This window comes from Adiantum capillus-veneris, chromosome 30 (assembly GCF_014529385.1).
Source record: "Adiantum capillus-veneris isolate H3 chromosome 30, ASM1452938v2, whole genome shotgun sequence".
NCBI lineage: Eukaryota > Viridiplantae > Streptophyta > Polypodiopsida > Polypodiales > Pteridaceae > Adiantum > Adiantum capillus-veneris.
Window position 1 is genome coordinate 69,315,924 of NC_140960.1, and position 72,089 is coordinate 69,388,012.

The window sequence follows — 72,089 nt, forward strand, 5'->3', positions numbered from 1 at the left end:
TTAAGTAGTGTGATGGTGGTATTGCCTTGTGTTAGAAAAGTTACATAGAGACATTGCGATGTATGTTTGGACTTGAGTATTGCAAACCTATTGCCACTCCCATGGAAACAGGTTTGAAGTTGAGTCTACATGATGTTGGTACTCCTGCTAATGTCACTCTTTATCAAACTGCTATTGGCTGCCTCATTTATGTATGCAACACGAGGCCAGATATTCATTTTGCAGTCTCACAGGTCAACAAATATGCATAGCCTAGGGTCTACGCATTGGCAGGCTTTCAAGAGGATTTTCCCCTACTTGAGTGGCAATTTACATCTTGGCTTGTTGTATCCCAGGGGGGATCATTGCCGCCAGACTTACATGCTTTTTTGGACTTAGATTGGGCTGGTTGTTTTGACATGCGAGTGTCCACAAGTGGTTTTCATTTCACTCTTGGCAGTTCATGTATATCATGGTTGAGCAAGAAGCAACCTACTATGGCCACTTCTAGTTGTGAGGCTGAGTACAGGGCAGTCTTCACAGCTACCATTGAATGTGTATGGCTCAGACGCCTTATGGCTAGTTTGGGTGTTGGACATGACACTGCCAACACTATCTACACTGGCAGTCAGAGCGCATTGGCAGTTGCAAGGAACCCAATTTTTCATGCTCACACAAAGAACATTGAGGTGCATTACCACTATGTCAAGGAGAGGCTCTCAGCAGGAGAGGTCAGCTTGGCTTATGTGCCAGGAACCGAATTTTTCATGCTCGTACAAAGAACATTGAGGTGCATTACCACTATGTCAAGGAGAGGCTCTCAACAGGAGAGTTCAGCTTGGCTTATGTGCCAACACAGGACAACCTTGCAGATCTTTTCACAAAGGCATTCTCTCGTGAGAAGTTTGAACCTTTCCGCAAAGCTTTGGGCTTACTCCCCTTTGTGGACTGATCATGTCCTCAGGGCATGGAACTTCCCTTTACTCATGTGCCAGCTCTCATTCACCGCATCACTCTAGGGGGGATTTGTTACCATATACATGTGATAGTGATGTGTGTGAACACACTTAGGACCGCCGCGGCATTTTTTCCCTCGTTAGGAGGTTTTTTCCCTCGTGTATTGTATATACATCCATTCATTCTAGGGCTATCTATCTTTCCATTGCACACTAAGTAATACACTCTCTATTGTGTGCCTTGAGCTTCCTTCGTCTTCTCCAAGCTATGTGCATTTCCTTGTAACCCTAATTCCAACATTTCCTTGCAACCCTAATTCCAACATTAATCAAAATTGTATCAATCAATAAGAAATCATATAAACATGCTAGATTTTTTCCTTGATAGGACTGTGTGTTTTAGAGGAATCAACCTTATTATGCTAAGTAATTAGTGAAAAAAAACAAGGCCCCATGTTTTCGGCTAAGAACAACATAATTTTGCAGAACAAAGCAAGCTCGGCAGTTTACCGACCTGAGAAGTTGCATCACGTTCAACCAACTCCATAGCACCACGGTAAGCAGACAGACAAAAAAGCCATCTCTCACTATTATCCCATACACACACAAACAATGCAAATCCAAGGCTAAGTGAGGGGCCAAAGCAACCCTCACTTTCTTATATAGCAGGTGAATGTGCCGCATGGAAGATTCATTTGATCAGCACAATCTGCCCAACTCCCAAGGTCTAGGAGCGCGAGCGACGGCGGGACAACCGAGTCATCATTGATGGCAGGCCCTCGAATTGAGAATCCTGGCTTGTGAGACATCACATTCAAAGACACGTGGAGTATTGGAGCTGTAATGGATCACTATGGACACATCCAAGGAGATACCTACCTCAAACTGTTATCAACTTCATACAGGTCTCAGATGTTTATTAGCACCATGTCTCTACCATGTTGAATCTCTTCTATAGTTTTGTGGATTCCTCATGATGCCTTCTTCACCCTCATCCTGGTCTGTTGCTATACATGTGTATTTCTATCTGGTTGTCCTTCTGGATTGCTACTAGGCCCTTTCTACTTCTCTGTTATCCCCATGTGCCAATCTTTTAGAGGCTCCAAGGCATCCCTCTTCTCTACCTTTGTGGGGGTCAAGACATTTTTCTCTCTCTTTGTTATTTCCCCTCACCTGTATTCCAGCTTGTAGCCATTTGGCTCAGTTATATCCGTTTTCCCAGATTTTCCAGTCTTCATGCATGCTCATGGCCTACAAGCCTGGATGTATCACAGATTCATATTGCCCACAGGACGACCTCATCTTGAGAATTTCCAGAAACTTTTTCCAAAAATAGACTCCGTTCCCATCCCCAGAGGCACCTACAAGATGTGCACAGCTTGTGAACTCGCCGGTTTTTTGGCGCAATGTAGAGAGAATTGTCACCTTGGCCAAACCCTTTGTAGATCTTTTGCAAACACTTGACAAAGACTCTTTTTTCTTTGGTCCAGTCTATTGGTATATGTCAAAGGCATTACGCAAAGTAAGAGAGCATGTTGGCTTTGGTGAAAAGGACAAAACTGCCATAATCACAGCTGCCAACAAGCAATGGGTGCAGTTGCATACACCATTACATGGTGCTGCATTTATATTGAATCCCAAATTCCAAATGCATCAACAATTGGCCAATAAAGAAGTCATGACCGACTTCAAAATAGTGTGCTCTCAACTATTGGGACAGGAGGATGGGAAAATTGCTTTTCATCCAGCGAGATGATTATGCTAATAGAACTGGCATGTTCCAGGAACCATGGCATATAGATGTCATTGCACACACAAGTGCGCCTCTAATTTACAAGGTAAAGAAGAATATAGATGTTGTTATCGTGTAGATCTTTGTTACCATATTATGGTGTTGATGTGTGTGAACAGACTTACGACCGTCGGGACACGTTTTTCACTCTTTAGGAGGTTTTTCTCCCCGGCTTGATATTTGTATTCGCATACTCAAGAGTCAATAATACTAATTTTTGTGTTGTGTGTTCTTTAGTTTCTCCTTCATCTTTATCAATACTTTTTGGCATTCCTGCAATTGTATTTCTAACAATTTTCACTTAGAAATGCTTCTCGATTTTGTAGCTATTTGGGCAATAGCTTATACACTATGTTTTTGAAGGGATATGATTTTATCTAATGCAAATTAACTCTACAGCTTTTCTCATGGTTATAAAAATTTTAAGGATTGTCAATAAGATCGTCTAAACAATGGTAATGGTTTTGATAAGTATGTTTATCTATGTTCTTTGCTAGCTGCTAAAATATTCTTTCAACAACTTAGAAAAATATTTATCATTATGAGTGGCTTCATCATGTCTCAAAATTCATAGCAAGGTCATTAAAAGGGTTAAATCTTTGGGAATCGTGCTAAGAAGGGCACATAAATTTAAATATGACGAATGAAGGATGAGCTCAAAATCTACCCGTTGTATAAGAAGGATAAAAACAACTCAGCCCTTCCAAGGAAAGATAGGGGTCACCCTCCAAAATGAGCCTTGATCCATATTCACATGACTTTATCTATATTGTATTGGCTTATTTGCCTGTTTCTAAAATGGTTTCAATTCCTTGAATCAAGTAATCCTAAGAGTGTAGAGTTTACTTGAAGATACACAAGGAGGCGGGTCATCGTCCTCCCCCTTGTTGCTCACATAGTTGACTTGGAGTCTCTTTTGTTCACACTGCGTGCTTGCAGGTAGTGGTATAGAGGTGGAGCCTGTCCAATCTTGATGCACCTTTTAAAGACTATTTATCTCTCTCTCTCTCTCTCTCTCTCTCTCTCTCTCTCTCTCTCTCAAAAGAAGACTCCAGGAAGAGAATGCCTTCAAGGTCCGCATTTGTGGGCTCCAATCGCCTTGGTGCACCAGTGAGCACACCCTTGAAGAAGCAATCACTAAGCTCAATGACATACTTCAACCAATTACCATCCAGCAAGAAAAAAATTATTGGATCAATGACACACATAGACAAGTGCCTCCCGAGCACTTATCTATTCTCACTTTCAAGGGCAAAGAGGACTAGATGACACTGCTACGTCAATCCCGTTTCCTCAAGGGGACACTTTGGATCACCGAAGAGCTAACTACGAATCAACTCAAGTCTAAAAAGAATGAGCTGAAGAAGATGTACAAAGCCCGTAAGCAAGGTAAATGGGAGTGGTAAATCCATAATTCAAGAGTTTCAAACTCCTAAAGAGGCTTCCCCCTCTCTCAACCCCCCTTAGGTTTTCTTTTTCTTTATGTCCCTCCCAACAGACCCTCAATCCATGAATGATATGTATCTAATGTCTTCACTTATAAGGAACCGCTGCATGTGTTGTACCTGATACCATGGGCCATATTTGACCTCTCTCTCTCTCTCTCTCTCTCTCTCTCTCTCTCTCTCTCTCTCTCTCTCTCTCTCTCTCTCTCTGTGTGTGTGTGTGTGTGTGTGTGTGTGTGTGTGTGTGTGTGTGTGTGTGTGTGTGTGTGTGCGCGCGCGCACGGCACGTATTGCACAGATAGTGTCATCTTTGGCTTGATAATGACGACCACTTGTTTTTTAGCTTATTTGTTCGTTTCTTGGTTTCGACTTGAGCCTCAACTCCAGCTAGTGATCCACTGTACCTTTTTATAAGAATGTCATTGACATAGTTGATCATTGGCTGGCCATCTATGATCTCTTTCCCACTGGCAATGTCATTTATCACAAGTCATTCTGATCTCCTAACAGGGAGTTTGCATTTATGCTTTTCAGAGTGAAGAGGAAAACTAAATTCCCCTTCCTTGATTCTTGAGTTCGAAGGTTCTTATCTTGCCAACCCTCGGATCATAGATTCTCTATATACACACCCTAAACCACTTAAAGCCATGTGTCTCCTAATTTCTCCATCTTATCTAGCCTATTCAACAAAGCATGTGCATCCCATTCATAGAAAGCAGCTAGCTACTCGTTATTTAGGTACAACAAATCCAAATTCAATTGGCCACTCAACCTACCTAGAAGAGGTGAAACATAACCAAAGCAGTACAAAGTTCAAAACTTGACAATATGCATCCTTAACTTCACTGCTTGTCCAAACATGAAGAATACAATTATCACATTTATATGCATAGTTTGGACACAACAGCTACGACATCTCTACTCACATCATCAATGTCCAAGAGTAGATGCAGGTTTGTATAGAGCTCATTCATGATTTGATCATACTCTATAAAGCCAACAAATGGAGTTTATATCACCGTGAGGAGGTGATGGACATACTCAGCCATGATAAAGGCTAGCATTTGTCACGTAAGAGCAAAAATACTGAAAGCACTAAAGATCTATACAGCAAATTAGTGTGTTACTAAGTTAAACAATAATTGAGCTTTTAAGCTCCCCCCCTTTTAGTGAATTTACTATTTCTTCTCTTGAACATTCCAAAGGAAGAAACATTCAGAAGAAACATCCTATAATGCAAAAATGAACAAACATTTTTTATGATCTTTTGAATAAGTATCCTTTCTCAAGAAGTAAAGAAATAAGATGTCGCGACCGAGCAACAAAAGCATATTTATTAGAACAAAAACAAGAAATATAAATAGCTGAGAACAAATGACACCATATTTAGCAAACAAAGAGATGTTCAAAAAATATGTGAGGCATTGTTATTTAGATTGGCATACTCTGGTTCATGGCATTTCTCGTAGATATCTACTTCCAAGCCCAAGGGAGTTTGAAATATCTTAAGTAATATGTGGCTACAATAGTGTATTGGCATCTCATACCAACAATCCAACAAAGTTTAATCCCCATTTAGTGAACGGTCTCGTGCTTACTATAGGTTGTAAAGGCATGTTATCATGCATAATTGCAACGTGCACCCTTTGACAAGCATCACACTTCTTCAAAAATTCAATGGCATCCATGAGTAAGGTTGGCCGACAAAGTTCTAAGCAAGTAATAAATCTAGCAACTGCAAGGCCTAAAAAGTGCCTAGCTCTTATGCCTACATGAGTATAACTTAGCACCTCTAGATACTTTGGCTTGGGTATGCACAATCTTAGAGTCATGTCAATTCCCACTCGATAGAGTTGGTTACCAATCACCTGATACCTCTATGCTTTAGCCTCTATGATTTCTCTCTTATCTACACTATGGCTTTAAGTTGACCCTTCTTGTGGTCAAATAATTGTACATGAAATTGCTATATCTTGCCTTTCCATGGTGTGGTGAAGTGTCACACAAAGCTTTGGGCTATAAATTTCACACTCTATGTAGTTCTTTACATACTCTATTTGTGGCATCTCGCATTCTGGGCCACTAATATCCTTGCCAATTGATTAATCGAACCATTTGATCATGGGCCATAGATCACCTGCTTACCTCTCATGACAGAGTTCTAGTCATTAGGGAAAACTACTTCTTTGAGTGCTAGATTTGTATCTTTGTAATTGAGATGTCCAAAAATCAAAGAGAATTTACTTCTTTGTTGCACAAAGTCTGCTCTTGAGTAACTCTCCAAGGCTAATTTAAGTGAAATTGTAGAGGACAGAAAGAGGCTTGCTCGATAGCAAGTAGAATTGCATTGGGTTACTCATCTCCAACTCCAATGGGCTCTTACAACTCCATGGGTGATCCTAGACAAGTGATCTGCTTGTGGCTGCGACCTCAAAATCGAACTCAAGCAAGATGACAAACCGAAGTAGGCTAGCCATCCTATGGCACTAGGCTTGTTAACTAGGAAGAGGAGTGCCTGGTGATCCACGAAGAAAATGAATGTATTCGCCAATTAGTAGTGGCAAAACCTTGTTACTACGTAGACATCAACTAGCCTTATCTTTTGTTGTGGTGTGCTTCCTTTCAGCTTGGTTCATTTGACCAAAGGGGTTCATCTATTTCTACGCAACCTTTTTTTTCGTTACTTAAGGAGGCTAAGAAATATTAGAGAAAAAATCCTCTTACTCGAATCAAGGAACAAAGAACAAGGTAATGAGAAAAAACAAGGGACAACGGGAGTAAAAAATAGGGGGAAAACCCCCTTTCTTGCATTCCTTGTAACTATGGTTTATGCACCAAAACCCACCGACCCGTTCCCTTTTGGGACATGCGACATATCTTTACACACCAAGAATTAGTAAACAATTAGAGGGTTCCCCCATGGACCCTCTAAAGGTGATTTTAGAGGGCTCCCCCATAGACCCTCTAAAGGTGATATTAGAGGGCTCTTTAAAAGAATTATGTGGGTTTCATAGGCGTATTTCAAAAGAGAAAACAATTAAAAGGACTGGAACCTGTCCCTATATTTTCTCACATCAAATGTAGGGGGTGCTTCAACCACCCCTTACGTCAAAGAAATGTCTTTTCCAATTGCTACTTGCTATCGGAGGTCAAAAAGTCAAAAGTGTAGTGTGGACATTAAATAGAGGCCCTTTAAACTTGGGTTTAAAGGATATATGGGCACTCAAATAAAATTTGATAAGCCCTTCAAAATTAAAGAGGGCCCTTCTGCAAGAAGCTTTTTTAATGCCTCTTATTATATTAAACAAGTGAAAGGGTCACGATGGCTTTCTAAAACAATAAGAAAGTGATAAAATCATTAGATTGAGTTTAACTAGAATTATTTAAGGTGAAGCAATGTTCGGGAATGTCTCTTTAATTAAGCGATCGAGCCTCCTCACAAAGAAGCAAACAAAAAGATACTAGCAAATGTTTTGAAATTTGTAGGATGGTTGAACTAAGTTTTGACACAATTGCACCGGTTTTTCTTCTCTTTACCATGGTTTGCTCTTTATAATATGTATATATTTATGTGTGTGTGTAAATAGATAAATAAAAAAAAATTACATATATAACAAAAAGAACTCATTAACATATATTATATATTTATTTATTTATGTTGTGTGTGTGCGCGCGCATAGAACTTACTAGAATTATACAATAAGCTTCACTTTGACATTCTAAAAGAATAGAATGCAAGAGAAGTCAAGTCATGTAAGTGAAATGAAAGGTAAAATAAAAATATCCATTTGATACTTTGAAATCAAAATAACGTTTAAGGTAAGTCTCAATCATCATTGAAAACATTGAAAGTATGCCTAACCAGTGATAAGATTTGACGCCCATCTGCCCTTCTTAAGGCATTTTGCCGGTCGTATGAAAGCCAAAGTTTTTTTAAGTCTGCCATTGGAAGGGCTTGTTCAAAAATTATCCTTCTATAAAGAAGGGTAAAAAAATAGAATACATGTCAATGGAAGGGCAAATTAAAAAACATTTTATAAATATTAATGCTCATTTACAATATCTATATGCATATTGGTTATACTCATTGACAGAATATAGTATCTTGCCTTGTAAAATATGCGAAATTTTCTCATTGGAAGGGCAATCTGAAAATAGACCCTTCTATAGGGAAGGGTGCATTTTTCTACAACCCATCTTTTGAAAGAATAGGTTGCCCTTCAAATCCTAACACTGGCAGCCTAACCCAACACTTCTCTGAGGCTTCTTTTAGAAGGCCAAAAATGATAAAATGGATTCGATTACCAAAAACTTGAAAGACCATGCAACTCATTGGTTGCACAAAGGTCTCTTTTTGGTGGGGTCTGATGGTCAACCTCCGCCCCAACTAGGGCAAGGGAGCTCGCCTACGGTCACCTTTATTTTACAATCATGAGCATGGGATCTCAACGAGCACACTCTGCACCGTTTTAAGTGTGGAGAAGTGCAAAAGTGAGATGTATACGCAGGAAAAATCTGAGCGCAATCGAGAGAGTAACAAAATTAAGCGAAACACCCCGGCGGGAGTGATGTGCAATTTTGCCAACAAGGTTTAATCTCGTTATTCACGGTGGAGATTTAGGAATCGCTGGCTCTAACCACTCTACCAATAAGCTCGTTGTGTCCTTTAATTGGTGCAAGGTGGTTTTAAAACTGGGAGTGGCAAGGTCCCTCAGCAGGACCCGGCTTTTTATTGGCCCCTTTACCCTATGACCCTAACATTTCTGGGCTCTTCACTCGAAGATTACAGATCACGCACAACAGGTACGAGGTCTACGAAGCATCTACAAAGATGGATGTTTTGAAGCACTTTTCAAATCTCAAAACAGTTCAGACCTCATAAAAACACTTATGCTCATAGCAAAGCTCAAACAGAACGTTTGTGTGTGTGCACTTGTTTATACAACCATCCCACTTCAAAAAGCTACCTTTGTGTACAACGAGAATGCTACAGCAATAAAGAGTTGAGCTTGTTTGCTGAATACCTGTATCACCATTAAAGGTTGAGAGATATAGTTACAGAGAAGGCTTCACGATTGAAGCCCTCTTGAATTGGGGTCTCAACAGACAATCAAGAGAAGCTAGTGTGTAGTAATTTCCTAAGTAGCAGACTAATGTCAAGATTCTCCTGTGCTTCCACTAGAGCTGCCCATTGAGCTTGCGTAATCACGAACCAGTAACTTCACATGCCTACCACCGGATGTCTTGAGAATGTCAAAGCACTCCGCAAGATCTGCATTACAAGAAAGCATTACCCATTCTTCATCGTCGAAGTACTTCAAATCAAAGCTGTCGGATTTCAGCCTGAATCTCTTTCCAACTTCCTCCCGAATATCTGTATATCCACACGTCTGCCCTACTTTGAAACGCACGGTGTCGTCTTTGTACTTCGCTTTGATTATCGTAGTTGCTTCCTGCACACCTTGTCTTCCTCTTTGGGAGCTACCCACTACACTAAAAGAGGGCGACATGGAGTCATGGAGCTTTAAGAAACCAAATCCTTGTGAAGAGCCAGCTAAACCAGGAGACCGCTGGCTTGCTTCATCTTCTTGTGAAGGTGCTTGGACCTCTGTATCTGCATCTACCCCTGCACGCTTTGAGTGATCAGAGAAGTTATTCAAGTTTCCAAAAAGCCCATTTCCGACAGTCTCGTCGCCATCTGTATGGCTTTGTAGAGCTGAGCACACATCTGCGCTTCCATGAACTCGGGCCTCAAAAGTACCCCTATTGTGGCCAGTCAACCCCCTTTCATGAGCAGCACAGCTAACTTGCTCACTTGGCTCAGAACCTGAGCTTTGATGGCATTTAAACTCCATTTCACTGAGATCCACTGCAGATCGAAAGCCAGTGCTATTACCATGTAATGGACCACTATTTCTATCAGAAACTTCCTCCATGTCAGCAAGAAGCTGAGTTGTCATTGGCAAAGGGCTATCCCCTCTGCAATCATTGTTGATTTCCTTCATTTGATTGCTAGTGTCACACACACTATCTACATGTGAAGCTCGGCCGAACGCATTGCCTTCCACCACCATGTCAGGGATAGTCCCGACGTTCTCAATACTTGCAGCTGAAGGAAATTGCCCTGCATCTGGCGAAGAGACGCAAGTAGCCTGCTCCTCTGTTGCGAAGATTCCAGGTTCCAATGAGGGCTCTTGAGAGCTACTGGAAACGGGAGACGAGGTGTTGTTGCTCCTGGCTGCCCACGACACCGCCCACCCACTCCCCACTGTAACTGCAGGTGGGTTGCTACCTGCTTGTACGCCTCTTACAGCACCTGCTGATGAGGTAATATCACATGTAAGAGCATTAATTTTTAATGCTCCATCAGCCCCTTGTACGGAATCAATCACCCCTTGCAACTTTTTCAGGGACCGGCTGACTTTGTTGATTTTGCGTGAAGGCCATCTGGAGATACCATGCTGTCTACATATCCTCTTCAAAGTTGTTGGGCACACTGCATAGCCATAGAGAGGAAACCAGCTTAGGCCCATTCATAGAACATCAACAGACACATCACAAAGACATTCCAATCCATAGAGAGATTACGCACTGGGTTGACAGAGCAAATAATTTGTCCAGGACCAAACCATAATCTAACAAAGTTGAAGACTTGCATACCCCCAATGCTCTTGGCTGCATCCTTCAAACTACCGGCAAAGTACTGTTGTAGAACACTCAAGCTAATGGTCTTTTCCATGGTCCCCCGCCGCCTACAATCAGCTCCCCTTCTACTGCTTTCCTGCATGTCCTTCGGAACTTGGAAGGAACTGATTGTATCATTGTTCAACTGTGATGTCGAAGCCTTGGAATACTTATCTTGGGAGGGTGCAGTCGTTGTTTGGACTTGCCCTGTCAAGGTTTCTAGATTGCTTTGAGCATGGTCAGGTGCTGCTTGCTTTTTGGCCTCAATAAGTTGGTTTATTGAGTCCATCGGACAATTGAATTGCTCTCTTTGAGCATTGGGGGTTTGGCCAGAAGATTCACCTGGGTACCTCAGCATTTGGTTTCCAGTGTACAACATCCTTGGAAGAAATTGTGTGGTGTCATCAATCTCACTGGACTGCACACCTACCCTGCTGTACTTCACTCTCTCCTCTTCTAATTCTGCATCTGTGACAGTACGCAAGCTTCTGCATACGCGCTGCATTGTTATCGATAAAGTGTTCAGCAAAAGTTGTTGCGACGAAGGATCTACACAGGACTGGGGCAGAAAGAACTCCAAAATATAGTCATTCACGCCAGTGAGCACACTCCGTAGACGAATTGCAACAGCAGCGCTCAGCTTGAAAACACGTGCAAGATGGCCAAGCGGATACTCTGATTTACTATATTCCTTGATGTCGCAAGAAAAGAAGGGCTGATTTGAAATAAATGCTTTCCCAGGCACTCCTTGGTCCCTCTCCAAGCAGTGTTCAGAGCAAGCCTGCCTATATCCGGCCACCCCAGGGTCATTAGCACAGTAAGGCCCATCCCCTGTAAAGAGGCCCGCTCTACTAGTATCATAGCTTGCAACACCAGTGAAACCAAAGCTCTCTCTTACAACCGTACCATCCGGCGTGCAATAAAGCCGGCAAGGCAACCATGTCTGAGCCAGCGGTAGCTTATGTGTTCCACACACTGCCATTAAGACCTCAGAGATCTCGGCAAAGACTGCCTGTCTGACGTCTGTTTGCACCTGCTGAGGCCAACAATTTCTGTAAGACTACGTGAGATAAAATTAGCAACCACTTCATTAACAATAGTTCTATTGAAGTGGCAAACCTGCATTGGAAGACAGTATTGTTTTTCTGTGCTGAATAAGTTTACATCCTGTCATGATTAGAGAAGGATCTCTCTCTCTCTCTCTCTCTCTCTCTCTCTCTCTCTCTCTCTCTCTCTTAACAGGTCTTGAGTTCAACTCTCCTCATCGACTGGATCTTTAAGGTCTCTTGGGATAGTTTCCTACGACATTAAAACTCTCTCCTTCCCCCCTCTCTCTCTCTCTCTCTCTCTCTCTCTCTCTCTCTCTCCATCCACACGTATGGCACGATTATGCAGAGAAACTCTATGAAGTACCAAACCAGCCTCTGATTCCACAACCACCCGGGCCCCGACCCATGAGCTCCTCTTTCTTCACAGCGGAGATGGTCAAGAAGGCCATCCAACATCTACAGCACCGCTGGTCTTCAGATCATACAGGATTACACAGCGAGCACCTCATCTACGCAGCCGCCACGATAGCCCCCTTGATTGCAATGTATTCGATTGGGCTATAGGGGAGCCTTCCCAGAGGAGTGGACCCGGGACACCATTGTGCCAATCCACAAATCTGGGGACACCTTTGACCAAGGGAATTACAATTTACAGGACTATCATGATAGGCCATACAATGGCCAAACTATATGGGGCAGTACTTGAGGCTGAGCTCAATTTATATGGAGAAAACGAGGGCCTACGGGCTCCCGGTCAAGGCAGTGTTCAGGCGGACCTTCTCCACCATCGACCACATCTTCGTTCTACGCTGCCTCATTGATAGGGCAAAGGTGCGGAAGAAGAAAATGTATTGCTGCTTTGTGGATTTCCGTAAAGCGTTCGATACGGTCCCAAAGGAGAGGCTCTTCCGACGGCTTCAGAGTCTGGGAATACCATCAAAGATCATATGGGCTATCTATGCTCTCTATAAGAGAGTGACTGGGAGAGTTCATTGTCCAGGCGGCCTATTAGAGTCTATTGCTAGCACCATTGGCGTTAAGCAAGGATGTCCCCTCTCCCTGACCCTCTTTGGATTCTACATCAATGAGATCTCCTACGAGCGGGAGGAGCAGGCAACACTGACCTAGCAGGTACCCCAATCCACATTATGCTATACGCTGACAACATTGTTTTGATTTCAGAGTCACCAAAGGGTTTACGGTGCCATCTGAGCACCTTGGATGAGTTTTGTACACACAAAGGAACTAACAGTGAACCTTGGGAAGACCAAGGTCATGATCTTCCACACCTATAGATCAGTCCAGCGAGCACCCATTTTTACAACAGCAAGAGGCCCAGTTAAGGTGGTCACCTCTGCTAGTAGACAGGGACCCTTCTCTATGGCAGAGGCCACCATTGACAGACTCACCCGAGGATATGCATCTTTGGCCATGCTGGAGCGAAGATGTCATCAGGCACTTCCAGGAGCCCCGCACGAAGGGCTGGCTATTTGATACATTAGTCACCCCAGCCCTGATGTATGTAGCAGCACTGTCGGCTCCATGATTGACAAAATAGTCAGTGGACGTGGATCGAGAGACCACAGGTATATATGATCTCCCCGCCTCTTTCGAGGCAAGCCGCAGTGCCACAGGACATCATCAAGGCAGAGCTTGCTTCCCCCCCCCCCCCCCCCCTGGTAGTGGAGGCACTCTTTCAGACGATCTGCTTTATCCACAAAGTGAGAGAGCTCCCAGCTGACATACTCACATGGAAAGCCTTTCAGTCAGCCATACAGATAGCAGAATCTGGATATGATAGAGCTTGGTACCAGAGGTTAGAGCATGGTTTGGAGCCCACGGCCTTGACCTTGAGAGCCTACCACCCTTCCAATACAACCTTGACTCACCCCAAGTTCATCTCTCACGCACTGGGAGAAACATAGTGTGCTCTGACACGATCTCTAGCAGCTATATATTAGACAGACTTGGATCACATCTCCCATTCAACGGAAGATGTCACACTACAAAATCATTTCCTCACCATACTGGAGGGCCGGTTCATACAGTGACCACACTACATGGACACCTACATACCACACACCTCACTAGTGGCAATTGGCCAGCTCATAGTATCATAACACACCTAGAGATAGAGGTGGGGCACGCGCGCACATGACATCCCTAGGGAGGAGAGAGTCTGCCGAGTATGCAGAGAGGAGGTGGAGAGTGAGGAGCACTTCGTTTGCAGATGCAGAGCTTATGGTGATATTAGAGGCCGATACAAGTCACTCTTTAGAGGGCAGCCTACCCTCCGCAAGATCATGCACTCTCGAGATCAGAGACAGTTGGGGCGCTACCTGCTTGAAATACAGAGGCACAAGAGGCTCACTCTATAGCTACCTACAGAGACACGTGGGGGGGGGGGGGGAACAGTCACAGCCTACAGATTTTTTCCGAAGGACCACGGTCCACACCCCCTCCACTCCTAGATCCACCGAGGGGAGTGACACTCTAGCAGGCTGAGACGAGTCGGCGGGCCAGATGACGCCCACGTGTTATTGGATGCCAAGCCCCACGACTCCACCGCAAACAGATAGAGGAGATTCAGGCCCCAACATGTCGAGTTGTTGAGGAGAAATGAGCCCAAATGATGGCCCACCCAGCTGCATTCATTTGAGCAACCCTTGCTCACAATCCTCACATGCACCACATTTTACACCCTCCCATTGACACACGATGTAGCTAGCTAGCTTGATGCATCTGCATGGTTGTACCACCTAAGCATATAGAAATGCACATATCCCTAGTACTAGAGCTCCATTCCCCCCCATAGATCCCATCAAAAACCGAGGTTTTTATCCTTATCCTTATTCTGTACCAGTTTAGATTGTTTTTGTCATTTCCGATAGATGGAGGACATACACACATGTATACTTGATTTGTCTCATAGGCCGACGTCGGCCTCACAAAGACGTTAAAAAATCTCTCTCTCTCTCTCTCTCTCTCTCTCTCTCTCTCTCTCTCTCTCTCTCTCTCTCTCTCTCTCGGGGATGCAGCATCATTTTGATGCTTTGTATACATTTGCCCACAATAGTGGATTGTCTGTTAACTTGGGAAAAACCAAGGTTATGGTGTTTAACACCACACCACAATGGGTCAAGAGGTCAGCACCCACTTTTACACATGGCCAAGAGACAGTGGAGTATACAGATGCATACACCTATCTTGGGGTAGTCTTCAATGGACCGGTGTTTTCATTGAGGAGAGGAGCAGAGACTAGATTGACGAGAGCTTATACAGCCTTGGGAGGATTGGAGAAGATGTGTTCCTAGGTCCAGTTTTAGGAACCTCGAACAAAGCTGTGGCTTTTTGACCCTCTAGTGGCTTCAGCTATGCTTTATGGCGTTCAGATTTGGGGACCCTCAGTGGACCACCATGGCAGATCTGGTAGCACTTATGGATGGAGATGTATGAAGAGGCCTCTAGTCTCTATGATCTCTCTGCTGATAATCGTCCCTGATTCAGGCTAAGGCCTCACTGCCACATGAGATTATTCGGGCTGAGCTAACTGCCCCCCATATCATAGTTGAGCCCCTTACTAGATCAGTTTCCTTCATGCATCATTTATGGGACCTCCCCAAAAACAAATATGCTCGGCTAGCCCTTGAGCCATCCCGATAGCTAGCGCTACAGGGGGACACAGCATGCTGGTATGGGCAAATGACATCATGGTTTCAGTCACATGGCTTCAGCATGGATAGACTACCTCCATTCCAGTACTCCTTGGATGCACCCTCCCTTTCTCTCACGTAGACAGAGGTCACTAGGCTTATACGTCAGGATTTGATTCAAAACTAGATACCAGAAGCACATGGATACTAACAATACAAGAGTTGGGCACGAAGACGGCTTTCTATAGAGAGCACTCTCTCCAACTAACACGGATGGATATGTGATCAGATCAGCATGTCACGAGGCTGTGGCAACCACTGACCTTAGTTGTTGGTTTCTTTCCCTTGATTTTTATTTAATTTTTGGGACCCTCTTTTTGAAGTCACAAATGGCAGGACATTAATTTTATTCTTGTACCCAGACATGGGATTAGATCCACAAGGATTGTATCAATCTCTCTCTCTCTCTCTCTCTCTCTCTCTCTCTCTCTCTCTCTCTCTCTCTCTCTCTCTCTACGGATTTCTTTTCACTAGATATGGGACAGCCAGAGGAGCAGCCATCACTGCAGAGCTTGGCCCACACTCATTCGACCACTACTGGCACTCTCATCAACCGAGCACTAGAGCTATGGAGATCCAGACGGCCACGATTGAGGAGAGGGGCTACACAGCATCGACACAGACTACAGCAAAGGATTCGAGCCATACTCTCTCGGCATCCAGAGTGCAGATGAGGATGGATTCTAGTAGTAGTAGTATTTTTGTTCTAGTCTTTTTGTACCCAGACATGGTATCAAATTCACTATTTTGTAACAGATCGGTCTCATAGGTCATTTTGGCCCTTTGAAGACGTTAATATAACATCTCTCTCTCTCTCTCTCTCTCTCTCTCTCTCTCTCTCTCTCTCTCTCTCTCTCTCTCTCTCTCTCTCCTGCTGCCCTACCCCCCCTCGCGCTCTCCCCTACTGCCTTGCGTTCAGTTTCAGGAACCGCGAACAAAGCTCTGGCTTTTTGACACTCTAGTGACTTCAGCTATGCTCTACGGAGTTCAGGTATGGGGACCCTCAGTAGACCATCATGGGAGATCTGGCAGCACAAATGGATGGAGATATATGGAGAGGCCTTTGGTCTCTATGAGCGCTCAAATAATTCGGGCTAAGGCCTCAGTCCGCATGAGATTATCCGAGCCGACCTAGCCGCCCCCCCCCCCCCCCCCCCGGCTCTCGTGGTTGAGGCATTGACTAGATCAATATCCTTTATACACAGTTTATGGGACCTCCCCAGAGATAGATATGCTCGGCTTGCCCTAGAGTCATCTCGACAACTAACGCTACAAGGCGATACAGCATGTTGGTATGGACAAATGAGAGCATGATTTCAGTCACATGGTTTCAGCTTGGATAGATTGCCTCCGTTTCAATACTCCCTGGATGCACCCTCTGTCACCAACCAGTGGCAATTCCATTTTTGTTTATTTTCTCTTTCTTTGGGGAATTTCCTTTGTTTTACCTTTTGGAAACACCCCTCTGGAAATCTAACTGCCTTGCATTGCATAGCCAGTGTGGAACTGTTCAGAGAGAGTCCAAGCCTGAGGGCTAAAGAGCACTAAGGTTGGACAAGGACTATGGTTAGCCAAAGTGGGGTCATTGGCCAGCCAAAGCGGAATCCTTTGCTACATAGGCTACATTTCAGTTCTGGGTGTGGCTGCAGTGTACAAAGAGGGTCAGATGACTTAGAAGAATGTAATGGCAGAAACTCCTAAATTTTAGGGACTGCTATTTTTGGTCGGCAAAATGTCTTCGCGTCATTACGTACAGTTTGACATGGGGATCATTTTGTTACTCTGTGGCTAAGTCGACAGAGGCTGCAGGTGACATATTTTTAGACCCGAGGGTCTAAAGCGGGAAAAAGCACAAATGAGTGACACTTGGCACTCTGAGGCCAGTTTACTACTTAAAGAGAAGGCAAAAACGTGATTTTCAGCTGTGAGCTCGTTTTTGAGTGCTGTAACAGTTGGGAGAGCTTCAATGGAGTGTTGGCTTACCCTCTATGTATAGTGAGGTGCAGGATGTCATGACCTGCACACCTCTCACTGCTCTCTCTCCCCCCTATTCTTTATGGTTATGCCCCTCTAGTGGGCTCATCAGATTGACCATGTACAGTCTTGTGGTTTAATGCTCTATTGTTGAGGCAAGAGCCTCCCTGAACAGGAACAGGAGTAGCTAACTGCTACTCCAAAGCAGAGAAACGAGAGGGTGATAACCTCTCAAGTAAAGACACAAAAATCAGCACTGTTTTTATTGCTGATTTTGGGCTGTTTTGGGACTGTTTTGTGCTCGGAATCATGCCAGAATCAGGGGGCACGTAGTCCAAGGCATTGGGAACAGTGCAGGGACAGTTGACAGCTGAAATTAGGTCAAAAACAGGTCCTAACCAGAAAATACAACAGTTTGACATTTACTGTTTTACAGCCGTATGGATGCCAGATGCATTGGGAACAGTGCCCAATTGTCAGAGAACACTTCTGGGAAGTGTTCGGGCTCAAAACAAGTGAAAAACCAAAAATTCCAGTGAGCTGTAATTGCTCTTTTTGAGTTGGAATCAGAGGGTTTTTGTCAGTTAAATCAAGTTCCAGTGTTGGGAATTGTTTGGGGTCAATTTTGGAGCCGTTGTGCTACCAAAATTTAGCCAAAACAAGTGTTGTATTGCTAGATACAGATTAGGATTCCCGAAACCCTGATTTTTGCAGGTTTGGGGCTGTTTCGATGCCGTAAATCCTTCCATATTCAAGGGGCAACTAGCCCAAGGTGCAGGAAACAGTGCATGGGCTACAGGGAGCTCAAAACAAAGAAAAACCAGTCAATAACCAGAAATTACAGAGGCTGGTTATGCTCTGTTTTGGTCAATTAAAGGTGGAATCGCGACAAGGACAGTGGTCTCCTTAGGATTCCCTCCTTGCAGACTGTTTTGGGCAGGGTTCTGTGCAGTTATGCTGCCCAAATTCCTCCAAACAAGATAGAAACTGCGGGATACAAGTTAAGAACTGCGGGATACAGGTTTAGTGATATAAGTACTCTTTGTACTTCCTCTTAACTATAAAAGAATAAAGAAATACCGAAAGGGGCGCCTATTTAGGGGCCAATCTAGTGTTTGACTCGCATACATATACATTCTAGCATCTGTATCCCATTCCCCTCTCTTGTGTCATTATAGCACAGGTAGAATAGACGACTAATAATGGGTGAAAGCTAAATCAAGGTTTGAAGTAAAGTCTACCGCCCTTTTTGAAGTTAACAGGCCGGATACATGGTTCCATCGACGGGATTAAATCACTTTTTCCTCAAAAAGTGATCCTTGGTCAGTTTGGGTTAAAGAAAGACAGAGAGTTTGGGATGACCTTGAAAACACAGAGAGTTTGAAAGTAGATCGAGTGGATTTACAGGTGAGAAAGGCTACGAGTCTTTCTTTGGATACAGGTGAGAAAGGCTACGAGAGTCTTTCTTTGGATACAGGTGAGAAAGGCTACGAGTCTTTCTTTGGATACAGGATGGATGGCAACAAGGAAGAGGGTTCCTCTTCAGAGGATAGACAGCCTATTCCAACTGCACATAAAATTGGCGAGAGTTCAGGCCAAGCAGAGAAAGCTTTGCACGTTGTTACTGTTGTGACCATGTTCAAGTAATTGATGGAGAATCCAAGATTTATAGAGTTCATACAATCTTCATCAATAGCACATCAAGTTCAAGGCAGTTTTGGCATGCCAGGAACAGTGTTTAGGGGTATGCAAAGCATGGTGCCCAACCCCATGTATGCAAACATTGGTTTGCACCCAGGATTTCAAGGCACACAAGGTCAGTTTGGGGTGTCACAAGGCAACTTGGGTATGGCTGGTTTTTCAATCCCATCAGTGAATATGACACCTGGACATCAACATGTTACTGGCCAGGGAGTACAGATGGCTCCCACAGGTGTACCCATTATGCAAACTGTCTCTTTTGACAATTTGGAGTCAATGGATAAGCTAAAGCCATACAAAAAAGATGATCAGTGAGTCCATTGACACATTCAATGGCTTTGATGAGAGGACAAAGGTTTTCTCTTTCCTCGAACAGTTTGACAAAGCATTTGTTGGAAGGAGCATTTAAAGTCAAGAAAGTTGCCACTTTTCTGGAAAAAAAAAATGCAAGTCAGTGGTGGAATACACTGTTGTTACAAGGACAGACTCCTTCCACTTGGAATGATTTCATACAGGTACCGAATTAGCTAAAGGCTAATTCAAAACAGGTACAGGATGATTTAACAAGATTTCTTGCGAGAAATCTCGTGTAAATCAAAGGGCAAGTAGTCCTACTGATGCACTAGATCAAAGGCGACGAATTGGTGCGATCGGCACACAAAACAAAGCCCGAAAGAAGAAAATACAGCTTGCTGTATTTTTCTGCAGATTTAGGGTTTTGACCCTATTTGATGCCTTTTTGTCCCAAGAGCTTCGGGGAAGCTAGAGGACAGTAATACAAGTGATATGGAGCATTTTAGGAGCTAAAAACAGAGAATTCAGCGTGCTGAATTTCCAGGACAGGTTTGCAAAAGTGCTCTATTATGCGTGGATAATCACTTGGATATGTGGATTTTTTGTTGTGAAGGTTTCTACGACAGTTATGCTACCAAAATTGGGTCAAAAAGAGAATTCTCAGCCCAATAAAAGTGACAGCATAAGGGTAGATCACAGGTTAATCTCCAAAGATCAAGATGAAGAGCAGAGAAAGATTGTTTTCGATGCTCAGTATGCAAATCAGTGATATTGTATAAAGGCTGAAATTGCCTGAGAGTTGGAAGATTCACAATGCGTTTCATGTGAGTCTTTCAGACCCTATGTGGGTGATGTGCCAGAAGATATGCCAGCTGAAGATCAGCCGGAAGTCGAGGAACTTGACGAGATCTTGGTCCCGGAACAGATTTTGGCACATAAAGAAAGAAAAGAAAAGGCAAGGTTGTAAGGTGCTGTTTGGCAGAGTGTGACACTTCCACTATGTCATTGGGACAGGGTTCACACGCAGGTAATACATGTGTCAACGAGGTGTTGACTGTGAGCATGTATGTGTCGTACATGTGTCAACACGGTGTTCGGACACCCGAGTGCTGACTGAAAACATGTACGACATAGGTATAAACGAGGACGTTTGAGATTTCAAGAGGGGGGTATGTCACCAGCCAGTGGCAATTCCATTTTTGTTTATTTTCTCTTTCTTTGGAAAATTTCGTTTGTTTTACCTTTTGGAAACACCCCTCTGGAAATCTAACTGCCCTGCATTGCATAGCCAGTGTGGAACTGTTCAGAGAGAGTCCACGCCTGAGGGCTAAAGAGCACTAAGGTTGGACAAGGACTATATGGTTAGCCAAAGTAGAGTCATTGGCCAGCCAAAGCGAAATCCTTTGCTACATAGGCTACATTTCAATTCTGGGTGTGGCTGCAGTGTACAAAGAGGGTCAGATGACCTAGTAGAATGTAATGGCAGAAATTCCTAAATTTTAGGGACTGCTATTTTTGGACGGCAAAATGTCTTCGCATCATTACGTACAGTTTGACATGGGGATCATTTTGTTACTCTGTGGCCAAGTCAACAGAGGCTACAGGTGACATATTTTTAGCCCCGAGGGTCTAAAGCGGGAAAATGCACAAATGAGTGACACTTGGCACTTTGAGGCCAGATTACTACTTAAAAAGAAGGCAAAAACGTGATTTTCAGCTATGAGCTCGTTTTTGAGTGCTGTCACAGGTGGGAGAGCTTCAATTGAGTGCTCGCTTACCCTCTATGTACAATGAGGTGCAGGATGTCATGACCTGCACACCTCTCACTGCTCTCTCTCTCCCCTATTCTTTATGGTTATGCCGCTCTAGTGGGCTCATCAGATTGACCATGTACAGTCTTGTGGTTTGATGCTCTATTGCTAAGGCAAGAGCCTCCCTGAACAGGAAGAGGAGTAGCTAACTGCTACTCCAAAGCAGGGAAACGAGAGGGTGATAACCTCTCAAGTAAACACACAAAAATCAGCACTGTTTTATTGCTGCTTTTGGGCTGTTTTGGGACTGTTTTGTGCTCGGAATCATGCCAGAATCAAGGGGCACGTAGTCCAAGGCATTGGGAACAATGCAAGGACAGTTGACAGCTGAAATTAGGTCAAAAACAGGTCCTAACCAGAAGATACAGCAGTCTGAAATTTACTGTTTTGCAGCCGTATGGATGCCAGATGCATTGGGAATAGTGCCCAATTGTCAGAGAACACTTCTGGGAAGTGTTGGGGCTCAAAACAAGTGAAAAACCAGAAATTCCAGCGAGCTGTAATTGCTCTTTTTGAGTTGGAATCAGGGGGTTTTTGTCAGTTGAATCAAGTTCCAGTGTTGGGAATTGTTTGGGGTCAATTTTGGAGCCGTTGTGCTGTCAAAATTTAGCCAAAACACGTGTTGTATTGCTGGATACAGATTAGGATTCCTGGAACTCTGATTTTTGCAGGTTTGGGCTGTTTCGATGCCCTAAATCCTTCCAGATTCAAGGGGCAACTAGCCCAAGGTGCAGGGAACAGTGCAAGGGCTACAGGGAGCTGAAAACAAAGAAAAACCAGTCAATAACCAGAAATTACAGAGGCTGGTTATGCTCTGTTTTGGTCAATTAAAGGTGGAATCGGGACAAGGACAGTGGTCTCCTTAGGATTCCCTCCTTGCAGACTGTTTTGAGCAGGGTTCTGCGTTGTTATGCTGCCCAAATTCCTCCAAACAAGATAGAAACTGCGGGATACAGGTTTAGTGCTATAAGCACTCTTTGTACTTCCTCTTAACTGTAAAAGAATAAAGAAATACCGAAAGGGACGCCTATTTAGGGGCCAATCTAGTGTTTGACTCGCATACATATACATTCTAGCATCTGTATCCCATTCCCCTCTCTTGTGTCATTATAGCATAGGTAGAATAGACGACTAATAATGGGTGAAAGCTAAATCAAGGTTTGAAGTAAAGTCTACCGCCCTTTTTGAAGTTAACAGGCCGGTTACATCCCTCCCTGTCTTTCACACGCACAGATATCACGAGACTCATACGCCAGGATCTGATTCAGCTAGATACCAGGACCACAAGGATATAGCCGACACAAGAGTTGGGCACGAAGATGGCCTTCTACAGAGAGCATCTTCTCCAACTCACGGAGGACAATTTTTTGACCAGGCCTGCATACATGGATACGCACTTATCTCATGGGATACGATGCGTTATTGGGCAGATACGCACATCCTCACATCAGCTCCAGATCGAGACCGGCCGATTTCGAGGGGTACTAGCAGGGGCCAGGATATGTCACCTATGTTGCTTAGAGCCATAGACAGAGCTACACTACACATGTATTGCCCGGCGTACCAGGGTTGTACCAACACGTACGTGTGGAACCGTACTGATCCGTACAGTATGCGTACGGATTGTACAGTACTGTGATTTTTTCAAAAAAAAAATATTTAAGCCCTTTTAGGCTATCTGGATATCGATTTGCGTGACTTTTTCGTTGCCCAGTGCTGCTGCCGAGCGTTACAGAGAAAGGCTTTTGCAGACTGGTCACTGTGCAGAACCAGGTACACATTAGCACGGTTGTATACGTCCATCCTGGAGCAGCAATTGAGTAAATGGGCAGAAAATGAGGGCATACGAGCAGCAGGACAGGCTGGATTCAGGAGGGGTTTCTCCACCTTGGACCATATTCTTACACTCAGAGCCATTATTGAGGAGGGTAGGGCACATGGGAGACAGATGTATTGTTGCTTTGTGGATTTCCGCAAAGCATTCGACACAGTACCGAGAGCCAGATTGATGCGCAGGTTACAGGAGTTGAGAGTGCCCACAGAGATCATTTGGGGGATCATGGCTTTATACGGCTCAGTGATTGGCCACGTACGCACTCCTGAGGGGATTTCTAACATTGTGCATTCCACTATTGGTGTGAAGCAGGGGTGTCCTCTGTCCCCTACACTATTTGGTATGTATGTAGATGAGGTTTCTGACTACATTGACAGAGAAGGCGACAGAGGTGCTCAGCTAGCAGGGACATGGATCCCTTTGTTACTCTATGCTGATGATATTGTGTTGATATCAGAGTCACCAGAGGGCATGCAGAGACAATTGGATGCATTACACAGCTTTGCGGAGGATAGTAGATTGTCTGTGAACCTTGGTAAAACCAAGGTTATGGTGTTTAACACTACTCCACAGTGGGTCAGGAGATCGGCACCTACACTCGTATATGGTCAGAACACTGTGGAATACACAGATGCATATACATATCTTGGGGTGGTATTCTCGGGACCGAGGTTTGCTCTGAGGAGAGCAGCAGAGACTAGACTGTCTAGAGCATATGCAGCACTGGGAGGGCTAGAGAGGATGTGTTCGCAGGTTCAATTTCAGGAACCACGAACAAAGCTATGGCTTTTTGATACTTTGGTTACTTCAGCTATGCTCTAGGGGGTACAGGTGTGGGGACCATCTGTGGATCATGACAGGTGGAGGAACATGGAGAGGCCCTTGGTATCTATGATCTCTCGGATGATTAGAGCCAAGTCCTCCGTACCACATGCGATTATTCGAGCGGAGCTAGCAGCCCCTCCTATAGAGATTGAGGCTATTACCAGATCAGTGTCCTTTTTGCACATCCTATGGGATACACGTGGAGGCAAATACGCTAGATTGGCTCTGGAGTCTTCTAGACAGTTAGCGACGCAGGGAGACACATCATGTTGGTATGCGCAGATGACCTCTTGGTTTCAGAGCCATGGTTTCAGCCTAGATAGACTGCCTCCGTCAGTATTCCCTGGATGCACCTTCACTACGGACGGAGATCACTAGACTTATTCGTCAGGATCTTATACAGTTGGACACCAGGAGGACATGGGTAGAGCCAGTGCAGGAGTTGGGCACGAAGATGGCTTTCTACAAGGAGCATCTTCTCCAACTCTCGGGAGATGGGTTTGTGATTCGTCCGAGCTACATGGACACTCATCTGTCTCATAGTTTGCGATGCGCTATAGGTCAGATCCGCACATCCTTGCACCATTTGGAGATTGAGACAGGCAGATTCAGAGGGATACCACCGGAGAACAGGATATGTAAATTATGCGGTACAGAGCCAGAGACCGAATTACATTACATATGCCACTGCACTGTGTATTATGAGATACGAGGGCGCTTCCATTTCTTATTCAGGGAGGGCTTTGGACCCCTAGATAGAGTCATGAAGTATGAGGATCAGAGATGCCTTGGCTTATATCTACTTGAGCTACAGCGGCATAGGGATAGTCTGTTGAGGAAACATGGGACACGACAGTCACAGAGACCGATCACAGATTTCTTTGGATCGGGAAAGCCAGGAGAGCAGCCACCAGCGCAGAGTTGTGCCCGCGTGCATACCAGAGGCACCCTCATTGACAGGGCGATTGAGCTTGGGAGATCGAGGCGACCACGACCGAGACACAGGAGCACACTCCATCGACGGAGACTTCAACAGAGGATCAGGGACATCCTAGCACGACATCCGGAGTGTCATTGAGAACTTACTCTACACTTCATTTTCACTGTCACTACACACTTCTCATTTTTATTTTTATTTTGCATTCAGTACCTTTGTACTTTTGTATTCAGACATTGTACTAGTTTCACCACTTTGTATCAGCTGGTCTCATAGGTCATTTTGGCCTTTTGAAGACGTTAATATATCATATCATATCATATATCTGCGAGAGAATACACCAGTCAAAGCATCCACTAAATCCTCGATTCCTCTGAGCTCTCTGAGTCTCGACTCTCCCCTGTGACCTTATTATTTGCATGTTTTCAGCAGGCTGTTTTCATCATGCCGAAACCTACGAACCCTTTGTGGAAAGAGCACACCAACGTAATTGAAGTTGTGAATACTATGGGCAGGCTGGATCAGGTTGTCGCAAGTGGTCATGCAAGTATTGTGGTTTCACGCTGTCGAGTACAATCACTTGAGTTGTGATGCATCTAATTGGCATCAATTGCACAAATAATTGTGGCAAATGCAAGATGGTATCTCCAGGTGTGCGGGAAGCATTGATTGCTGAGAAATTCCCTGCATTTGCAACAACAGACAAAGGAAAAGTGGCACGACAAACACAAGACCGTTTGCAAGATGCTCTTCTTGGACAGCTTGGTGACTCTTCTACACAGGTGGAGGAGAGCTCAGGGTCTCAGCAAATTGCAAACAGGAAGAGGGCTCGTATCATGCAGAAAGAGAAGAATGAGGAGGTTGGTGATGTGCATGTGCATAGGCAGACCACCTTGCCTTACGTGTGCATTTTGTGTCTTGGATAAAAGAGCGTCAGAAAGTGGCTGAGATGGAGATTGCTCGCACTCTCATTGAGTGCAACATCAGTTTCAATGTCTTGAAGACTGAACAATGGAAGAGGATAGTGAGGTCCATTGCTCAGGTAGGTGTTGGTACCACAGATACATGGTATGGCCTCGATTACAAAAAAATGCGCACCACAGAAGGCCTTGATAGATAAGGCGTTGGTGCCTGTTAAGACTGGATGGCAGCAATTTGGATGCACCATCATCTCTGATGGATGGAGTGATGTACGCAAGCGACACATCATTAACATACTTGTGTCTTCTTGTCTTGGTACATATTTCTTGCGTGCTGTGGATGCAGGAAAGGCAGGAGATAAGATCACAAGTGAATTCATTTTTGAGCATATTTCAAGGGCCATCAATGACGTTGGTAAAGAGAATGTGGTTCAAGTTGTCACAGATAATGCAGCCAACTGCAAAGCTATGGGAGAAATGGTAACGGCACAATTTCCTCACATTTTTTGGACTCCATGTGCAAACCATTGTTTAGATTTGTTGATGGGGGACATAGGCAAACTGCCTTGGGTGCAACCAACAATTTCAGAGGCTACCACATTGACCACATTCTTCCGAAAGAGGCATCAGGCCTTAGCCATCTTTCGTAGCCATAGTACCCTTGATATGGTGCGGCCCTCCAAGACCAGGTTTGCATATATGTATTTGGTGTTGCAAAGACTCTCCAAGGTGAGGGATCCACTATTGCAGACAATTGTGGACCCAAAGTGGAGAAACATGGCTCGTGCAAACAATGAGAACACCAAAGCCATTCAGAGGCGTGTGTTGGATGAGTCTTTTTGGACAGAGGTCCATACCTTGATAGTGGCTTTGCAACCAATGTATGTCTTGCTACGAGTCACGGACATGGAGGGCTCGACATTAGGCCTTGTCTACCATCTCTTCATGCAGATGAAGAGCCACATCACGGCATGCCAAGCCTTGACTCAGGAGCGGTGAGTGTCAGATTTTTGCATGCCATTCTTTTTACATCTAGGCCATGAATCCATTGCTAATTTGAGTGTGATCATTGCTGATTTTTTTGCAAGCGAGATGATATCCTATTCTTTATAGAGAGTAGGTGGAAGTTTATGAGTCGTCCTATTCATGGGATGGCTGCTTTACTCCATCCTTTTTACAAGACCCCACAGTTGTTTCATGAGAGTGATCTCCTCACACTAAAGGACGAGTACATTAATGATTCGTTTGAGGAGCACGAGCAGCTAGCAATAGATGCAGAGATGTGCAAGTACATGAACAACTTGGGGCCATCGTTTTCACATCAGCTAGCATTGCGTCCAGAGGCAACCGGTTGTCCTCTCACTTGGTGGCAGAGTTATGGTCGCCAAGGTCTTCCATGCCTGACTAATACTATGGCTCTACGTTTGCTCTCGCAGGTATCTTTTAAATCTCACTTTATTTCTCTATCTTGGGTCTTGCACAATGCGTTTGAATCCTGCCAACGACACCGGCAAATGCTTTAATGCAGGATTGCTCAGCGGGTGCTTGTGAGCGCAACTGGAGCGCTTACTCTTTGATCCATACCAAGATCCGCAATCGCCTTAGCACTTCTCAGTTGGAGAAGCTAGTGTATTGCAGGGCCAACATGAGGCTTGTGCGCTCTTACCACGCTTTGGGGACACCCAAGCAAGTAGTATGACGATGTAGTATGACATGCTATGTATATGTTTCTTATTTACACTATTGTTAACAAAATGTACATTGTACAACAGGTTGATCCCTCACGTATCACGCTGGTAGTTGATCCTACTGTGGAGGAGGCGGACCAGCATATCAGAGATGAGCAGGAGGAGATAGTACGCATGCTTCATAGAGAGCTAGAGGATGTCGATAGGCGTGTGACAAGGTCTCGTGCACGTGCTTACAACATTCCATTACACCTCTAGGATACAGGTGACGGGAGTGCACGATGGAAGAGCATTCGCAAAGGCAAGCTACCCATACGTACTCCTCGGCAGTGCGAATGAGGCAGTCCGTCTCATTCACACTCCAAAGGGAGAGGAGGATAGTGATCCAGACCCAGTTGGTGCAGACGAGGCCACATATGCTATGGTGATAGAGCCATAGTTTGATGACGAGGGCAATGTCGTGGCAGATGGCGACATGGTCTTTTCAGCATCATCTTCTTCTTCTTCTGGCGATGAGTTTCACTAGGCACTAGTGACTGGTTACTAGTCTAGAGTCTAGACATTTTCACATATTTCAACAGGATGTTTTTTATGTACGCTCTATCAGGAGCCATTTTGGCTTGATAGAGCGTACATCCTTATTATTTTGGTTCCATCCTTATTTGTCATTATTTTGGTTCCATCCTTATTAGCAGTTTGTGCCATGTGGGCGACTTGAGTCTTGAAGCAATGTTTGTACAGTTCTGAGTTTATTGTCAGCAACTTACCTTTTGTTCAATTGCTTCATGCTTGAAGGTTTGTCATTGTTCTGAGTTCTCTTGTCAGCAGGTAGAAATGTTTTTACGTTGTTCAATGTATATTGTTTCTTGAAGGTTGGTACTTGTTTTGAAGTTAAGTGAATCTCTAGTGGATAATGTGTGTAGTAATGTGTCCCCAAGTACTTTGCATAATATAGATTGGTTAACCCTCTAACGAGGGAAAAAAAAAATCTTAAATTTCCTCTCATTTATTGTTTTTTTTTAATACGTACCTAAAAAATTTATCCATGCGGCACGACGTACAATACGTAGAGTCACGACACGTACAGTACGTATGGTACAACCTTGCGGCGTACTATGAGATACGAGGTGTCACAAACTGTTGACGTGTCAAAGCCCTGAAGAATGGAGCCAGCTTGCAGATCCTGGCCGAGGGGCCTAAACCCTAAGAAGAACAAGTAACATAAGAAAAAGGCCTGACAACTTATGGGAACCCCGTCCGATGGGGCCCCAATGACATAAAGGAAGTAAAATAAAGCAAGACCCACGTACACACTCACGCAAAAACTGATGACATGGCAGCTGTACGGACGCTCCGCGTTTTGCGCTAACTGCTGACATGGCAGTTGTATGGAATTCCGCAAAACGCGCCTGGCACCTTTTTGGCATTGCTTTTGGACCAAAAGCTTTTGAGTTTTGAAGGCTATTCACTCCGTGTCGCGTGTCGTCTCTCTCTCGGTTCAGTTGTTATTGAAGTGCTAAAAGTTTCTTCACTCTGTTCTTTTATATTGGCACGTGGTGCCCGTCTTACACGAGGCCGCTTCCACTGTCTGTTCAGAGAGTGTTTTGGACCATTCTCTAGAGTCATGAGATACGAGGATCAACGATGTCTCAGATTGTTCCTACTAGAGTTCCGCAAACTTAGGGAGAGCTTGTTGAGGACATCAAGGGAGAGACAGTCAGAGATAGATCACAGATTTATTTACACCACCCAGGGGAGAGCCAGAGGAGCAGTTATCACAGCAGATCTCAAAGCCCACCCACACTAGAGGTACGTTGATTGATCGAGCCATTGAGCTAGGCAGATCCAGACGCCCACAACCTCGAGGGATCTCCCACCATCGACGAAGGCTACAGCAAAAGATCCAGATCACTCTAGCTCCACATGTAACAAACTGCTGACCTGTCCAAGCCTAAAGAATGGAGCCAACTTACAGATGTGGCCGAGGAGCCTAAACCCTAAGAAGAACAAGTAAGAGAAGAAGTGTCACAAAGTGATGACGTGGTTGCCCGAGAGCAGAAAACCCTAACCCTAATTTCTACCAGAAACCCTGACTGTTGAAACCCTAAATTCCAAAAACCCTAACTACTAAAACCCTGATTCTGAAAACCCTAACCCTAAAACCTGCAAACCCTAATTCTGTAAACCTAACCCTAAAACCTGCAAACCCTAATTATGAAAACCCTAAACCTAAAATTGCAACAGCGTGGCTGGTTTTCGAAAATTGCGCTGGCATGATGACGTGGCAGGCTGTACAGATTTCCGTGATTTACACTGGCAGCTTTTGGCATTGCTTTTTCAACCAGAAGCTTTTGAGTTTGAAAGCTTTTCATGTAAACTGCTTTTTGGACCAGAAGCTTTTGAGTTTGAAAGCTTTTCATGTAAACTGCTTTTTAGGCCAAGGGCCTTTAAATATGAGGTTAGGGCTCATTCTTTGGCATGCTTCAGTACGAAGGTGCAGAGTCTCGAGTACCGGCTTGTACTGTGTTGATGCAATATAAAGAAATACCGAAAGGGGCGCCAAGGTTTGGGGCCAATACTCTCTCTGGGGTGGAATTCCACCACTCCGTGTCGCGTGTCGTCTCTCTCTCTCTCTCTCTCTCTCTCTCTCTCTCTCTCTCTCTCTCTCTCTCTCTCTCTCTCTCTCTCTCTCTCTCAGTTCAGTTGTTATTGAAGTGCTAAAACTTTGTTCAGTCTGTTCTTTTCTATTGGCACGTGGTGCCCGCCTTGTGACAGTGGTATCAGAGCATCAGGCGTGTGCTTTTATGAAAGCATACCGGTCCTACAAAAGAGCAGACAAAGCTATTGGAATTTTACCAGACTTATTAGCCACTCCCACCCATACTTCATCGCGCATCGGGCGCGCTCCCGTCTTCACCGCAGTGTCTTATAGGGCATAAGCCAATTAAGATCACTTGCAAGAGAAGGATCCAAATTTGTTTCAAGTCACTGTTTTTTTTTTCTCACAAGCAGTGCCATGCAGATGTTGTTGTCTACAGCTACCAAGCAGCATACTCCAAGTACTTGGCAAGCTTTCAAGAAAATTTTTGCACGAAGCTATATGGTTTCTAACATCTTCCTTCGAAGTGCAACTTCTGGCAGAGTGGGGTATCCTAAAATGCTTGCCATGGAAACCCTAGCAGATTATATCTTGAAATTTCTCGACATCTCTCAGTAGATGTCCTTCACGAGCAGATGACCTTGGAGGTTTAGTGCGATTGCTATCTTGGGACTACCATTGCCGCCAAAGCAACACTGTTTGTCTAAGAGTTGGCGGACCATGCTGTGCTCGACTACGACCTCATGGAAGAAACCTAACCCTAATTTTTGGTGCAGGTTTCAGGATGGAAAGTCAGACTACTTTTTAAGCTCGACTGATGTCGAGATTGCTTTTTAAGTTTGAGTTCTGTTTGATATTGTTTGGTACTCCTGTTTGGAATTTGTTTGAAATGGATGGTATCTGTTTTGAACCTGTTTTGGTGCCGATTTGAATTGTTTGACTCTGGTTTGATACTGGTTTCAATAATTGGTGATTTTACTCCCGCATGGAGAAGTGAGAAATACTGTTTTGGTACTGTTTGAACCTCGGAACGACGAAGGCCGATGCCTGGGGAGCATTTCGTTGTATGTTTCCGAACGACGCAGGCCGATGCCTGGGGAGCGTTTGGTTGTATGCTTGTAAAAAAATTGTTGTTGTGACTCCCGGCCCAGACCTGGATGGTTATGTAGGAGGAGTATTAAGAAGTCTGAGCAGTGGTTACTCTCAGCACCTCCAAACGACACAAGCTGCGGTCTGGGGGTGTTTGGTTGTAAAAGGCCTCTATATCTCACGGCCCGGACCTTTTTAGGTTATGCGGGAGGAGTGATGAGGGAGTCGTTGAATATCTCCCGACCCATACCTTATTAGGTTATGCGGGAGGAGTGTTCATCAGCGGCTTTCTGTTTCTATGTCTTGTAACATGCATATGTAAGCATTTGTGTTGCATTGTGATGTGCCAACTACTGAATATTCCTAATTGGATGAGATTGCCTGGGTATGTAATTTTAGTGCATCAAGACACTCGTGGAAGATCAGTACGATCTGGGTGTGATCGCTAATTTTACTACGCCGGAATATCAAGAGTTCCGATCTGGATGAAAGGAAAAGCTAACTCCTTGATCATAAGAGCAGAAAGGAGAAGCTAAGTCCTTGATCAAAACAGCCGAAAGGAGAAGCTAACTCCTTGATCAAAAGAGCAGAAAGAAGAAGCTAAATCCTTAATAAAAAGAGCAAACTGATTGTCCCTCGGAATGACCCTCGGAAATTTTTGAGCTAACTTGAGTTGTTTTGCAGATATGCTGTAATCGAGGACAATTACTCTCTTTCAAGAAGGGGAGATGTAACAAACTGCTGACTTGTCAAAGCCTAAAGAATGGAGCCAACTTACAGATGTGGCTGATGAGCCTAAACCCTAAGAAGAACAAGTAACAGAAGAAGTGTCACGAAGTGATGACGTGGTTGCCCGAGAGCAGAAAACCCTAACCCTAATTTCTGTCTGAAACCCTAACTGCTGAAACCCTAATTCTGAAAACCCTAACCCTAAAATTGCAACAGCGTGGCTGGTTTCCGAAAATTGCGCTGGCATGATGACGTGGCAAGCTGTACGATTTCCGTGATTTAAGCTGGCAGCTTTTGGCATTGCTTTTTCAACCAGAAGCTTTTGAGTTTGAAAGCTTTTCATGTAAACTGCTTTTTGGACCAGAAGCTTTTGAGTTTGAAAGCTTTTCATGTAAACTGCTTTTTAGGCCAAGGGCCTTTAAATATGAGGTTAGGGCTCATTCTCTGGCATACTTCAGTACGAAGGTGCAGAGTCTCGAGTACTGGCTTGTACTGTGTTGATGCAATATAAAGAAATACCGAAAGGGGCGCCAAGGTTTGGGGCCAATGATCTCTGGGGTGGAATTCCGCCACTCCGTGTCGCGTGTCGTCTCTCTCTCTCTCTCTCTCTCTCTCTCTCTCTCTCTCTCTCTCTCTCTCTCTCTCTCTCTCTCTCTCTCTCTCTCAGTTCAGTTGTTATTGAAGTGCTAAAAGTTTGTTCAGTCTGTTCTTTTCTATTGGCACGTTGTGCCCGCCTTGTGACACCACATGCAAGACGCCCAACCAGAGTATTGACCATGGAGGATGTTGATGAGATTCGACAGCGACTGATGAGAGATTTCATTTAAGCCCACCCCCCCTATCTCGTTTCAGCTCCGGATCAGCTTCAGATTCATTTCCTTAGTGTTTTAGTGTTTTTAGTCTTAGTTCTTTGTACTTTCCATACTCAGACATGGTATCAAATTCACCAATTGTAACTTTTTAGTCTCATAGGTCATTTTGGCCTTTGGAAGATGTTAATATAACATTTCATTTCATCTCTCTCTCTCTCTCTCACATTTCACACTTCATTTTCAGTTTTCATTTTTTGTACTTTCAGTACTTTTTGTACTTGAATTTCAGACATTGTACTAGATTCACCACTTTGTATCTGATGGTCTCATAGGTCATTTTGGCCTTTTGAAGACGTTAATATATCATTTCGTTTCATTTCATCTCTCTCTCTCTCTCTCTCTCTCTCTCTCTCTCTCTCTCTCTCTCTCTCGAAAAATGGTAAAACCTTTCTATCACCCAAGTGTGGTAGATTGGTTATGCCATTTCCCTCTTGAATAACAGGTCTTGAATTCAACTCTCCTCGTCGGATAGATCATTGAGGTCTCTTGGGATAGTTTCCTATGACGTAAAAATGCTCTTCTTCTCGGCTGGATGTGTGTGTGTGCTAATAATAAGAGGAAAATGGTATACCCTTGCTATCACCCAAGTGTAGTAGATTGGTTATGCCATTTCCCTCTTAAATAACAGGAGTTCAACTCTCCTCGTTGGGTAAAAATGTCACGAGTGCTGACATGGCATAGTCGTGAAGGGCCATTAGAGATCAGATGGACAAAACCAGCAAAACACAAATCTGCAAATGTGCTGACGAGGCAGCAGCCCCAAAAATCACATTGACATACACCTGCTGCAAATTGCAAAAATTTGCTGACGTGGCACCTGCCATACGGACAGCCCTGTTAATCTGCAAGGCTGGGGAAAAATACTCCCAGCTTTATGGTGAGCACTGGGCTTATGACCCTTTCGTATTACTAGGACAATGCTTGAAGGCAAATTACAAGATGTCAAGGGAAAGACCCCTATCTATGTGCTACAAAAACAAACGATAAAGAAAAGCAACAGAGTATACAAATGAAGGAGATGGCGCCACTAAACATCAGCATAACAACTCAAAGCCCCCCCTTCAAACAAAAAACAACACTCTTGTTCATCCTTGAATCTCCAAAAACCAGCAAGAACAGCACCAAACCAACTAGGAAACAGGTATCAATCAAATCTGCAATGAAGCAGCACCATTCAAGAGAGGCACAGCAGCAACTAGGAACAAGAAGGTAGTTCAAGATACAGCTAGTTCCATTGTCACCAACGTGTGACTACTATCTATCCTTTTTGTTGATTTCTTTCTTATTATCTATTTACTTTCACTTTTTGGAAACACCCCTCGAGAAATCTAACTGCCCTGCATTGCATAGCTAGTGTGGAACTGTCCAGAGGGAGTCCAGGCCTGAGGGCAAGAGAGCACTAAGGCTGGACAAGGACTATGGTTGGGTCATTGACTAGCCAAAGTGGAATCCTTTGCTACAGAGGCTACAATTCAGTTCTGGATGTGGCCGCAGTGTACAAAGAGGGTCGGATGACCTAGAAAGATACAATGGCAGTATCTCCTAAAATTTAGGGAACTGCTATTTTGAGACTTGAAAATGTGTTTGCGTCATTACCTCTGGAATGACAAGGAGAACATTTTCTTACTCTGCCGTGAAGTCAGCTGGACGAGCGGTTGGGAGATTTTTTGGCGGCAACTCCGAAACGGGAAAATGCTTGTAAATGCGCCAAGTGGCACATTCTGGTGCACTTTCCTCATGCAGAAAATGGGCGCTGATTTTTAAGCTGGGAGAGGCTCATTTTCAATTTTTGTCACAGGTTAAGAGCTATGGAGTGCTTGCTTTCCCTCTTATGCACAGTGCGGTGCCAGGAGTGATGCCCTGCACGCTACGCACTGCCCTCTCTCTCCCCTTTGGCAGTATGTTATGCCCCACTAGTGGGCTCTTCATTTGACCAATGTACAGTTGTGTGGGTTCATGCGCGATTGCCGAGGCAAGAGCCTCTTGTACAGGTACTGGATTAGCTAGCGGCTAATCCCTCTGTAGGTACAGGTGAATTTGGAGAGGTTTCACGCCAGAAATCTCGTCCTATTCAAAGGGCAAGTAGCCCTACAAGTGCGGGAGCTCGAGGACTTGCTACGGATGCGACCGGCACGCGAAACGGAGCCCGAAACAATAAATTACAGCCTGCTGTGTATTTTTGCAGGTTTAGGGTTTTGGCCCTAAACGGACCCTAATACCCCCAGGAGGTTCGAGGACGCAAGGGGACCGCTGTACAGGCGATCTGGCGCATTTTCATGGCTGAAAACAGAGAATTCAGCGTGCTGCAGATTCTCACCAGGTTTTGCAAAGTGCCCGTATGCATCGGGAAAATCATTTAATGCGTGGGAATACTGACCGTGAAGGGTTCTAGTACAGCTATGCTACCGAAATAAGGCCAGAACAGTCAAAATTCAGCCAAGGTTGTGTGGGGCAGCTTGGAAAGAACCACAGCGTTTATTCCCTCTTATAAACAAAAAAGAAATACCGAACGGGGCGCCTAAGTTAGGGACCAATCTGGTGTCGGTCTTCTCATACAGGTGCATTCTAGCATCTGTATCCCATTATCCTCTCTTGTGTCACTATAGCGCAGGTATAATAGACGACTAATAATGTGTGAAAGCTAAATCAAGGTTTGAAGTAAAGTCTATAGCCCTTTTTGGATTGAACTGGCCGGTTACATGGTTCCATCGACGGGATTAAATCACTTTTTCCCATAGAAGTGAGCCTTGGTCAGTTTGAGCTTGAAGACACAGGGGATCATAGACCAAACACAAGGAATTGCAATTATGGCTGACAGACGAGATGATGTGACTGAAGAGGTTTCCTCTTCACAGGGTCAACAGACACATGAAGAGGGTGAGTCCTCAAGACCACCACAGACGGATGATGATATATTCAGGACCCAGTTGGCTACTGTTGTGCTATGTTCACACAAGTAATGCAGAACCCGAGGTTTTTAGCCTTTCTGCAGCCTCCTGTTCCGTCTCAGCAAGTTGGGTCACTGGATCATATTCAAAAGCCTGTTAAGGCTCGAGCACAGGTGATTCATACCGCAAAGTCAATGGAAACACCTGTACACTTGACGGAGAACATGCAGTCTCCATAACCTGTGCCTAAGGTGCAAGAACAGGTGGCTGAGATGCCAGTCTTTCAGGCTGTACCAGTTCAGCCCGCCACCTTTCAGCAGCCTATAGCTGGTTCTAATGGGCAGGGAAGCAACCTACAAGAAACAAGTGTTCCCACCACCTTGAATACACCCTGGCTATTTTGGAGGTGGATCGGTATTCCAGAGCATGGCTGGTCATGCACCTGGAAATCAGTTTTACACGCCAAGAACAGTGTTTGGGGGTGCTCAAACGATGATGCCTAACCCCATGTACAGTGTCATGGGTATGCAACTAGGGTTTCAGAGCACTGAGGGCCAATTTGGGATGCCACAGGCAAATTTTGGTATGGCTGGAATTACAAATCAGCAGCCAAATATGGCATTTCCAAGTCAAGTTAATAGCGGCCAAGGAACACAAATGAACCCTAACAGTGTTCCCATGTTTCAGTCACTTCCATATGACAATTTAACGCCGCTGGAGAGGCCAACTCCGTACAAAGAAGGTGGCAAAGGTGTGTCTTTCACGACCTTTACAAGGTTTGATGACAGGAAGAAGGCTCTCTCATTCCTCCAGCAGTTTGACAAGGCCTATGCAGGGGGGAACTTTACAGAGGCTTCAAAGGTCCGCAAGGCAGCCACTTTCTTGACAGGGAATGCGGGACAATGGTGGACAACTTTATTGCTTCAAGGGCAAGCTCCATCCACATGGATTTACTTCAAGCAGATTTTTGCAGCAGCATGGTTATCTGATGACTTTGAAGCAGATGTCATGACAGAATGGCACCAGCTTAATACTGCCACTTGCAGAAATCTGGATGATTACAATCGGAAGTTTTGGAAAGCTCTACTTCCAGTAACATCCTATAGGTTTGTGCCATTGACAGAACAGATTGAAAAATATTGTTGTGGCCTACCTAAAGGATTGAGAAAGTACTGTACGAAGACAAAAGTCACTACTTTGACGCAGCTCATCGAGGTAGCAAACACTGGCAATGGTTTGCTCAAGGGAGAAGATTGTGAATTTAACACTGGCGTCAAGGCAAGATCAAGCAAGAAAAATTCAGCCAAGAAGCACGTTCCCAATGAGGCTCCTAAAGGGACTTAGGAGTCAGCCAACGCAGGGAAAGATAAAGCTATGGCTGAATCAGAAAAGGGACCAGCAAAGAAATGGAAAAGACGTTTTCCTCGCAAGTCAGAAAAGTAAAATAAGGTCTTGAGGACAGAGAACAAATGCTTTATATGTGAGCAGCCTGGCCACATTGCTTACAATTGTCCTACAAAGAAAAGGCCAGCTGATTCTGATAACAAGGAAGACAAGAAAGGAAAGAAGCCCATGGCTGGTCTAGTGCCAGATATGGTGGGCGACAAGCCAAATTCAAATGCAAGTGAGCTTTGCAGAGCATGGAGAAAGGTCGGGGATCAAACAGTGCTTATCTTCTTTGATCCAGGTGCCAAAGCCAACTTCATTTCCCCAGAATTGGCTTCAAAGTTGGGAATCAGACCTGAAGAGACCTGAAGAGATGGGGTATACAGCAGAGGCAAGTTTGGCATGTCCTGGCCATACAGAGGCTGTGACACCCATCATTGGAAAGTTGCGTCTACATATCCAGTCCTATGTAGATGCTGAAGAATTTTACATCATGCCACTGGATGGATGTGATGTGTTGTTAGGTATTCCTTGGTTATTTCGTGTACAGGGAATCATGGATGCGTACAACAAAAAGATCAATGTACAGAGCAGGGGAAAGACTCACATTCTGGATGTAAAGCTTAAAGGGGAGTCTATTCCCACTGTATCAGCTTCTGCTATTACTTCTGTAATGAAAAAGCATCTTTCTGCGTACTTGGTTTTTGCACGTGAAGTGTCAGATTGTGATGAATCAAATTTATCTGTGTTAGATAAAGAAAGGTCAATGTTTTTACAACAGTATAGTGACTGGTTTTCCGATTCATTACCGTCTCAATTACCGCCAGAGAGACCCGAGGACCATGTGATAGATTTGGTGCCAGGCAGTAGCCCACCAAATAAGCCTCCGTACAGGGTTAGTGCGGCTCAGCAGAAAGAGATAATGGGCCAAGTACAGGAGCTGTTAGAAAAGGGGCTGATTCAGCCCACTTCATCTCCATTCTGTTCTCCAATGTTGTTGGTGCAGAAAAAGGATGGCTCATGGCGTATGTGCATCGACTACCGTGCACTGAACAAGAATACCATCAAGAATAGGTTCCCTATACCTAGAATTGATGATATATCATATTATGGACAAATTAGAAGGAGCAGCTATGTTTAGTAGGATAGATCTAAAGAGTGGGTACCATCAGATCCGCATTAGATCAGAGGATGTGCACAAGACTGCTTTTAGAACAACGTTTGGCCTTTACGAATTTTTAGTGATGCCCTTTGGTCTCACAAATGCTCCTGCTACGTTCAATAGGATGATGGACAGAATTTTCCGTCCACACCAGCAGTTTGTTGGTACATTCTTTGATGACATGATAGTCTACTCAAAGAATGAAGAGAGCATAGGCACCACTTGGCCATTGTATTCAAAGAGCTACGCAGTCATAGGTTGCTCATCAATGCAAAGAAAAGTGAGTTTTTTCTGGAAGAGATCCACTTTCTGGGACACATTGTCTCAAAGGATGGTGTCAGAATGGATCCTGCAAAAGTTGAAGCGATCAAGTCATGGCCAGATTTGAAGACGGTGCACGATGTCCGAAGCTTCTTGGGACTATGCTCCTATTACAGAAGGTTTATCCGAAATTTCGTTGAGATTGCTTCACCTTTACATGCTCTTCATAAGAAGGCAGTCACCTTTAGATGGACACAGAAAGAGATTTCAGCTTTTAATCTCTTAAAGGAAAAGATGACTTCAGATCCAGTCATTGTGTGGCCAGATCTTAGGAAGTCATTTGTGGTCCAGTGTGACGCCTGTGGTAGTAGCATTGGTGCAGTGCTAATGCAAGATGGCAGGGTAGTAGCCTATGAGAGCAGAATTTTTCAAGGGCCAGAGATGACCATGCAGGTCTATGAGAAAGAGTTACTGGCTGTGATTCATGCGCTCTTAAGTTGAAAACACTACCTGCTAGGTGCGGATTTTGTTGTCCAAACGGACCATCAGACCTTGCGATACTTCTTGACACAGACAAAGTTATCTGAGAAGCATATGCGATGGGCAAATATCTTGTCCATGTTCCATTTTCAGATTGTGCATGTGGAAGGCAAGAAGAACGTTGTGGCTGATGCCTTGTCTAGGAAGCCACAAATTTCAGCTGTGTCAATTCCTTATCATCATGAACTTGATGATATGAGAGAACAGTATGCAAATGATGAAGATTTTGCAAGGGTCTTCAAGCAGCTAATGGATGGACAACATCATGAACACTATCTTCTCAAAGATGGGTTCATGATGATGCATGGCAGATTGTGTGTCACAAAGCCATTGCGACACAAAGTTATGGAAGAGAGTCATGTCCCACCGTATGCAAGGCATCGTGGTATAGATGCTACAGTTAAAGCGATTGAGACATTCTTCTATTGGCCTACATTGAGAAGGGATGTGGATGCCTTTGTGCGAGAATGCCTAATTTGCCAGAAGGTCAAGTTTGACAGGCAAAAGGCACCAGGATTATTGCAACCACTACCTTTTCCAGATAAACCATGGGAAAGTATTGCTATGGATTTTATCTTTGATCTTCCGAGAACGCAGACACGAAACGATGGTATTTGGACCATTATTTGTAGATTCAGCAAACAAGCTCATTTCATTCCTGTCAGGAAGAAGATAAAGCCAGATCAGATGTCACGCTTCTTTATGAGCAATATTTTCAAGTATCATGGCATGCCACAGTCGATTGTTAGCGACCGTGATCCACGCATGACAAGTTTGTTCTGGAGAGGCTTGTTTGAGAATATGGGCACAACGCTCAAATTCTCTTCGTCATTTCATCCTCAAACACATGGGCAGTCAGAAGAGGCAAATTCTATTGTCATAGATCTGCTGAAGTGTTATGTGTCAGAGCATAAAGGAAAGTGGGAGCAGTATTTGCCATTGGTGGAGTATGCATACAATAATACAGTGCATTCATCAACTGGCAAGGCACCTTTTGAGATAGTTGAAGGTGGCAAGAAAGTTCCTCCCATACTGCATACAAAGGACAAGATATTTGAAGCAGATAAGTATGTTCAGGACATGGATGAAATGTACAAGAAGGTCAAAGTGGCCTTAGAGAAGACTCAGGCAAAGCAAAAGAAAGCAGCTGATCGTCACCGTCGTGAAGTGGTATATTCACTTGGTGATTGGGTGCTTTTACGCTTTGAAAAGGCAAGGTTAAAGAAGATGAAGGGCAAGGAAAGACTATTTCCAAAGCTCAGCATGCGTTACTATGGGCCTTTTCAAGTGTGCGACATAATCAGTGATGTTGCATATAGGTTGAAATTGCCTGACAATTGGAAGATTCACAATGCGTTTCATGTGAGTCTTCTCAGACCCTATGTGGGTGATGTGCCAGAAGATATGCCAGCTGAAGATCAGCCGGAAGTCTAGGAACTTGACAAGATCTTGGTCCCGGAACAGATTTTGGCACACAAAGAAAGGAAAGTGAAAGGCAAGGTTGCTAGGCGTTACTTGGTAAAGTTCAGAAACTATCCACCAATGGATGCTAAGTGGATGGAAGAAGGTGAACTTGCAGAGTCACCAACTGTGTTATCACTTTACCTTGAAGCCTTCGGTTTGCAACCTACCTTGACCCCTTGAGTTTCAAAGCTATATGGATTGTCAGTGTGACAATGGCTTCTGAAACAAATGATGTACATGGTATTTAAAGTGAGCTCAAATGAAATACCTGTTACATGAATGTTAGAGCTGTACAGATTGTCAGTTTGGCAATTGCTCTTATAGAATGTCCAAAAGTTTGGTTAGTGCTATAGAAGTGAGTATTTCTTGTCAATTTGTCAAGGATACAGTAATTGCTTCTATTAAAGAGTACATGTGTAACTGCATTCTTAAACTGTCGGTTTGGGTATGCTCAAAAGTGTTACGGGATCCAACGTGTACTATAAGACAGTGGCAAAATGTGCAGCTACCATTTTGTCATTGGAAAGTTAGTGACTCAAAGCAATGGCACAGTGCGCAGCTACCACTATGTCATTGGGACAAGGTTCACACGCAGGCAATACATGTGTCGACGAGGTGTTGAATACACCAGGGTTGACAATGAGCATGTATGTGTCGTACATGTGTCGACAGGTGTTGAATACATCAGTTTTGACTAGGAGCATGTACGACATAGATGCAAACGAGAACGTTTGAGATTTCAAGAGGGGGGTATGTCACCAACGTGTGACTACTGTCTATCCTTTTTGTTGATTTCTTTCTTATTATCTATTTACTTTCACTTTTTGGAAACACCCCTCGGGAAATCTAACTGCCCTGCATTGCATAGCTAGTGTGGAACTGTCCAGAGGGAGTCCAGGCCTGAGTGCAAGAGAGCACTAAGGTTGGACAAGGACTATGGTTGGGTCATTGACTAGCCAAAGTGGAATCCTTTGCTACAGAGGCTACAATTCAGTTCTGGATGTGGCCGCAGTGTACAAAGAGGGTCGGATGACCTAGAAAGATACAATGGCAGTATCTCCTAAAATTTAGGAAACTGCTATTTTGAGACTTGAAAATGTGTTTGCGTCATTACCTCCGGAATGACAAGGAGAACATTTTCTTACTCTGCCGTGAAGTCAGCTGGGCGACCGGTTGGGAGATTTTTTGGCGGCAACTCCGAAACGGGAAAATGCTTGTAAATGCGCCAGGTGGCACATTCTGGTGCACTTTCCTCATGCAAAAAAATGGGCGCTGATTTTTAAGCTGGGAGAGGCTCATTTTCAGTTTTTGTCACAAGTTGAGAGCTATGGAGTGCTTGCTTTCCCTCTTATGCACAGTGCGGTGCCAAGAGTGATGCCCTGCACGCTACGCACTACCCTCTCTCTCCCCTTTGGCAGTATGTTATGCCCCACTAGTGGGCTCTTCATTTGACCAATGTACAATTGTGTGGGTTCATGCGCGATTGCCGAGACAAGAGCCTCTTGTACAGGTACTGGATTAGCTAGCGGCTAATCCCCCCGCAGGTACAGGTGAATTCAAAGAGGTTTCACGCCAAAAATCTCGTCCGATTCAAAGGGCAAGTAGCCCTACAGGTGCGGGAGCTCGAGGACTTGCTACGGATGCGATCGGCACGCGAAACGGAGCCCGAAACAGTAAATTACAGCCTGCTGTGTATTTTTGCAGGTTTAGGATTTTGGCCCTAAACGGACCCTAATACCCCCAGGAGGTTCGGGGACGCAAGGGGACCGCTGTACAGGCGATCTGGCGCATTTTCAGGGCTGAAAACAGAGAATTCAGCGTGCTGCAGATTCTCACCAGGTTTTGCAAAGTGTCCGTATGCGTCGGGAAAATCATTTAATGCGTGGGAATACTGACCGTGAAGGGTTCTAGTACAGTTATGCTGCCGAAATCAGGCCAGAACAGTCAAAATTCAGCCAAGGTTGTGCGGGGCAGCTTGGAAAGAACCACAGCGTTTATTCCCTCTTTTAAAGAATAAAGAAATACCGAAAGGGGCGCCTAAGTTAGGGGCCAATCTGGTGTCGGTCTTCTCATACAGGTGCATTCTAGCATCTGTATCCCATTCCCCTCTCTTGTGTCACTGTAGCGCAGGTATAATAGACGACTAATAATGGGTGAAAGCTAAATCAAGGTTTGAAGTAAAGTCTACCGCCCTTTTTGGATTGAACAGGCCGGTTTCATCCATCACAATCCAGGGTTGCAGGGCAATGCCTTTCAACCACACATCTGCATGCAATTAAATCCTGCAATCTGTAGCTGCAGCCGCTTGATGATTGACAGCTCAGTATGTGTAATGAAATTGCCCAACAGCCTGCTGTCTAACCGAGCACACAGAACCAAAATTCCTCTATGTCATCTGTGCCATGTCGCCTGTGTAGCACAGATGACATAGAACGGACTGAAGCAGTCCTTTCCCAGAAACCAGGGCTCTCCCATGGCTCCCAGCATCCGCCGGTCGCCATCAAGGAGCCACCCTGATTTCAGGGGAAGGACTGTAGCAGTCCTTACCCTACACCATATCATCACTGACAGCAATAAATAAACAGGGGTATGGGAAACAGGCCACTACTATTACATAAAGACAGACAAGAGGACGAGAGGGTGAAAGGGGAGGAGGATAAAATCAACACACATCCCAAGAGGACAGGCAAACCCAAACCTCCGGACCACCAGACAGCACCACCCCATAAACAGGAGGAAACAACAATAAAAACTCTCTGTGTTCGACCATGTGCGAAGCCTACATGCGTGTGCACACATCCACTCCGGGTATAAAAACACAATACCTGCAAAGCCTTACAGATGCTTTCAATTTCTGTTTTATATTCCACCTTCTCCATTGGCATGACAAGCTCTATGACAGCCAGGCAGTTTCCGGAAGACTTTTCAAGAACTGGTAAGGCAAGAGATCCACGCACGTTGCAGCGTTTTGCATCACCGATGCGCAGGTACTCACTCTGCTTGTAGAACTGCACATTAGGAGTCCACTCAGGAAGCTTCTTCAAGAAAACCCGGCCTGGAAGCCCGAGGGAGGACCCTGAACTGCCCTGGTCAATTGAAAAGGTATATTGAGTAGAAACATTTCTGTAAGAAGTAAGGCCGTCATTGAGGGACTGCTGTATTAGAAAAGGCTGGCTGTGCGTTGTGAGAAACACCCGCTTGTCGACTGTCTGTGGCACCCACACTTGCACCAAAACATCGCTGTGACACAGATGCAGGTAGTTGCTTAGTACACAGTTGATGCGCTCCTTAAAGGAGCGGGCGCTATTTTGTGGCAGATAATAGTCCACATACGGGCTCTTCAGTGCAGATCTTGAATTTTGAATAGGATCTGCACTCGTGGTGGCAATCTGACCTTGGCGCATAGAGTCAGCATTACTGACACCAGGACCACTAACAACCTTAGCTTTACCATGACCTAGCCTATGCTGCTGCTCTGGATGCCATTGCCCCTTGTGTCCACTTGTTTCTGAGAATTTTGCAGGGATGATAGGAACGGGCTTCACTGGCAGGGCCATGGAGGTTTGATGCTCTGTCAACGCTGGCGATGACAATGAGCTTTGCAAGCCTCCCAGGAATGAGGGAAACCGCTGGAGTGTATCATCAAACTGCAATGGCAGCAGCCGAGGTACTGAGGGCTGGCAAAATGAGTCCGTTTGAAAGGAAGAGCTTGAAGACCCACCCACGCTCACACGTGGGGATTCAATGTAAAAAGGTGGACTTGAAGACGCGAACGGAGGGCTCTGGTAAGCAAAGAAAGGCAGCCCAGACGAAGATGAAGATGGAGAAAAGGTCATCACATATGGGGCACCCAAATCCAAGCCACCTGCGTTATTCCATTGTTCCTGCGCCATTGGCTCTGCTACCAGCACGTCAAGATCCATAAGCTCAGAGAGGAGGTTGTCATCTAGGACTCTAGGAACCAGATTAGGGTTTGGGTTTCCATCAGAAAGAGCTTGCTGCTGTTGAGATAGCAAGCCCATCAAATCCAAAGCACAGAAATTACACTTCAAGGTCTTCTGTCAATCCCAACAGTGCTGGAACTATTCTGCATAAGGACAACCAGGGCTAGATGCCGCCATAGCCATCAGAAAGCAAGAGCTAACCTCGAATGAGGTGTAGCAAAAGCTTTACTCTGCGGTTTTCAATTTATGCAGCAAGTGCGTGAGAAAGCCAGGAGCTGGAAAATGAGGAAATCTGCTATTTGGGTGAAGCCTTGTAATGGATCGCCCACCCCAGCTCTCTGCTACACGGCAAGCTTCAATGGCGAAAATAAGAGCCCAGGTGAGTGTACAGCGGGAGTGTATGGTAGCGATGGTGAATCTATGAAGTTACAGAGAATGAAGAAAGTCGCCCCGGAAAGATTCCTTTGGAGGGATCAAAATCTAATATTTGCATAGGAAATCAAGATTCAAAAGCAGAAGCATTAAAAATTCATTTGCCAAATTTTTTCCAATCAGAAAGCTATGATTCGTTCATTTTTTCAAACGAGAAAGATGATTGGCCCGCTTCTTGCTATAATTAGTAGTGCACAAGCTGCCTGTAACACCTTATTTAATACTTTTTTTTGTGGCCTGAAATTAGTATTCAACACCTTGACAATCTGGATTGGCTATGAAAACTTGGCTTTTTGCACATTCTTGCTCATAGAGCAATGAGACCTAGAATAAAGCTTTTTGCACGCTTGAGCAATAAGAACTTAAGCAAGGTTAGGCTGGTTCACACGAGGCCGGTGGAAGAAAAGCAGGTTTGCCGTCTCCTCGTCTAAACGATGTTGTAGGAGGAAGAACGAAAAAGACAGAGAGGCTGAGAGAGGCCAACAACTCTTTCCGGGGGTGGTTCGGAAGAAAATTGGCGGACCCGGAGGAAGACCTCCTCAGCTGCCAGCGAACGATTTCTTGGCCCCTATGCAGGTTTCTTCCACTGCATCGTCCCTAGCGTCCCTACTTTCTCTCACTTTCTCACTAGTGTGTGAGCAATTTTTTTGCTTTCGCAAACACTGTGTGCGGAAGATGAGGCTGGTAGCAACCTGCTTGAAAAGCAGACTGAAGCTTTTACCCATAATTGTTGTCTCATGTGCACACCCTTTCAAGGGGAGTTGACCTAGCGGTAAAGATGAGGGGCTTTAAGAGTACCTGCAAATTAAAGGCTTAGAGGACTCCTCCATAAGCCCCTTAAAGGCGCAATAGGAGGGCCCTTCAAATGCAATATGGGTGCCATGTACACTGTCGATTTTTGCATTGGAAGGAAAACCGGTTATCAATACTTTTTCATCGAGGAATGCCTCAACTATCCCCTACATTTTAGAGGGAGAGAGCGACGAACTAGTAGGCAAAAACAAAGTTGGTCAATTGACAGACAGAGAGAGAGAGAGGGTTGCCGTTTGAAGTTGAACGATAGTGTATACGACATGGTGAGTACGAGCAGTGCAAATGCTTCCTGCATGTCATGCAAACTACATGAGGTTGACGATATTCAATGTCCAACGATGAGCATCGCATGCTGACTACCAAGATCGGCACCCACACATGGTTATTGGGGTCCCTCCAATTAGGTCCAAGGCCCCATAACGAGTCTTTGGAGGAGCCCTCTTAGTAAGCTATGAAACGTAAACGTTTTGCACATGAAATGAACAAGTTGTCTTGAGCTCAAAACTTGTTTCTCAAAAGGAGATGGGTTAACCAATCTACCACACATCTGTGTACATGCTTGTGTGTGTGTGTGTGTGTGTGTGTGTGTGTGTGTGTGTGTGAGAGAGAGAGAGAGAGAGAGAGAGAGAGAGAGAGCTCCTTGTAACACTTTTGCATGCAAATGCTACCTGTCACTTTTGCTCAAGCAGGTTGCCCAACCCCCTGCTTTACTGGATGGCCTCCACCCGGGTCAAACACCTAGCTTTGATCTCGTCCATCTACCTGCAACAACATCCCACAATACTGCACCAATGCATATAGCCAACCATCCATATAAGCTACCTCCCCTGGCACATCTCCACCGCTCCGAGCACATCCTTCAACCAAGATTCACACACCTCTTTGGAAAGCAAAGCCACCGTCGTGGATTCTTCTCCATCCACCACAGAGGGAATACCTGCGGTACTGGAAGCTCCACCACCTTTGGCTCCATGCTTTCCTCTTTACCAGCAATGTGCTCAATGCTAGCATCATCAAACTCTTCTTCAACAATTGGCCCTTCAAGATCTACCAGCACCAATTGCTTGTTGTCAGCTTCAATTGTATGCTCTTCAACCACTTGTTCTACCGATGCATCATGCTCCGCCAAGGAAGAGAGAAACTATCCTCATACCACATCATCCTGATCTTCTCCCATAGTCAAGGCCACCTCGTCCCTTTTGACACAATTTTGCACCTATTGCACCACCATAGCACACTCCACTGCATAGCCCCACATACTATTTTTACTTGCACTTGTTGTGATTCCCTACCATTGAAATGCTTTGGTTTTGCTTTTTGGCGTCCCTTCATGTGTGTGGTAGCTAAGGCTTGAGCTTCAACAATGACCTACCTAGCTCATAGAAGACCTATATTAGATGAACCTCACAATACGTAGCAAGTCTTCTAGCAACCCCCCCCTCTCCCAAAGAAAACAAGGTGAGTAGTCACAAATTCTCACAATGGCTACACAAGAAGATGATGGTACACAATTGCTCCCAAGAGTTCTAGGAGTCTTTCTAGTAAGGCCTTATGTAAACCCAAAAGAAACAATAGTTGACATGGCATTAGATTCCTTACATCATTTGATTTCGTTTTCGTGGCAATTTTTTTTTAATGAACTACGTTGTGCATGAGTAGGGTTTTCTTTGATGGTTCACTTTCATGCCCAAAGGTCAAGCATCGAAAAGGGTTTGAGGCTCCGAGCACATGACTGCATCTTACGCACACTCCCTCTCACTTTAGATGTCACTTAATGTTTTTTTTTTCCTTTTCTTTCTGGCAATAGCTGACAACTTGTGGGCTGAGTTTTGTATTAACTCACAAAAAATCTCAAGCAGTTCAACTACTTTGAAGGAGGGGGGGATTCGGGCCCGTCCCCGACCACGTGTCATCACTTCCTTTCTCCGAGGAGTGAACCTTGCATCCCGGCATCACATGAGAGAGCGAGAGAGGAGGGGGGGGGGGGGGGGGGGGGGGGGGGGGGCTGCTAGCCTGACTGCAATCCCCCACCCCACACACGCACACATGCACGCTCGCCTCGAAATTCTTAGCTCCTAGAACTTGGAAGTTGGGAACCTCAGCTCCAGTGATTTCCACTAGGAGGCCGAGCAACTCCAGAGGATCCTGTCTTACCCACGTGCAAGCTAATCACGCCCACCGTTAGGACAAGGATCCTAAGGAGCAAGGCTCGACCTAGGGGGTCGGGGACCTGAGCCAGGGGCTCGGATTGGACCAGTGTGGACCGGGGATCCAAATTATGGCTAGGGCTAAAGCCGGCCTATATATAGGGTGGTAGGGCGGTGGATCCGGCATCTCAGTCTCCTAGTCTTACATCGGTATCAGAGCTCAGGGGGGAGAGCTATGGAGGGGGGGGAAGATGGCCTTGCATGGCTTGTTGCATCTCTCTCTCTCTCTCTCTCTCTCTCTCTCTCTCTCTCTCTCTCTCTCTCTCTCTCTCTCGGGTTGTGGACAAGCCCTCTTGCAAGGGAGGAGCTGAAGGTCATGGGCACGCGCCCTAAGCAGGAGATGGAAGGGCCGTGAAGGAAGAAACGTGGGCACGGTCTCCAAGGGCGGAGTTTTGAAGTTGGTGGCCGAAGGCGGAGGACCGCGGGAATGACCACTTGCACAGAGTTGGGAACTCAAAATCGGCTACGAGAGACGACCCTAGCATAAACGAGCCACAGTGCGGCCTGCATAGATTCGGGTTAGGATAGCTCCAAAGAGGAGCGCCACGCCGAGTTTAGCATGTTTCATCTCTTCGTCAATGTCTTGCAGGCAACAGAGCACCTCCTGCGAGTGCATCTTCCATCTCTGTGCTACTGAAAGCCAAGCCGCCGTCGCTTTTTTCTTTTGTTCATATTAGTGAACATAAGGAGTGCCCTAAGTTGGGCACCCTCCCTTGCTAATAGCCAAATCCCGCACGATCATGCAAGAGATACGACAGCAAATCCAAGAAGATAAGCGGGAAGCAAGGTCGTAAATTCCCAAACACAAATCCTGTAGGGAATTCCCAGTTTTTGGGGGAGCAAGGTCGCCAACACGGCAGGGCAATCAATTTACTAAGGCCTTTTCCATAGCGGAATGCGAGGCATTTGGCACAATTTCTATGAATTTCTTCTATGACCTTCAAGGGCAAGGTGCATGCAAAGGCCACAAGGTGGCCCAAGGCCATTTCCTTATGAATTCGGCAAGGAAAACTACATGTGGCAGGTGCTAGGCAAAGTGGATCCAAGTGTCGCAATCAAAGTTGTACAAGTATGACGTGTTCTTCCAACGGTAGGGGAAGTCAACATAAGGAGTTCATAAGGTACGCAGTCAATTTTTCATTGATAAGATGGCATGCAACGGAAATGTGTGCACTCTACGCACTCAAAGCACACATGCACAGCTTGTGACATTTATTATAAGCATCAAATCTTGTTAAAAACATTGTTCGCAAAGGCCAAAGGGTGGTTTGACGACCACAGTCAAGCACGGCTTGAGTACACAACAGTCTTGATCAGAAGCATGGCTTCTCCTCAATACCTCAATTGAGCATGCTCATCAGAGGTTAAGTTTTGCTGCAAAGGCAAGGCCAAACAGCAACGCTTTAACTTCTCAAGGAGATCAAAATGGCTTGTTGCTAGGCTTTATAAAAGGTGCTCAGCATGGCCGACCACTTGTTACAGCTTGCGAAGGTGACAGGGGTTTCTCTCAATTTGTATTTTTGCTAGGACATAGTTCCTAAGAAAAGTTTTCCATAGGTTCCATCAATCGAGACAAATCTGTATGGTCAAGGACAACCGTAATCAAGCAAAGCAAGTACGAGGTACATCTCTTGCAAGTATTTTCTGTTTTTCAATCCATTGCACAATTCGACAAGGTCAATTATTTGTGACTGCTCGACAAGATCGACTTTCTTTTGCTATGCCATTGTAAATTGGCAAGAGTATCTGTTAGCTATGAGAACCAAACCTCCATGAGTACTTATGCGAAGCAAGGCTTTCCTTTCAGCATTTGGCATAACGGTTTCCAAAGTTTGGAATATGCTATTAGCATACGAACTTGGGGGAACTTGCTAAGATGTTTGCAGGTTTTTACATCCCACGAGGGTGTATATGATACATAAGCTAACTCACTCAAGCAGTATACATGGCTATGAACCGGATTTAAGCGAATTACCAGAAACCTGGCCACAAGTAGGCAACAAGGTTAGTAAATTTCAAGTTCTACTTGTTTTGTCTGCAATTTACCTTCCATTTCAAAAAGATTTCTTTACGATGCAACGCAAAGTGCTTTGCTAGAATTTATGTGAAGCAAGGCTTCTTTTATGTGCAAAGGTACTATCGATTGAGTTCAGATCCACAATAATGTACACATCTTTGGCACCACATGGATATAAGCTCACAGTTTACGTAACGACGCACTGTGATGTATCCATGCTAGTGGAATCTTGCAAGGCACGTATACCAAGGGCTCACATGGTTGAGAGTTTCATTGAAGCCAAGGGCTTATTATTCTATTTTTTGATATGTATGCATGGCGTATTAGTACGATGGACATATGCCACCTCATCATTGTATACGCTTCTACTATCACATTAGCTACTCTATCAAGGACGAGGTAAGTTATTGATATCTTAAAACAATTTTTATTTATGTTTATTCACAGGAAAAGTGCCATACCTAAGTCACTTTGGTACAGTCATGACCACATATACGATAGTTGGGTCCAACTGTGAATTATGGTATCTCTCTCTACAAGAGCGTTGTACACGAACATTGTTGTACGTTTATAGGATAAGCTATGAAACAGACATGGTCTACACTGGAGCATATGCAAGGGACATACGACACATTAGAATAAGGATTTTTTCTCAACCCAACATTCTCTCTCTCTCTCTCTCTCTCTCTCTCTCTCTCTCTCTCTCCCCAAATTCTCTGGGGGAAAGGTGAAACTAGGCAAGATTTTACTAAAATCTTTCTATGTCAAAACGGTAATAAGAAGCGCTAAGAGCCATCTATTTCCACCTATTTTGGAATGGCTAAGAGCCATGTGTTTGTAATCCATCAATGGTTTCTTTCAAGATCAAACAAATTATATTTAGTTGAGTACCCATCGATTCTAATGCACAAGCAAGAGTATTGCCATTAGAGTAGTGTGATGATCAAGTTGATTCTTTGAACACCTTAAACTCGTAAGGGCTTATCTCTACCAAGGTATATAGATGAAGCCAACGTTTCAGACAGCACGGCTGCTCACAAAAACCCAAGATTATGGATTTTTGAGTCTGGAAAAGATTCAGTTGTGAATACGATTCCAACTTCAGTGGATCTCCTATTTTATCTATAGCACTAAGAGTGTCTATGTAATGGAAATGGCCTAAGAACTTTGGGAATAGTGGAATAATGGCTATGTTGCTACCACTAATTAAGTTCACCCTCTATGTTATCAAAGTAGTCTTATAAAAATTCTCACTTTAATTCTCCTTATTCCGCTATTCCCAAAGTTCTTAGGCCATTTCCATTACATTGGTATCAGAGCTATTGGTTTCTCTTTTCTTACTTAAGAAGAGAGGTCCTTTAGTTGTTCATGAAAGGTTGGACCTGTTCATTGAAATAGGGTAAGTCGGATAGGGATCTATTATCTTGGTTGAGAAGGACTTAGTTCGAGGTACACCATTGGGAACTATAGTCTTAATAATGGAGTCGCTCGGGGCTTGCCTTTGGCTTAACCATTATTGAGCTATGAGCAAGCTCAACATGAACCATAATCAACCTAGCAATGTTAGACCCTCTCCACTAGTCTTTGCAATCAACGAACTCTAAACCACGGGTGTGGCTGCTTGAGAACTAATTTTCAAAGGTAAAGAAGAGTAGCGACTAAGGTTTTTGAGGGTACCAAAGCACAAAGTAATCTATACATAAGTTTAATTAGCATGGCTAACAATAACCAAGAGAGTAGAATGAACATTAATAACTTTGATTTTGCACATGAAGGTGCTAATGATGATGCCCCCATGTTTGTTAACTACCTTGTTACTAGGTTGCAACAAAAGCTATGGGCAACCCTGCTTTGCAAGCCCAAGTCACTCAATATTGGAAGTAGGGTTGCAGGAAAACACACACAGTTTGGAGAAGACGATGGAAGATCAAGGCACACAATAGAGAGTGTTTTACTTAGTGTGCAATGGAAAGATAGATAGCCCTAGTATTATGAGCATATATACAATGCACCGGGAAAAAACCTCCGAGTGAGGAAAAAATGCCTCGCCGGTCCTAAGTGTGTTCACACACATCACTACCACATGTATATGGTAACAAATCCCCCTTGGAGTGATGCGGTGAATGAGAGTTGGCACATGAGTAAAGGGAAGTGCCATTCCTTGAGGACATGATCAGTCCACAAAGGGGAGTAAGCCCAAAGCTTTACAAAGCATCGAACTTCTCACGAGACAATGCCTTTGTGAAAAGGTCTGCAAGGTTGTCTTGCGTTGGCACATAAGCCAAGATGATCTCTCCTGCTGAGAGCCTCTCCCTGACATAGTGGTAATGCACCTCAATGTGCTTTGTGCGAGCATGAACAACTGGGTTCCTCGCAACTGCCAATGCGCTCTGACTATCAGTGTATGTAGTGTTGGCAGTGTCCTGTCCAACACCCAAATCATCCATAAGGCGTCTAAGCCATTCACAATCAACCGTAGTTGTGAAGACTTCATTGTACTTAACCTCACAACTAGAAGTGGCCACAGTAGGTTGCTTCTTGCTCAACCATGATATACGTGAACTGCCAAGCATGAAACAAAAAACACTTGTGGACACTCACATGTCAAAACAACTAGCCCAATCTGAGTCCGGAAAAGCATGTAAGTCTAGTAGCAATGATCCCCCCTTGGGATAAAACAAGCCAAGATGTAAAGTGCCACTCAAGTAGCGGAAAATCCTCTTGAAAGCCTGCCAATGCTTAGACCCTGGGCTATGCATAAATCTAATGACCTGTGAGACTGAAAACTGTGTATCCAGCCTCGTGTTGCATACATATATGAGGCATCCAACAACAGTTTGGTAAAGAGTGGCATCTGCAGGTTCACCAGCATCATGAAGACTCAATTTCAAACCTGTTTCGATGGGAGCGGCACTAGGTTTGCAATCCTCAAGTCCAAACTTACATAGTAATGTCACTATGTAACTTTTTCAACACAAGGCAATACCACCATCACATTGCTTATACTTTATACCCAAGTAATTATGCAACAACCCCAAATCTTTCATCTTGAAAGTAGCATTCAAATCAGCCTTAAATTCATCAATATGTCTCTCATTTGGTCCATTGATCAGCAAATCATCCACACACAGAACCACAATGAGAAGTACGTCACCCTCACGCTTTACATACAATGTGCTTTCTATTGGACTGTTACAAAAGCCTCGTTTGACCAAATGTGTGTCAGCCTTCTCATACCAAGCACAAGGAGATTGCTTCAACCCATACAAAGCTTTGTTACATTTGCACACCGTATCCTCTTGTCCTTTCTTGACAAAACCGCGAGGCTGTGCTACATAAACTTCCTCAAATATGTCACCATTCAAGAAAGCAGTAATAATTTCTTATTGATGTACATCCCAACCAAAATGATCTGCCAATGCACATAGAAAATGCACAGTAGTCATAGTCAAGTGGGAGCAAAAGTCTCTTCATAATCTATGCCTTTTTGTTGTGCATAACCCTTTGCAATCAAAGGCTCACCATCCGGATTGCATTTCAACTTGTAAACCCACTTTGTACCAATGGCCTTTTTGCCAGGAGGGAAATCACATAAATTCCATGTGTCATTTTCTATAAGTGTATCATAGTTTGATTGCATGGCAGCCATCCAATTGTTTGAATTTTGTGCTTCATCAAAAGACATAGGTTCCTCAACATCATGTAAACTAGACACGGCCAAATCATAACAATCTGATGCATAAGATGCATGGCGAGAGCCTGAAGAAGTGCGACTAGACAAACATGCATCCAATTTATTGTCACGCAATGTATGCACCAACCATTTTGGCATACCTCTAGCCTGCTCATTTTCAGCCCTTTCCTCATTAAGTACATCATATACATCTACATCAGTACTAGGCTGATCTGTAACATTTTCAAAAACCACCCCCATAGGCTGTACATTTGCCTCATTGGAATTTACATTCGTACTTCCACCACTAAAAAGAGGCAACAAAGTGTCATAAATGTTGTGTGAGCTTACATTATTGTCTCTAGTACATGTCAGCAAGGGTTGCACAGGATCTTCCACAAACACAACATTCCGTGAAACTAGAATACGCTTTGTTTGTGTATGATACAACCTGTAACCTTTGCTTTCAGCACTATAACCAACAAAAATACATTTGACAGCCTTATCATCCAATTTTATGCGCTGTGTTTGTGGCACCAAAGCATATGCCAAACAACCAAAAACACGCATGTGTTCAATAGAAGGCTTTCTACCATGCCATGCTTCATATGGAGTAATAGTTTGCAAAGCTTTCGTAGGAAACCAGTTTAGTACATAAGTGGCACACATGATGGTCTCAAGCCAAAAGGAATGCGACAAAGCTTGAATTTTGACCATACATCGTGCCATTTCTATAAGTGACATTTTTTTCCTCTCAGCAACACCATTTTGCTAAGGTGTATAAGGCACTGTACATTGGTGTTTCATCCCACGATTAGCCAGAAATGCACTAAATTCATGAGACATATACTCCCCCCCTTGATCAGAATGGAGGGTGCACATAGTACATTTCGAGACATTTTCAGCCATAGCCAGAAATTGTTTGAAGCACATAAATACTTAAGACTTCGCTTTAAGCGGAAATACCCATGCATGCCTTGAGTAATCATCAATGAAAGTCACGAAGTAAAGGTAATTTCCTAAGGATATAGTTTGCATGGGCCCACAAACATCACTATGCACAAGCTGCAACCTGTATGTGGCCCTAACTGAACCATCCTTTGGAAACTTAGAATGGTGCATCTTACCCAAAATATAGCCTTCACAAACGTGTTTGACAGGTGCTTCAAGAGGAGGCAAAGAAGAAACCATATCAATTTTTGCAAACGCAGCAAACTAGCAAAATTCAGATGAACAAAACATGCATGCCAAAGTTTTGCGTCTGAAATAGCCTTTGAATCCACAACTGCATTTTCAAAATTTTGCCCACACTTGTCATACAAAGTGGGCTTATACATCCCACGGCACAAAAGGCCAGATGCAACGAATTCATCACCAAAAATGAGATCATGTACTGTACATCTGTCATCCACAAACTTGACTACAACACCAAGTCTAGCAAGTGCAGATACAGACAAAAGATTCTTCTTGATCCCAGGTACATAAAGTGCATCAACAAGTGTGAAAGAACTGCAATTTGCAACAGTAAACATAATATTTTCAACTCCCTGAACCGGAAAAGAGGCATCGTTGATACAAGTAAATGAATTGCAATGAGGGACAGACTCAAGAGAGGTGAACAAATCACGATGTGAGGTAATGTGCTTTGTAGCACCACTGTCAAAATACCACACATGTGAATATGCAGCAATTGGCATGCATGCATCATGGACAATAGGATTATAGCCCATTCTGCATCAACATCAGCATCATCAGTCTCCTTTCACAGAAGACTCAACAATAGCTGCTTTTGTAGTGGAACCAGCATTTGCAGTGGAACCACCCTCTTTGTTCTTAGCCTCTTTGGCCTTCCACTTAGGACACTGCTTGATCAAGTGATCATTAGATTTACAATAATGGGAACGTATCTTCTTTTTGCCCTTATCACCAAAATTTCCAAACGAATTTTCTGCCAGCAGAAGCATTAGGAATAGGTGATTTTCCACTCACAGAAGAACCATAAGAAGTGGTTGCATTGCTATTACCACCCTTTATTTGAGCAACAATAAAAGCCTCCTGTTCAACTGCACGTTGGCTAGTCTTGTTTTTCTGGAAAGTGACTCTTGCAACAGCAATGTGCACAATGCATCAAACTTGACAACTTCAGGATTTCCTTGGGTCATGAGTCTCCAAGTTCTTACAAAAGTCTGGTAAGAGTCTAGCAAGGCATCAAGAACAGTCTGCACAAGGGAATGACTGAAATGACTTCACCTGCAAAAATAATTTGCTCATTTTGATATCCTTGACACCATCAAGGAAAGTGTCCATATCATCTTCCTCATGCATGATCTTTGACTCCTGCCCTTTACGCAGTAATGAAATTTTTGCCTCATTGCGGTTTGCATAAAGACCAGCCAGAATATCCCAAGCCTGTTTTGCAAATTTCGCTGAATGAATGTGAGGAGTAATGGTGCGCTTCACAAAACCTGCACATCCTTTACATCCCAACGAGCTTATTCTGTCGTAGGCAAAACAACTCTAACAGCAGTAATCTTTGCAGCAAGACCTACCACGTCCTCAACATTGCCTACGCCCTCAGAACCAAGACGTGCATCAATTCCTTGCACAATATCTAGATGCCCTTTGACACAAGAACATGTTGCACCATGTAAGCCCACATAGGGTAATTGTCCCCATCAAATCTATCCTCAGCAACAAACGTCTTGAACACATCTGTGTTGTTGTCAGCCATGGTAAATGTTGCACCTGATGTGAAAAATGCCCTAATGTTGCACCTGATCTAAGCAGACTACGCTCTACGAGCTTTCCAAAATTTTTGTCGACCTGCGAACACTCGCCAAAGTTCACTAAAATCGAGGAAAGTGAGCGGGCGTGTGTTGGAGCTACTGGCGACTAAGCCCGAGAGGACGCAACCTACTCTGATACCAATTGTTGGAATTAGGGTTGGAGGAAAACACACACAGCTTGGAGAAGACGAAAGAATCTCAAGGCACACAAGAGAGAGTGGTTTACTTAGTGTGCAATGAAAAGATAGATAGCCCTAGTATTATGGGCATATATACAATGCACGGGGGAAAAAACCTCCTAGAGAGGGAAAAAATGCCCCGGCGGTCCTAAATGTGTTCACACACATCACTACCACATGTATATGGTAACGCGCAACAACTTCGTGCTTATGGGATTTCCCTTCCTCTCCAAGAGGAGAGAGAGCTTAAGAGGTCTCTTGATGAGGCTCCCAAAATAAGACTCTCTCCCATAAGAGAGGAGGAATTCAAAGAACGAGAAAGAAGCGAATCCCTAAGTTCTTATGAAGATGTGGCTCCACGAAGACGGCGGTCTAGAGGATTGCCAACTCCTCCCAAGAGGAAACGGTTAACCCATAGTCCTTCTCCTTGTTACTCCAAAAGGGAAGAGAGGAAACAAAGGAAGAAAAAGGCAAAGAGAGGTCACCCTCTTCTCCTTCTTCTTCACCTTCCTCCTCTTCCGACAAAATCAACAACTATTCTCCTATAGAATACAAGAGGAGAGGACATTGCAAAACTTACCCTGCATGGCAAAGGTCCCAAAAGCTCAAGAAATTCAAAGAGGGAGGAAAGAGTATCTCTTTTCTCACCTATGACGGCACCTTTGGTGCCACCGACAAAGTATTGGCCTTCATCCAACAATTTGATGTTGCCTTTGGAGACGGATGATTGCACATAGGAGGAGGATGGGACACCAATGCGAGGTACAATCCGTCTCTCGTTTGGCTCCAAGTATAGTTTTTTTTGTGTCTTGTTACTAAATCCTTTGACAAAAATTTATTGTGTAGGTGGTATGAAACGCGGGCATTAATATTGCCTCCTTTGGCAGTTGCTTTTCACAATACACCAATGAGAATAATGTTGTCGTTCAATATGGGGGTGATTGTTGTGCATTGGCCTTAATAGGTAGCCAAATGGGTTGTATGATGATAGTGTTTGAGAGAAATGAGGATTTCTCCTCTAGGAGACTAAACCGCATGGCTACCAACATGAAGTTCCCTGAGAGGAGAATCTACTTCACCTACAAGGAAAAGATCATGTATATATGTGCTAGTGAGTTCAATCGTACTATATAACTTGTAAATTCACCTGCTTTTAATAAGTCAATGAAAAGCTCAGTTTTTGTGTACATGAATTTTGTCAAAGAATCCACTATTGATGCTAATGTTTAATCAAATGAAAATGGTAGGAATCAAGAAGAGTTAGACTTGTCTACTTTTCTGAATGGATTCCAAGATGTTTTTATCAACGATAGCCCTATGGACTTACCTCCAAAACGAGGGGATGATGACCATCAAATTGAGCTCCTACCAGGAAGCTCACCGCTTAACAAGCCTCCTTATAGAGTTTCTCAAGCTCAACAAGAGGAGATTATGAGGCAAGTGCATGAACTGGTAGACAAAGAGATGGTGAGGCCTAGCTTCTCTCCTTTTTGTTCTCAAGTCCTTTTAGTGCAAAAGAAAGATGGACATACCGCATGTTTGTGGACTATCGAGAGCACTAAACCGTATCACTATCAAAAATAAATTTCCTGTACCACGAGTAGAAGATTTGTTTGATAAGCTACAAGGCTTGACCTACTTCAACCAAATTGACCTCAAAAGTAGCTACCATCAAATAAGGATAGTGAATGAAGATATCATAAAGATAGCATTTTGCATAATGTTTGGTCTTTATAAATATCTTGTCATGCATTTTGGATTGACAAATGCTCCAGCCACGTTCAACCGCTTGATGAAGAAAATATTTGGACCCTACCGTATGTTTATTGGAGTGTTCTTTGATGATATCATCATCTACTCCAAATCCATTGAGGAGCATAAGCAACACCTCCAGGTAAATTTTCAAGCTTTGAGGGAGAATAAACTTTTCATTCATCCAAAGAAGAGTGAACTTTTCCTTCAAGAGATTCAATACTATAAAATCAAACTTCACCATGGGAGAGTATATCCATGGATTTTATCTTTGGATTACCTAAGTCTATCCATGGGAATACGAGAATATGGAAAATAGTCGATAGGTTTAGCAAGCAAGCACACTTTGTTCCTGTCAAAAAGACTATTAAGGCACACCAAATGGAAACTCTCTTCATATTTGAGATTTTCAAACACCATGGATTGCCAACATCCATCGTGTCAGATAGAGATCCTAGAATGACCAATAATTTTTGGAAAGGTCTCTTTGAAAACCTAGGTACAAGATTGAATTTCTCTTCGGCCTATCACCCAGAAACGGATGGCCAAAGTGAGATAGCCAATCTTACAATTCTCGATCTACTAAAGATATATGTTATAGAAGTAGATTAACGCTCACAATGGGAGAAGTATTTACCCTTTTAGAGTATGCATACAATAATATTGTCCATACTACTATGGATAAGGCACCTTTTGAGATCATAGAGGGAAGACCTAAAAGTCCCTTGCTACTTAAAGTACATGGGAAGATATTCGTTGCTGATGAGTATAGCCGTGACCTACAAGAATCTTTTCAAAAAATTAAGGAGATTATATCCATCTCTCAACAAAGGCAAAAAGCTGCTGCTAACAAGCATAGAAGGAACTTAACATTCAAAGAAAATGATTGGGTCTTACTTAAGTTTCCCAAGGCTCAATTGAGGCAAATTATGGGCAAAAATCCTACAGGTTACCAAAAGTATTTTGCTAAGTTAGCAAAAAGATACTATGGTTCTTTCCAAATCTTAAAATCAATCAATGAGATGGCCTATCAACTCAAGTTGCCCAACCATTGGCTCATTCACAATGCTTTTCATGTGAGCCTACTCAAGCGTTACACACGCGAGCCACCAAAGAACCAATAATTGAGGACCCATCAGAGATCGAAGATCAAGAAGAGGTGTTGTAGCCCGAATCGATTCTTCGACACAAAGACAAGGTACTAAGACATGATAAGATTATCGGACGGTATCTTATAAATTTAAAAACTATCATTTTGAAGATGCTAGATGGATGCAAGGAACACGGCTTAAGGATAGTATGAACCTTGTCAATGGTTACAATGCTACACTAGAGTAAGCAAATGTAAATGCTTTTTAAATGAACAATGTTTTTGTCTTATAAGACTAATACTCTTTTGTGCACAAATTTAAATAGTATGCATGGCTCAGAATCATATTTGTGATGGACGATGTCACTCAAACACCAAGTATAATTGCAGCAGCTAAGTCTCCCAAGTACCAAATGGACTAGTCATTCATGCTGGAATGATGTTAAGGGTAAAAAGGGATCCTCTACCTGCTAAGAAACGTAGACTAATAACTAAGATTTTATCTTTTCTACCTCATAGTGGAGGACGACTATGGTTTCAAGAAAGAGGCAATGTCATAAAATCTAATATCTACCTATTCCAAAAAGACTTTCTCATATTGAACTGATCATTGAATATGGGGGAGATGAATGGGAACAAGAGGTAGAATATAGACATGTGCATATAATGGAGCTTAGAAGACCTTAGGGTTAGCTTCATTAAAGACCTCCAAAGGCTAGTGTTAAAAGTTATGACCTAGGGTTCCCAAGCTTGAGGTACTTGTCGTGCTTGTTGACTAAGGTGCTTAAGGTGTTTGTGGAAACCTTGCCCAGGCTTGAGGTGCTTGTCATGCTTAAATGACTAAGGTGCTTGAAGTGTTCAATTCAAACATGATCTCTCAAGAGGCATAAAACATTGTCATGCTTAAATGACTAAGGTGCTTGAAGTGTTCAATTCAAACATGATCTCTCAAGAAGCATAAAAGAAACATGTCAAGATCCTCCCCATTTTGCCCTCATGATGTGCTTGAATCCTATTGGATAGGCTTTAAAGGGGTCCAATGAGATTTAGATGCATTTAAATAAATAATTAAGCTCTTTCTCTCAAAGAGGGAAAAGAGGACACTTGTCCAAATGATATAATTAAATAATACAACACATAGAGAGAGAGAGAGAGAGAGAGAGAGAGAGAGAGAGAGGCCGACCAAGCATGAGAGGGGGGACTGATTTGGGAATCCTTATTCTCATACACACACACACACATACACACACACACTTTAAGGGTGTGAAGCAAAGAACTCCATCTCCTTCTCCAAGCTTGAGAAGTTGAGAGTCTAGACCAATGACTCTTGGCTATGGAATGCAAATCCAACCAAGAGCCAAGCTTCAATGTCATGCTCGTCTTCTCTACCATGTATATTACTATGCTAAGCTAAGCTACAAGAGTAATTTATAGTGAGGAAGGTACTTCTTTCTCGTATGTTACTTCTTCTTCCTCTTCCCTACCCTCATTCCCTGCTAGCTCTCTCCACCTTTAAAGGTGTTTGAAGTCTTGGGATTGAGGCCAGGGACAAGTTAATGCTTTCAATAAGTTGATTAAGGGCATAACTTTGATGCATGAAGCTTTCCATCTTCATTGCATCGATCAGGTCTTAAGGAACACAAAGCTTGTATTCTACCAAGTCTCTCATCATGGGAGAATCTATAATACAAAAGCCTTTTGGAGGGGGGACCGGCTCCAAGTAAATCTGATCCTCAACTGTTGTCAACTTCTCTCATTCTCTCTCTTGCAAAGTATTGTTCATGCCAAGCTAATTAGGTATAATGAATATGTTGCTATCTATCATCAAGTATTCTCTTTATGGTCTTGAAGAATTCTATTAAAAAATAACCACTATAATTATTTTATTTCAGCTACTTTCCATGTTACAAGTCCAATTCCGTTATAGTTTATATGAGTACAATTTTGGGGTAAGACACATCTCGTGATTACTAAATCACTTACTAAGTGTTAATGGTCAGTTCTTGGAACCTTCACACTTGCGCTTTCAAGGAAAGAATTCCACAAACTGTCAAGGGGTAGTGGACAATTTCAACTTCCAAAGTAATAAGGGCAAACCCAAGGGCGGTCACGGACACAAGCCAAGGGCCGATTGCTAGTTAAGCAGTTTTCTTGCAAAGTTTAACCAAGGGGTTTGACAATGTCGATATTAACCAAGGGTTTGGATTGCAAAGGCAACACCCAAGGTAACATGTGCAATACTACTTGTATTTCACTAATTTTCAATTAGTGTTCCTAAGTCTTTGCATGCAAGAAATTTGGGCAGGTCCCTTGGCCTACAAGTAAGTGAACACTATGTTCAACCTCCAGATACGCATCTCATTTGGTTTTGTTTCATTTTTTGTTGGGTTTTAGGCCAAGTGGCCGGTGGCCATGGCCGAGCACCCATTACATGTATTATTTGTTCATAAAGAAAATAAGGAGAAAAGAGTTATTACTCTCTCATGCTCCACGCACAAGATTGTCTGAGCACCCATTACATCTATTATTTGTTCATAAAGAAAATAAGGAGAAAAGAGTTATTACTCTCTCATGCTCCACCCACAAGATTGTCTGTATCCCCTTCCCATTCTCTCTTTCCCTCTCTTGCACACTCCACCTCTGCTCCATCAAGTGGTATCAAAGCCCAGGAGCACCCCTCCCGACCCTGTGCGTGTAGCTGTCCTTGTCGATCTTGGGAGCTCTTGGATGCAGCAAAATCGAGTGCAACCAAGCAGTCGGAATTTTTGAACATAGAGCAATTGATCGAGAGCTTGGAATTGCTTCTCAAAGAGGAAATTGAAGCAGTGAATAAAAAACCGGGCTTGGGCATGGGAATGCAATCGAGCAGTAGCAGAACCGAGTAGCACTGTCAAAGTTCAATTGAGCATGGGCAGCAGGGCTGCCGTGAGCTGCAGGGAATGAGAATCCTTGAAGGATGCCGTGAGGAGGCATGGCGAATCGAAGCTTTGAGATTTTGAACAGAGTCGCGACAAGTGGTAGAAAGCTTGACACAGGGGCAACGAGGGCACGAGCTCGTGAGCGGTTGGATTCGCATTGGGCATCAAGCAAGATCGACCACACACACACACACACACACATGGCTACACACATCCCCCCTCTGGCTCGTCAGATCTTCGTCGATGTCGTCGTCAGAACCTGCATCTCATGAGTGTGCATTCTTTTTTTTTTTCAAACTCAAGCCAACACACAGTGTGTGCAAGGTTCGCTTCCCACACACATCAAGTTAAGAGAGGGAGAAAGCACACAATCAAGAGGATTGTGTGAGCAATTTCGACAGTGTCGGGCAGCCTTCGACCATCTTGAACAAAGCTGCAAAAGAGTGAGAGAGAGCGAGCGAGATTTGTGAGAGATTTTTCGAGAGAGAGAGAGAGAGAGAGAGAGAGAGAGAGAGAGCGAGTGAGAGAGAGAGAGAGAGCGAACAGTTGTTTGACTCGCTTCGACATCGGATTTCTCAACATCAACATCGCTTTTGTTGTTTCGACACCGACATACGCACCTTGACATTGGTGGTTCGTCACCGCCTTGGCGTTCCACCGTTCCAACACTTGATTTCAACACCGTGTTTGCGCCACAACACCGACTCATGGCAATTTCCCTACGGCTATTCAGCTAGCTACTCCTATCCGACGACGGGGGACGACATTGACATAGGCAATTAGAGTTGTTTGGACACCAATTCTTGCGTTTTGACCTCCACTTGACATGTCTTCCATTACGGGTGGATTTTTGACATCCGACCCGACATCGATTTCACGCGGACAATATTTTCCTGCAATCAACAATTGTGCTTGCCACGCGTACGGGTGAGGTGTCTCTATCATAGAGGAGTGACACCCGGCATTGGCACCGAGCACACCAATCGCGCTCTACGACATGGTTTTTGGCTACGACACTTTTGGCGGATATTCGACTAGCGCATTTCCGCCCGGTGGTGGAGATTGGCACATAGTGACACAGACATGCAGGTTGCTTTTGAGTTGGTTTACACACAGATTCTCTAGGTTTCTAGAAACATCACTTTCACATGCAATTTGGCAGTCCTTTCGACATCAGTTTCTCTCTGAAAAGATGCATTGATAGATGTTTTTTTTGTGTGAGCACACCTAGTGCTACTGAGCTCTTTTGAGAGCAGATATCTCTGCAAGGATCACTTTTACAACATGCAACAGTTCCTGGCGTCTGTTTGAGCGTAGTCATTTATGTGCGTTGAGTTGCGGACATTGTCTATTGTACTACGTGTGGAGCCATTTTTGGCCATATTGGCAGTTTTTCCCGGTCGTTTCTAAGACTCGGACCGGAAGATCCCTTTTTGGGACTGTGGCTAGTCCTTTTGTGTCCGCATTAGCCTTTGGAGGGTCAATAGCATGAGGTTTTCTTTGAGCTAGGGTATTCTCGAATGTTGAGATACCTTCGGTGATACAGGTAGTTGGAGTTCTCCTTTACGGTACCCTCACCATAGGATATATCTGGACGATTTTTTGTGCTTTTGACGCCAAGTTGGCGGTCACATAGCAGTGGTTTTGTGCAGCATATGCCTAGTGATATTTGTTCTTTTGAGCAGTTTATGCGTTTTTGAGTTGTGTTCTGACTCCTCATACAAAGGAGACTTTGCCGGGATTTTTTCACGAGTCCATTTATGCGTTCTTGGCACCTATAGTTGTTCTTACACAGTGACTGTATTTGAGTTTTTGCTCCTATTGTACTCCTATTGTAGGGGAAACTCTGCCAAAATTGTCCCAAATAATTTGCCATAAATTTTTTTTGGCCACATTCTCTTAATCATGGCTACAAGAGAGAAGAATACTACATCGAAAAGTTTGATAGGTGGCAACGTATGCGAGATGTTTTGATCAACAAAGGTTTGATAGCACCCTTGCTTGCAAGAAGAGAGAATGCATGCACTAATGATGAGTGGGATGACTTGAATGAGCATGCTATGGCGACCATTCACATGCATTTTGGTGAATCCACTTACTTTACCATAATGGATAAGACCAACGCCAAAGATTTGTGGGATGCTCTATGTTAGACTTGGGATGGCAAAAACGCCTCAAACAAGCTTTTCTTAATGAATAAATTGACGCGCATGAACATGAAAGAAGGAAGTAATGTTCGTTCTCGTTTAAACAAGTTCAACAACGTGTTTTCATAGCTTACTTCAGAAGGTCTCAATTTTGATGATGAAATGAAGGCCATTTTCTTGCTATGTTTGCTACCATCATCATGGGATCCTTTCAACACAGCCATAAGAAATTCTGCACCCAATCGCAAGCCAGATTTCAGTAGTGTTGCTTACTGAGAAGATTCGACATCAATCTCTTGATACGAGTGGGCATGGTGATGCATATGTGGCTAGTGGCAATTGTGACAAGCAAAAGCAGCGTGGTCGTAGCCGTGGTCGTTCACAGGATTGCAGGCAAGGTCGTAGCAAGAGTCGCGGCAAAGACATGCTAAATGTAGAGTGTTACTACTGCCATAAAAAGGGACACTTGAAGAAAGATTGCCGCACAATGTAGCGTGATAAGAGCAAAGAGAAAGCAAAGTCTGACAAACCTAAAAGTAGCATGAAAATTGAAAAGCTTAACGTGGTCAACTCTTCAACCATTGAAAAAGTTTTCAAAGTGTCAAATGATGTGTTGATTTTCACATCAAATTTGAGTCTTGATGCATTGTTAGCTCATGACGAGTGTTATGTGCAAAATTGGATTGTGGACTCAGGTGCTAGCTTTCATGTGACTCCTCACAAGGAGTGGTTTTCTACATACACTGCAACGCATGACACAGTGAAGCTAGGCAATCCTTATGAGCTTGATATATGCGGTGTGGACAGCATCAAGTTTTCTATGCGTAATGGCACTGAGTTTATGTTGTATAATGTCAGACATGTACCCAAATTGACAAAGAGTTTGATGTTGGACAACTGGATGATTTGGATTACACTACCATATTTTCTCATGGTTCTTGGATCATCAAGAAGGGAAATCTGGTCATGCCTAAAGGCAAGAAGTATGGCTCATTGTACTCACTTTATGTCTCTTCTGTGAAAGAGAATTCTATTTGTGTAGACGAGCCACCGTCTAAAGAGTTGTGGCATAGTCGGCTAGCACATATGAGTAAAAAAGAAATCAAAATCTTGCAGCATTTTGGTTCTATCCCCGTGTTAGATTACTCTTGCTTCTCTTTATGTGAGCATTCTATCTATCGCAAACAGAATAGGTTGACATCAATGCCTTTAGACAAGGAGTTAGGGAGTCCTCTAGATCTCATTAATAGCGACTGGTGCAGACCTATGCCAGTCAAGTCTCTAGGGGGAGCGTTATACTTCCCAACATTCATAGACGACTCTACTAGAAAGGTGTGGGTTTATCTCTTGAAGCAGAAGAGCGACATCTTTAGTGTCTTTCATAAGTTCTTAGCATTGGTCGGGAACCAATCGGGTAGAAAGCTTAAAGCTTTGCGCAGTGACGATGGAGGTGAGTACATCTCCTCCGAGTTCAAGGACTTTTGCAGTACAAAAGGCATTAGAAGATAGTTTACCACGCCTTACACACCCACCCAAAATGGTATGGCTGAAAGGATGAATAGAACCATTTAGGAACGGGTCACTTCTATGTTGTCTACAGCCAACTTACCTTAAGAATTTTGGGGAGAAGCTGTTACAACGGCTGCTTCCTTGATCAATCGGTCACCTAGTACACCACTAAAGTACAAGGTTCCACAGGAGATGTGGATGGGCAAAGAGCCCAGTTATGACAGATTACGTGTATTTGGGTGTGAGGCATTCTCACACATGCCAAAAGCACTTAGAAAAAAGCTGGACCCCAAATCACACAAGTGCATCTTCATTGGATATGGTGTAGACGGAGAGATGGGATATCGTCTCTGGCACTCAGAATCTAAGAAGGTCATACACAGCTCACATGTGATATTCAATGAGTCTAAGATGCATAAAAAGCCAGTGAAAGACATTGAATATCGCAGAGTACGGTTTGAGGATGTTTCCTCACCGCTAGTTACACAGAATGTTATACGTGCTAGTGATGCACCTCCCACTAGTACAAACACACACATGTTGCTCTAGAGAGAGTAGAATCCAGGAACTTCAAAAATCTACTCGTACATCTTGTGCACTTGAGCCAGGATTGGAGACTACTTGGCTAGTCCTGATTGCGGTGAACCCACTTGCTACAAAGAGGCCATTAAAATGGATGATAGCGTGAAGTGGGAGGAGGCTATGCAATTTGAATATAACTCAATTTTAGCCAATGAAACTTGGGATTTGATATAGTTACCTGCGGGTAAACAAGAATTGCCATGCAAATGGGTGTACAAGAAGAAGTATATCATAGATGATCCCGAGCCTAAGTATAAGGCTAGATTGGTTGCTAAAGATTTCAAGCAAATGAAAAGCGTGGATTTCAATGAATTTTTTTCTCCAATGGTCAAGATGACTACATTGCATCTTGTGCTTGGTCTAGTAGCCATCGAGGACTTGGAATTGGCCCAAATGAATGTGAAGACAACATTTCTTCATGGGGATCTTGAAGAGGATGTTTACATGAAACAGCCAGAGGGTTTTGCAATAAAACCTGAGAAGCCAACACTGGTAGAACTAGTGTGCAGACTCAAGAAAGCTTTGTATGGATTAAAACAAGGCTTAAGGAAATGGTACATCAAGTTTGACAAGTACATTCAGTCCCATGGTTACATACGGAGCCAAGAGGATCACTACTTGTACACAAAGAGGTTGAACGATGGTTCCTTCATCATTCTAATTTTGTACATTGATGATATGCTCATAGTCGGGAAGTCAAAAGATGAGATTGCACTTCTGAAGGATGCCTTAAGCAAGCAGTTTGCTATGAAAGATTTGGGCAATGCGCATCACATTCTTGGTATGCATATCAAGAAAGATCGCAAACGTGACATACTTGAACTTTCATAGGAATAGTATATTCACAAGATACTGCAATGTTTTAAGAACCCCGTCTTTCACTCCAAGTCAAAACACATAGAGGTCAGGTATCATGTAGTACAAGATATTTTGGCTAGCAAATGCATTGAGTTAGTCAAATTTCACATAGATGAAAACTTAGCGGATGCTCTAACAAAGAGCCTAGCCTTAGAGCGGTTCGCACATTGCATAGAGATGATGGGAGTAGGGTGAACCGAAAGTCATGCTTCATGATTATTTTATATTTGTACATAGTAGCCCCTGCATTCTTTCTACTTGGGCCACGTTGGCATGTAAGTGGGAGATTGTTGGGTTTTAGGCCAAGTGGTTGGTGTCCATGGCCAGGCGTCCACTACATCTATTATTTTTTCATATAGATAATAAGGAAGAGAGAGTCATTACTCTCTCATGCTCCACCCACAGGACTATTTGCATCCCCTTCCCCATTCTCTCCTTCCCTCTCTTGCACACTCCGCCTCCGCTCCATCATTTTTTTAATATGTTATGCTTGACTTTTTCAAGTCGTATGAATATGCTTGAATGCTTTCATCCATTTTTGCTCTTCAGTAAGATGACAAGGTCATGTAAGAGCCAAGAATTTTGGGCCATATTGTCCAAGATAAATTTCTGCATTATGCAGTTATGGACCCACTTGTAGGGTTTGTTTTTGCACATGTTGTAGCATGGGATACAACATGCTCCTAGAACTCAAGGAATTCGGTTTAGCCAGTGTGGAGTACGGATAATGAGGTTCCCTCTCACTCATGTCGCGCAGTAGTGTTTGCAGCTACCTCCACACACTAGTACATCTCGTACTTGTTCTTTTTTAAAACATCTTTACATGAGACATATTTCACATGTGGAGAATATGAGTCTCTGGGACTAACATTGGCGTCCACTATTTTGATTATGTGTCGCGAAAAAGTCCCTAGATGCTGGTCAAATCCGTTTTTGAGACCATTTTTAGCATGATGTATCAGGAACAACTTCAATGGCCAGAAATTGTCCGATACTTAGAACCACTTGTTAAGTTACAAGTGTTATGAAACAACTTCAACGGATGGTTGTTTATACTTATAGCAAGGCTATGTGTTGTTAATGAAAAAGTTTCATTGTTTAAATGTAGAAGTGACTTATGTTTCACCTTCTATTATGGTTCAAAAATTTCAGCAAGGCTTGCAAATGATTTCATTGGCTCCCGTCACAACTTGTTTTGACCAGTGGTCTTACCTATTTGCTAGTTGGTGAAGGTACTCCTCTTTAGTTCATGCCTTTATAGACATGATTCAATCTACTAGGTTTTGGTTTGCTCCAAGGTTGTGTGCATCTCAGGTGGGGTGAAGGCCCCTAGTGGTGGTTGTCCACATGACAAACCCTCGATGGTGATTGCTCACATGACACCAGCCACACTTGCTATGATTCTCAGATGTGGTATGTTATGTAAAGGTTATGGGCTTCCATGTAGTAATCCCAAGTTCATGGACTAATATGTGTGTATTTATGCTCCTCGTGTCTCTGTATGGCATCCATGGCTTGGTCTGAGCATGAACATGATGTAATTATTTTTAATATTTCTAATATGTATTATCAACTCACCCTCTTTGGGTGAGTATTGCTAAACAATTGGTTGAAAGGTATTGCATCTTAAGAGCAAGTATGGCATAGCATCTGATGAGGAAGAGGGTATGGCATCTATTAGAGCGTGCAATTGAGGAGGGTTGTGTAGCATTGGGACCTGAAAGTGTGATCCAAGCAACTCGGTGTGTGTGTGTGTGTGTGCGCGCATGCGCGTGCACGTGTGAGAGTGGTGTGTGGGTGTGGGAAAGTGTGAGAGCAGATGTCAAGGCAAAGTGAGGGAGTAGATTAGTCCAAACTCCAAATGTAAATGAATGTTTGTCGTATTAGATAGGAGTTAACGTATAGTACATTAAAAAATGAATTGAAAACCATACTATGATAGAGAAGCTACTTTTAAGCAAGTTAATGACACTGCTTAGTAACTCAAAAGACAATAAGTCATGCCCCCCCTAGAATACAAGGAACTAATCAGTTATGAGTAAAAAAACTTGCATGCAGTTTACCACCAACCTGAGAGGCAGCATTTTGATCAACAAGTTCCATATTGTAGTGCTTAAGAAAGCAGACTCGGGAACACACCACACTTTCTATTGCAACCAGTCAGGTCCAATAACCACATCCCTCACTCTCTTTCTAGAACACACACCATATGCAGAGCAAGGGTAAGTGAGGGAGAAGAGTGTCCCTCACATGGTATTAAATAGCTGCAAGTGGAAGACCAGTCATCACTAGCCATCGAGCAATGAGACCCTCTAATTCTACTTAAAAAATTGTCCCACAATCCAAGCTTGAAGGTAGCACAACCTCTTGAGAAATATGGGGTGGTATAGTAGGCCTACTCTTTCATGGCACAAGGAGGAGAGAGAAAGGGAGAGCCACAGACCATGCGACTAAGCAGTAGGTGGACATGAGCATCAGTTGAAAAGTCTGCAGGAAAGGCTTCATGCTCAAGAGAAGAGAAACAATAAAGGCATCACAAGGTAGGTGGTTGGGTAATTACCCCATTACCTAAATGGTTTTAAGGGTAAGGTTCCACCAGATACAACAACCCCTCAAAAAAACAAGGGTTTTTGGTGGTCAAGAGTAAAAAGGCAGATTATTTGACCATGGAAATCCTTTAAGGTGAGGAGAAAAGTACAGGGAAGAGGTCACACCCACGGGAGCTAGATTGAGTCCGAGCTTAAGCTAGTTTAGGGCTTTTTTTTTGTTTTTTTAAATAAAAATATATTAAGCCTTAAGTGGGTAGCAATCCAAAAGATTTTGATCAAATCAGAGTGATATTGTTACAAAGGCATAAATAGGGAAAATTTCCTACTGGTAAACCATAGATATAAGTTACAGGGGGAGGATCCCACATGTTTACAACCATTAAATATATCTCCAATCCAACATATCATGGTATAGAGGAGAGAAAAAGGCCCTCCATCACACACAATCTCCACCAGTTCATTTATGCATAGAAAACATAAAAATTTCCCTTCGAGGGAGATTTAGGATAGGATTCAAAGTAATAACCTACAAGACATTATAACTATTAGCAATATCAATAGCAAAAGTGTAACTGTGTGTGTAGCTGGATGAAGCAGTCATGGAAAATCCACACAAAAGTAGTCCGTTTAAAGGTAATATGTTCCTGAAATCAAAAGAAACGAATTAATTACACATGGGTAAGAAATTTGGATTAACCTTCAACCTAAAACTAGCAGTACCACCTAACACTTGTCAACCTAACAAGGAATTATAGACAATGGGTCAATTATAGCGTATAGGCAAAAAATAATCTAAAGTCAGCGTCCGATCAACCAGTTACCTAGGAGGGCCTTGTGTTTAGGATGTGCGTGTTACCGTATTAAACTTAATACATATACACAAAAGAACATAAAGTTCAAAAGACAAGTGGCTTTAGATAACTAGAAAGAGATTTGTACAAAAACGACTTAGACTTACATTCATTTTTGTACAATAAAATAAGAATGAGGCATCATTTCAATGATCCTATACAACTAAACTATAGAGGTCATCCAAGTTGAATTGACAGGATTCTTCAAAGCCGGATAGTAGCAAAGCCAAAAAGTTCTTAAGTAAAGATAATTATCACCTACATCCATATAAAAAAGAGTATAAATTTAGTCTTGAATACGTATTGTTGGGATTAAAGCCCAAGTGGCCTCTTATGCGGATATGGCCGCCCGCCCGCCTAACTCACTTACCTCTAACTCTTTGTATATACTAACATATTCTTTGTGAATACTAAGGATTTGGGAGATAACCCTTCTAACAGATCTCTGCGTACTGTGTACTGTGTAAGCTCACTGTGTGTGTGTGTGAGAGAGAGAGTCGACCCACGCTCCGCTCCGCGACTTCAATTGGTATCAGAGCCTTGGTTCAGTGCGGATTTGCGCAATCGCGCGCGCGCGCACTTTTCCGGCAGATTCTGGATCCGGAGTTCGAAAATTCACACTCGGCGTTCCGGGAGCGTTTCTACCAGGCGACCTGGAGTTTTACCCCCCTTTCGAAGCCGTTTATGCCCTCAGAATTTCGTTCTGAGCACTACAGCAGAAGATAGATTTCAGCCGCAAAGAAATCCGTCTTGTGTAGATTGGCAAGCAGGAGGTGGTCGACATCAATATCGACATCGACATACATCACTTATTCGTCTTCAGAGCATCATCTATAGACCAGGTACACATATATATCATCAGATATATATATTGCAGTCTGCATTGCTACTTCTTGTGCTTGCCAGGTTCCAGGGGAGGTGTGGCCATACGACGGCTTGACACCACTGGCATGTATTGCAGATTGATGTACTGTGATTGTGGGTCTGCTAGTTGTGAGTCACGCTAGCAGACAGACCGCCGCAGCGGTCATAGGACAGTGATTGGTCTATTATAGGATGTATGCTAGTTCTGGGCAGTTTGCTGAGCCATCTGAGAGGGTCGTGTGTGAGGTTTTTTGAAGCCAAGCACTGGGGGCTGGGTTACCCAGTGTGAGGTGGATTAGGTTGCTGGAGTTCCCCTCTACACGCAT

The 72,089-nt window shown here is 43.7% G+C and overlaps 1 protein-coding gene across 2 annotated transcripts; it reads right to left on the minus strand.

Annotated features, from left to right (window-relative positions):
- Window positions 1-9,044: 9,044 nt before the first annotated feature.
- LOC147418154 (protein NLP6-like) lies at window positions 9,045-45,118 on the minus strand. Of its 2 annotated transcripts, none has more exons than XM_086506784.1 (4): window positions 43,418-45,118; window positions 11,976-12,023; window positions 10,833-11,889; window positions 9,045-10,668 (listed from the first exon to the last, which is right to left on the minus strand). In XM_086506784.1, exons 1-4 carry the CDS (start codon window positions 44,612-44,614, stop codon window positions 9,329-9,331), a joined length of 3,642 nt encoding a protein of 1,213 aa, XP_086362910.1. In that variant the 5' UTR covers window positions 44,615-45,118; the 3' UTR covers window positions 9,045-9,328. The 2 variants fall into 2 exon arrangements, with proteins under 2 accessions (XP_086362910.1, XP_086362909.1); XM_086506783.1 differs by having other exon boundaries at window positions 10,833-11,892; window positions 43,418-45,111.
- Between the last annotated feature and the right edge of the window lie 26,971 nt (window positions 45,119-72,089).

Bases quoted from the DNA above. Each gene is read 5' to 3' on its own strand.
- LOC147418154 (XM_086506783.1), bottom strand. From the start codon at position 44,614: ATGGGCTTGCTATCTCAACAGCAGCAAGCTCTTTCTGATGGAAACCCA. The intron at 12,024-43,417 runs GTATTGTGTTTT...TAATCATGACAG, and splicing joins GCATCTGTAAGGCTTTGCAG to GATGTAAACTTATTCAGCAC. The intron at 11,893-11,975 runs GTTTGCCACTTC...TGTTGGCCTCAG, and splicing joins AATACTGTCTTCCAATGCAG to CAGGTGCAAACAGACGTCAG.